This window comes from Hesperophylax consimilis, unplaced genomic scaffold (genome assembly GCF_061612785.1).
Source record: "Hesperophylax consimilis isolate HC1 unplaced genomic scaffold, BYU_Hcon_1.0 scaffold_33, whole genome shotgun sequence".
NCBI lineage: Eukaryota > Metazoa > Arthropoda > Insecta > Trichoptera > Limnephilidae > Hesperophylax > Hesperophylax consimilis.
In genome coordinates, this window is record NW_028301263.1 from 1 (window position 1) to 60,261 (window position 60,261).

Here is a 60,261-nt window from a genome sequence, read left to right on the forward strand (position 1 = left end):
TCGCGTGTATAAATAAACCACACTCATTTTGTTTGAATGATTTGAAACTGTCAAACTGTCAAACGGCAAATTTCCGTCATCTCTTTCTGTTACACGAGTCATTATAAGAGCGAGAAATCAAACCAATCCTTCTTTTCTCACCAATGAGATCGAGCTTTTAGCCATATTATTCGTTTTCTATAAGAATTTTGAGGTGGGCGTGGCGGTTTCAAATGAGTTTCAAGGCCAAAGCTTAGTTAAATGCCCCTGCTACGGGCGCTGCTATACGGGAGGTAGGGTGATTGGCGATCTAGTCCACTATGGGTGTTATATATCTATGTTCGAGTACGACCATCGCCATTTTGGTTTTACTTGTCGTTCGAGTTTTTCACCGAATCGCCCCGTGTGAACACATGTTTCAACTCGCTTGTCTTTTTTAGTTACTCGCGGGAAAAAGTAAAATTTGAAACGGACCTCCTTCGGCGAGGAGTATTTTTATTGTAATTAAATTTAATCTAATAAAATATAACAGGAGGAACAAATTGAAAGAAGCTATGAACGTTATTAATTAGGCATTTATTCTATAGTTCCGATTAGAATGGGTTAATTAATTATAATTTTCAGTTGACGCCATTTTGAATGTCAAAATCGCTTCAACTTAAATCGATACGTGTGAACCAAATCTTGTTCAACTTTTTTCGTAAAATAAAAGTCGGCCAACAAAAGTCGAAATGTCAGTTCATTTGTGCGCATCATATGCGTGTGAGAAATTGCCTCGTTTTGTAGAGGACTTTGCTAGGGACATTTATAATTATTTTTCGTCTAGTCCAAAAAGGATAGTGGAGTACAAAGATTTCCAGACATTCTGTCATTTAAAGGTCAATAAAATTCTACACCCTTCCCAAACCCGATGGCTTTCAGTTTTCAGTACACGCTGCTGTAAAACGTGTACTGGAACAATATTCAGCATTAAAACTTTTTTTCATAGATGCTACACAAAATAATGATATTCTAGCTGCAGATAATATCCTTCAAAAAATTAATGATCCGGTCACTAAACTCTTTTTAGAATTTTTGGATTTCGTCCTACCTATTTTTAACAATCTCAATAAAGAGATGCAGGCGGAATATCCAAGAATTCATGTCTTGTACTCCGAAATAACACGGACTCTCAAGACTTTATTCGATTGTTATTTAAAGAGAACTTACATTGCAAGTATTCCTATTGAGGATGTTGATTATAAAAACCCAAGAAATTTTTTAGAGCTAAATGATATTTATTACGCGGCATTAGTCACAAATACCCTATTAGATTTAAATGAAGAATTGACAAATGAACACATTCATTTATTCCGTGTCAGGTGTTTAGACTTTTATATTGAATCCTGCAAACAAATTATTGAACGATTCCCGCTAAAAAATAATATTTTAAAGGATTTACGTGCATTCCATCCAGCTCTGGTAAAAACTGGCGAAGTAGTGTCTATTGTCCCAATATGCAGGGCGTTTCCAAATTTTTTGCCAATTATTATAGTCGCCAGGTGACAGGTGTTTTGAAAAAGCCCATGAGGTGGTTGATTGGTTCCTAAATAAAATTAAAATTCATAAATTTTTTCGTTTCATTTAATTGTACACATCCCGATGACGAAGGTCGTTACTTGTATGAATGTCGCTCACTTTTAAAAGTAAGTAGGTATTACATGATTTTTGACGTCTCGCAAAGTGACAGGTGACAGTCCAAGGTCGATTTTTCACAAAAATTTGCGCCGAGTTGCCAGACGTAAAATAAGTCCCCGTTAAACGTTAGGGCAAATTGCGTTATTCCACGGGCAACATCTACAATAATCATATTGACGGCCAGGGGGGTATAACTCCGACACTTTTTTGGTTTTTTGATGACGTCAGTTCCAGACTATCCAATGAAAAGCCGTCCTGGTTTGATCTCTCACTCTCTCCCGTGTAACAGAGAGAGAGAGGCTACGCTCCATTTCCCCCGGAAACAATGTGACCAATGTGACGCCATTATTGCGTCATGGTTGCGTCCTTCTGACAGATCGTGACAGATTCAGATTGTTTGCGTGAGTGGTTTATTTATGTTGTTTGCTTTCGTGAATTCATGAGTTGTTGTTGTGTGAAAATGTCTAAAATTATGAAGCTGTGTTATGTGTACAGACAGACAGACCACTCGTCATAAATACCCAAAATACGGAAGTTACAAAAGAAACAAAAATGCCAAATGGATCCCTTCGAAGATGCGCACTGCTGACTTTAAATCTACCCAGCATTGGTAGTTATGCAGATTTAAGACAGTATCGAACCCGTTATGACGAAAATACAGGTGTGAATATCCCTTTGTTTGTCTTCAGTGTTCCATGTAATGTGTAACTTAATTTCACCTAAGAATTGAATTTACTTTTAGACTCCGTCCGCGTTCCACCAGGACGGTGTGATGTCATAAAAGACCATAATTACTTGCAATATGATATGTTTAGTTCAGGAACTTTGGTTAACCCGATAAATATGTTTATTTCAGAGCTTGATAACATCTTACCGGGTACCAGCGGTGTGTTCCTTCTGCCAAAAAGATCATGGAATATTACAAAGGTAAATCTGTTCTATGTTACTTGTTATCCAATATGCAGATCTTTTCTTCCTTTCCTCTTACCACTAAGATCATTTTGTTTTCAGACATCAGTGTTCCTGTTCCTGTGGGACCCAGCGGCAGTAATTCAGCCGTTACACGGAAACACAATGCTCCTCTGCGTAAGAATATTTATAGTTTTTTGTACACATTTAAGATGTGTTTTGTGCTCATGAATTCTGTAAGCATATTATTTTTTGAATAACTTCATGACTAAATCCTCAAATTGAAATATTTAATAATTTAAAACAATATTAGCGACTCGAATGAATATTTAAATCAGAAAAAGATTTAGTCGCAGACTTGGTACAAATTTAAGATGTGTTTTGTGCTCATGTTTTCTGTATTCATATTATTTTTTGAATAACTTCATGACTAAATCCTCAAATTGAAATATTTAATAATTTAAAACAATATTAGCGACTCAAATGAATATTTAAACCAGAAAAAGCTTCAGTCGCAGACTTCGTAATCATTTAAAATGTGTTTTGTGCTTATAAATTTATTTGTTTCTTTCTGTTATCTTACTGAAATAAAATAAAAAATACTTTACAACATGTAACAAAGTTTTTCATTTTTCTTACAAAGCGCCGTCCTGAGAAAATGTGCCGTAAGGAAAGATACCTTATAGCTCATTTTCGCAGGACCGCACTTTGTGAGTTAGAGCCTTGTCGTCCTGAGAGAATCTGTTAACATTTTTAAAATAATATTTTAGGCTGATGAGTAGCACAATATTGTCTTCCCTGGGTGCCTACCTAGGTAAGATCATATTGTCTATGGCCGCGCTTTTTTTTTTTTTTGTTTCCTCTACTTTGCTGAGGGGTTTGTTTATGCCTCAATTCTGGATGTGACGTCATCGTGGACAAAATTTCTCCCCACTAAAGGCCGAAGTTATCAATCTAGTGATTGGTTTATTTATGTTGACGGCGCTGCTTATGGGTTTTTTCGTTAGTTGTTAAGGTTATGCTTCGGAATAATAAAAGGGATTCGTATTATTGACAAAGGAGAAATTTTGTTAAAATAATTCTAGTGATCTCCCGATTTCTAAGAAAATCTCCCGATTTCTCACGATTTCTCCCGATTTTTAGGCGTAAATTCTCCCGATTTTGAATTTTTGAGTTCGGGAACGACGGGGAACACTGGATGCAACCTCAACATGTCACATTTTATCATCCCTGCTGGCCAATGCTTCAATACATCATCCCATTTTATTTAAATTTTTCGCACTTTTACATATTTTACGGTCTTTTATCACGCGCGCAGAATTCTTTTCAGATATGGAGACGTTTAGGTACACACATAGGTACTAATTTCAACGAACGCGCGTATTTGTTCCACTCAAATCATGGAACGTTCAGTGCTCGCTTTTGTTTTCGCATTTTCGCTTGTGGACGCACTTCTACCAATACCGGTCTTTTATCACGCATGCAGACTATTCAGATATGGAGACATTTAGGTACTCTCATAGTAATTTCGTCAAACATGCATATTTGTACCACTCAAATCGTGGAACGTTCAGTGCTCCTTTACATTTCCGTTCGCATTTCACATTTTTTAACTTGTGAACGCACCTCTACCAACACCGGTCTTTTATCACGCACGCAGATTACTTTTTAGATATGGAGACATTTAAGTACTCTCATACTAAGTTCATCAAACGTAAGTATTTGTACCTCACAAATCGTGTCGGCGGTAAGTGCTCCAATTCGTAATTATCGCAGTTCGTCATCACATTCGCACGCGCCCTTTTATTTTCTCATCTGCGCAGACTACTATCCGAAACATTGCGAGACTTTAGATACAAGATAATGTACGGTTTCGCCGAACGAAGATATTTGTTTTTCTCAAATCGCGTTAAGTGAATGCGCCTAACCCTTTCTCTCCCCTCTCTATCGGTCGCCTTCCGCCATCAATTTTTAATTATCGGATTTTTACCGAACACATAAAATTGATCGAAATTGTGGTATGAAAATGAATTTCTCCGAATGACATATAGAAAATACATTGTTATTCTTATGCCGTTCACACAGCAAATTTACATTTGCTGACTCAGCTCACCACAATCTTTGATTTGATGACCTTTGTCAACGGGACAAATATATAATCCTTACTCAGGGTCAAACACCCCTGCCTAAAACGCAACAAAAAATAAACTCCAATGGGTCCCTTAAAATCATTATCCTTGATACAGTTTGACAAATAAAAAATAGCCACTTGACATCACCCGCCTTACTTGTGTTCTATAAAATATAACATTCCTGAAAATATCTATCGGTGATAAGAGGGTTAACGATCTACAGGTACCTACAGTCCCAAATGTGTCAAAACGCCGAGTTTGTTTGATAATGATTTAACTGCCCCCCGACAAAAAATAGCACTTGACATGCATCTGACTTCATCACAGTACATTTGTTTACACTATACAAAAAACGAAACACCCAAGCAACGGTAACTCGAGACAAAACATGACATGAGCGAGAAAAATAACACAAAATTCAATATAAATTAGAACATGCAAATATTTACCTTTGTTCAGGGATGGGTTTTAGGAATGTCAATAACATTAGTGATAGATATAATAAAATATCTAAAACCGCCCCACGTTGGGCGCCATTGTGACAATATACGCGCTAACTTCTCCTCCGGCATCTAGCTCAGAATCATACTTAAATATATTGCTGTTCTTATACTTACCAATTCGTATGTTCTGCCTTCTCGCCAATTCGTGTCGCTTGGGTGGGGACTAGGGAGGTGAATTTAATTAAGAACATCTACTAATTATAAGTCTCGATTTTAATAGGGTTTGTCAAGTGTTAATACTAAATCTAAATTATACTTAGATCTACTTACATCTTTAACTTAACTAGTTGTCATATGGTTCGGATTACTTCTTCACTATTCGCATTGTCATTGTTCACTGTAGCTACACTGTTGTCACTGAGTTCATTTTGTTCGATGGCCTTAGTAAGGCCGAAGTCCTAGGTGGCAGCTTCTGCAGTTCTGCAGCTCAGGCCCTCCCGGCCGCGTCTGGTCACCGCACTTTCTTCGCCTCCCGCCCAACATTACGTCGCCGGGCGGAGGACAACACTTGAAAATCACTTTCTCTAACTCGACTGTAACTTCTTCATCCGCCGCCCAGCATCACACCGCTGGGCGGGGAGCGCGTACTTCACCACCACTCCTGTCTCGGTCTCCTCTCTCTCCCGCCTCGATCTTGACTGTCCTTCTTTCTTGAGCTCGTAGGACCTGTCGCCCTACCCCGCACTTCTCACTTCTATCTTTACAACCCCCGTCTGTCAACACTTTCTTTGTCTTTGGGCGCACACTGCGGGACATACTTATTTTAACGTTCAAATTTATTTGTGACGAAATTTGATTCGTCACACCTTGAAGCCATTATTTTTAGCAATAGTTAGGATTGTATTTTTTTCCTTCTCGTATGCTTTCTTGTCGAGTGGGATGTTAGTAAGCCTATGTACCATTGAGTGGTAGGCAGATAATTTATGTGACCATGGGTGTAAAGATTTATAATTAATGGTCGTATCTGTAAACGTAGGCTTACGGAAAATTTCAAACGTATGTTTATTATTTTCTCTACCGATTGTTAGGTCTAAAAAATTGATTTTATTATTACACTCTCTTTCAACCGTAAAGCAGATTTTACGGTTGATGGAGTTAGCAAATGTGACAAAAAGATCTAATTGTCTGTTGGTACCTTTCCAACAGACCAAAATGTCGTCAACATAACGAACATAGTAAATGATGTGTTTGCTAAAGATTGAATTTAAAATTTGTTTTTCAATGTAATCCATAAATATTTCTGCAAGAAGTGGACTGAGGGGCGATCCCATTGGTAATCCGTCGTTTTGTTGATAAAATTTATCGTTAAACTCAGCCTTACTCATAATCGAAACACTACGATAATACGGACAGGTTAAGAGGAAGGTAAATGCTAAATCACTATTTAGATTAATCTTTGCTATAAATCGGTATACATTATGAATACCAAAAAATATACTTTGCATAAATTGAAGCTTTTTCTTTCTTTATTATTGATCGGAATTGAAATAAAATTATTGGTTGCGTTACAAAAAATATAAACGTAAACCACTGATAATTTTGTTTTTTCTTGAGGTAACTAAGAACTCATATAAGAAACACCTTTAAAAAAATACCGTTTTATGGCTAAGATTATTTTTTATAATTATTATTGACTAACTTTTTTTCATTCATATAAAAATATTCAACAAATAAATAAAACTCACTTTGGCGCTTACGTCAAATATATCCAGACTCCGCTGGTCAAGCAATTGTCGCCTCTATTCGTGGTGATATAAGACGCAAACATTCTGGGAGTCGCTATATGCACAGCGACTAGTCGACAGGGGGCGTGGCCAACATATCCGAGCAAACCCGAAGTGAAGTGTTTCGGCGCTTTATTTGAAATTGGTTCTCCGCTCAGATTTTTTTGTGATGTCACGGCCGAGCATTTCCGAATATTGCCGAGCAGCCGATAGCTAATTTTCATCTTTAGTTTCATACAATTCTTGCACCGTGATTCCATTTGGTTAGATTACATTACTATATGGCCAATATCATAAAGTCGATTCCAAAGCCTCAATAAAGACTGTTTGGTATGGCAACCACATTCTAATTCCTGCAAATATAATTCATTTTGGACAATAAAAGACTTGTGGTAGGCCCTATGTTCAACTTTTGTACAGATTCGTACTAGGCCTATAATATATACTCAAAGTATCTAATCTTTTTACATTACAAAACAGTACACCTATGGGAAAGTAAAACTAGCATTATTTGGAGTCTATGTGAAAATTTGGATGCCATATAGTATGTTGAAGGATAAGTGAGCAATGAAGGAAGTTGGGCAATTCATTGATTCATATACTTAGAAAAATTTAGCATTATAGACCAAAAACAATATGGCTTTCAAAAGAAAAAACGCACAGAGAATTTGTTACAGGATTTTTCAAATTATATTAATAATGAATTAAACCATAGAAGACATGTTTTAGTACTATTTATAGATAACTCCAAAGCGTTCAGAAATTATTCAAAATCTTAGAAGCAATTGGAATTAGAGGTAACCTACTTAATTTGTTTAAAAATTATTTATTTAATAGACATATCTGTGTAAAAATATAAGAAAAAATGAGTGCAGGGGCAGAAATGCAGGGGTCGATTTTGGGTCCAACCCTTTATATTATATTTGTATCAATAATGAAAAAAATATTTAAATATGTAAGACACTTTGTATATGCTGACGACACTGTTCTTGTCATATCCGATGAACAATTATCCATTGCGATTAAATATATGCAACATGACTTTACGTCCCTGATAAAATGGTCACATGACGCAGGTCTAATCATTAATACCAAGAAAACTAAATTGATGTACATACGGTCTCCACATGCTTCATTTCAGATCATGCCTAAAATAATTTCACATAACTTTATATGTATTCATCAAAACATTTTACAGCCCTGTATGTGTGAAAGTATTGAACTGGTAAATGAATACGTTTATTTGGGGGTGACTGTTGATTGTCATTTCAAATGGGATACAAAAAAAAACAAAACTTGCAAGCGGCTGAGAGCGATAGTGGGTAGGATATACAAACTGAAATGTTTCGTTCCGGTGAATATTTTAAAAATTATTTACCTATCACTCGCAGAATCAACTTTACGGTATGGTTTAACTACTTGGGGTCACTCTTGTAAAACTAATTCAAACCACCTGCAATCAGTACAAAATTCTATGGTTAAGTTTTGTTTTTTTTTTTTTTTTTTCCATTATTTCTGGCTTTCACCCTTCAAGGGTGTTCTTGGCCATCATTTAAAATTATTGAGAAATGAAAGGTGAATTTAAATATTAATTTTATTTAAATAGGCAAATTTCAAAATTATAATGAAAATTGGAGTCGAGTTCAGACTTAGAAGAGATGAGATGTTGAATGGAGGGGAGGCAATTTTAGATAAGGCTTGATAGAAGAGAGGATATTTGTTTAGAGAGGGACAACCAAAAAATATGTGATCTAAAGTTCCCACTTCTAGACCACAGAATGTACAATCTGGGGAGTCAAGGACGTGAATTTTAAAAAGATGGGAAGGAACGGAACAATGTCCGATCCTCATTCGAATGAGTGAAGAAATTTCTTTTTTGGAAAAATGAGGAAATTGCTGAAACCACGGTTTTAATGGAATAGTCCTTTGTATTGAGGCATAGCAGGCTCCCTTGGATTGACTAGCAATGTGCCAATACTCCCACCAAACATTGCGGGATCTATCTTTGATGATGGAAAAAATGTCAGATAGGGGAATGTGGTTTACGAGGGTAACAACAGGGTTGGACGCTCCTTGTTTTGCCAAGGCATCCGCAATATCATTACCCATGACACCAACATGTCCAGGAATCCAAATCAGAGTTACAGTTTTACCAGAGCTTTGAATGGAGGCTATCATCTCTCGAATAAGGCATACAAAGTGATCATCAGGATGAAGAAGAGGACTGGATTTAAGTTTTTGGAGGGAACTGAGAGAGTCAGAGAGAACGAGGGAATGTTCAAAATTATTTTTGATTATATATTTGAGAGATTCTATTATTGCAATGCACTCGGCTGAAAATATTGAAAATTGATTTGAAATTGAATGAAATATTCTATCATTAGAATTATTGTGGTAAACGTTAATACCTATACCACAGTTAGGAGAGTCGGGAGATTTGGATCCATCAGTAAATAAAAGAGAAAAGTTGGGCCATTTAGATGAAATAATGTCATTGAACATATTATTGACAGTTCGGGCCGGGAGATTGGAATGACTTTTAAGGATTCCGATCCCTTCAAATATTGTTGGGGATAGGGTGACGTGACTATATTTTAATTTGTATAAGGGAAGTAGATCATTTTGGATGATGTGAAGCTCTGAGAGAGACTTAAAATTTTTACAGATGTCAGGAAGAGGTTTAGTTGAAGCTCTGATTGTAGATGAATGAGTTGAGTCAATGAACAACGAGACGCTGGGGATAACCTGATGACATTTAGAATTTAAACATTTAAGAACAAATTTGTCAGCAAATAGTTGACGCCTTAAATAAAGAGGAGGATCAGAACATTCTATTTGAAGGGAATTGATGGGTGATGATTGCATCGCTCCAGTTATAATTCGCAAAGATTTAGATTGAATTTTGTCTAATTTATCAAGTACATTTTTTGAGGCAGTACTAAAAAGTGGGCAGGCATAGTCAAGATGGCTTCGAATAAGTGCGTTGTAAAGCAACTTAATGCAAGTAGGGTGAGCTCCCCACCAAACGCCAGATAATGATCTGATGATATTTATATTTTTTTCGCATTTAGTAACTAAATTATTAATATGGGAAGACCATTTAAGTTTCCTATCAAATGTTACTCCCAAAAATTTTACTTCAGAAGCGTTGGGGATTGGAGAATTTTTAAATAAAATTTGAACGGGGGGGTTTTTATGGCGGTTTGAGAAGGTGACACACTGAGTCTTTTGGATTGAAAGTTCAAGATCATTTAACGTGAGCCATGTGCAAAGGGCATTCATGGCTTCGTTAAGATATTTGACGGCGAGAGGGATGATTTTGGATGATAAGAAGAAAGCTATGTCATCTGCGAACTCAATAACTTTTACTTGTGGGGGAATAGCGACATGCATATCATATGTGTATATATTATACAGTAAGGGGGACAATACATCGCCTTGTGGTAAACCCTTCCAAATAGACCTATTTTGAGGAGAAATATCTGGAAGTTCAATGAAAATTTTTCTATCTAGAAATATATTAATAATAGATTGGACAAACATGGGGGGAAGGCCAAGGCCTAGAAGTTTTTTTTTCAAGATTGGGATGGAGACATTGTCAAAGGCGCCTTCTATATCTATAAAGACGGCAAGACAAACTTCCTGTTTAGAAATTGATAAATTAATATCAGTACTGATGATGGCAAGGTTATCTTGAGTGGATTTTTTTTTCCTAAATCCAAATTGAGATGGAGAGAGAAGCTCTTTACTCTCGACAAAAAATTCTAATCGGTTTTTAATTAATTTTTCATAAAGTTTACTGAGGGTGGATGAAAGAGCGATTGGCCTGTAGTTGGATCCAGAATTTGGTGATTTGTTTGTTTTTAAAATAGGGATGATTATTTGACAACTCCAGTCATCAGGCATTATACCAGTCTGGAAGATTTTATTTAAGATGCTTAAGAAGTGGTTTAGAACATTATCATTACTATTTTTGATAATGCTGTAAGGTATACCATCTCTGCCTGGAGATGAGTCCTTGACTGTTGATAAACAACTTTTTAGCTCAATTAAGGTGAATGGAGAGTCTAGCCAATGATTAGACATAGGAGTATTATAGATGGGCGTTATTTCATCTAAGTTAGGTACAGAAGGGGGGGCAATTTTGTCCAAGAATTCATCGATCCATTTAGAATGAGACGCTCGAGGAGATGGTGAACTGAAGGAGGATCGAAATCTTCGGATCATAGACCAAACTTCCGAAATTGGAGTGTTCGGAGATACTGAACTGCAGAAGTTGTACCATCCGGATCTTTTTTTTGACCTCAATACCCTTTTGGCATTGGATTCAGCGTTTTTGTATATAAGATAGTTCTCCATAGTCATATTGTAACGATAGGTAAGAGATTTAGCTTTCCGAATTCTTACTACTTTGGAACATTCCTCATCCCACCAGGGAGTTGGAGGGAGTTTTTTGAGAGATTTAGTTTTAGGGGGAGGATTTGATTTATTTATTGCAGTTATGAGCATTGATTTGAAGTTATTATAATCATCTTTGACGGAAAATATATCGGTGGCGGGTAAATTGAGTAGGAACTTGTCCATATGAGAGTTAAATTCATCCCATTTGGTGTGTTTTGTTTTAATCTTTGTCGAAATATGAGACTTGTCTGATTGGAAAGAAGTTTGATAAGTAATGGTGATCGGGAAATGATCACTGGAGCAAGGGTCGGTGGACACCACCCACGAGGTGAGAGAAGCTAGACTAGTAGAGCATATCGAGAGATCCACTGCACTGGGGTTTGTGCTGGGGCGTGAGATCCTAGTAGGAGATCCGTCATTCAAAAGGAAAAGGTTGGATTGATCTAGGAAATCCATCACACTTCGACCATCTCGGTCGGAGAAAGCAGAACCCCAGACGGGGGAATGGGCATTAAAATCGCCTAATATAAAGAAAGGAGGGCTTAGTTGACTTACAATTTGCAACCAAATTTGTTTATTGAAGTGGGCTGTTGGGGGAAGATAGACTGAAATAAAGGATGTATCCTTTATTTTAGCTGCTACCATTTGGAAGTCAGCATTGGGGGGTTTGATATTATTTATTGGGGAAAATGATATTGATTTTTTAATAAAAAGGGCAGCACCGCCGCCCGTACCTCCTGGGCGGTCGTCGCGGAGACAGGAATACCCTCCCACATTAAAGTGGGTGGATGGAGTAAACCAAGTCTCCGAGATAGCAGCCAAAGAAATAAAGTTGGAATTTAAAAGGTTAAGGAGATCAGATTTGTTAGAAATAGCACTTCGGCTATTCCACTGAAGTATTCTGACATCTTGAAGAGTCATTTTGAATAAATGATTTCAATGTGGAAATAATAGTAGCAGCGTTGGACGGTAGATTAGTTTGAGAAGAAATGAGGTCAATTAGAAGCATAATAAGAGTTTGGATAAATGAAGAATTGTCTTGGGAGAGTTTTTCAGAAAGTTTATGAGAGTTCATTGAGGAGGGATTATAATTATTTGCACACCCATTTGTGGCATTTGAAAAAGATGAACCATTTGGATTTAAGAGCAGTGAGTTGTGTTGTTGCTGATCGTATCCAGGAGCCGGTTTAGAGATAGCATTTTTGTATGTGAATTTAGTTGAACGAGAAGAAGTTGTTGTAGAGGAGGGAAGAGGGTTGGATGAGGAGTTGCTGGATAAAGCCTCAGCAAATGATTTTTTGACAGGCGGGAATAGTTTAGAAGCCTGCAGAAAAGACAAGTTCTGAGAGGCCATAGAAATTTTGATATTTTTTTGACGAGATTGTTCTGGGCAAGAAGTGTTGATGGCTGTATGTGAGCCTGAGCAGTTAAAACATTTAGGTGAGGAGGAAGAAGGACATTGGTCAGCTGCATGGTTTTCTCCACATTTAAAACATCTGGGTTGAGATCTGCATGCAGCTTTTGTATGACCAAAACGGCAGCAATTGAAGCATTGAGTGGTGGGATAAGTATACATTTCAACTGGTAATGAGTTGAAGAATAAATATATATGGGAGGGAAGAGATTGACCTTCAAAGGTGATAACGACAGATTGGGAGGGCTTCCAAGAAATTATACCCTCAGAGGAGTCCTTGTAATTTAGCCTCCTGGCTTTTATGGGATTGCCAATGTGTTGGGGGGTTGAAAGTGAAGACAGAATTTCTTCGATGGACAGATCAGTCGAGATACCTCTGACCAGGCCCATGCGAGTGACATTGAAAGTAGGGATATATGCCTTGAACTTTGAATTAGATGAAATGAAGATATTTTTGATGAAACTGTTGGTAGCTGACCCTGAGAGGAATTCGACGGAGATTCGGAAGCGACCCTCGGCTTTTACACCTCCAGGTTTGATTGAAAGATTCTTGCTATTTGATAGGAATTTGCCAAATTCAAGAGGGTGGATGGTTTTTCCTTGCTCAGTTTTTTGGGCGTATACTATGAATGGGCCACGGGAATGAGGAGAATAAAAGTTTGTTGGAGGAAGTTGAGAAAGTGCTGGTGGGGACTGTGAAGTCGAAGGCGAGTCAAGTTTTATTGGGGAAGAAGGAGTAAATTTCCTTTTTTTGGTAGAAGTCAAAATGACAGAATCACTGTCAGAAATTTCTACATTTTCCCCGTCTGGGGGGTCTGGAGAGGGATCTGGGGGCTTTGTAGGGGATCCAGGAGGGAAATCTTCCTCCATTATTCACAACAGTAAACAACTACAACAATAGTATGGAAAATGACAGAAGTAAAAAAGTTTATAAATATCTGGAAATCAGCAGCGAAAAGTGACTCCTGGAAGATCAGGAGGGAGAAGAAACCTCAAGGCACAACACACTACACTTTTTTTTTGCCAGAAAGCAAAAAAGAATGGTATAAAATTATTTTTAGATAGAGCAAAACAAAACAACTGATGACAGCCAAATGTTATTGTTGCAATCCAATATGGTTAAGTTATTAGCTCAAAAACATATTTTTTCACAGAGACGAAACATATCATTGTTGTATCGGAATTTAACAATATTACCGGTGCAGGCCTTATTATGGTACAAAATATTGATTCAACATATATCTGAGTCTGATTATAAAAAGAAAGTGGAACATGAATATAATACAAGGTTTACAAAGAATGAAGGAATGCTTGTTCCAAAATATAATAATAAATACGGACGGCGAACCCTAGAATTTAACGTGCCAAAAATGCTTAACATGTTACCCATTTATAAAAAATTGCGATTCTACAAATAGATTGAGATATATGCTGAAACAATGGTTACTAAATAGAGATAGTTTATATTAATTTAGGTGTGTTAATTGTATAGTTATAGTAATAATAGTATGTGTGTATGTATGTAATTGATCATTAACATCCTGTTGACAAACTGCTTTATTGCAGTTTAACGGGATCGTAGCTTGAAAACCAATAAAAAAAAATTTAAAAAATTTGATATTATTTTATTAATGGAAAATAATACATTACACCACACAAAGGAAATATAAACATTGAGGGAACAAACCCCTTTAAAAACATGACAGATAAATCCTGAATTGAGCCGATCAGGTTCTGCCCCATCCTGAAATTTATGTTTAATAAATTGCTCCAACAATAGAGACACATCTCGTACTGAGGAAACTCCAGCTTCAACAAGCCTGTTGATCTCCTGTATCAGGTCAGGATGAATTTGTTGGGTCATCTTGGCCGCGTCTCTGCTGTGGTTGTGGCTCGCTTCTCCGATTGCCGAGACGTAATAACGTAGCACACATTTAGGTGGATTGAAGGGCTGCCTTCACTTGTTTCAGAATCTGAAAACAAGCCACATTGTTTTACTATAAATAAAAATAACAGAACCCTACAAAAACAGTAATTATTGGTTTGGTATGCAGTAAAAAATATAAAATAATATTTTCAACAAAAAAATATCTGATTTCCTGAAGGGCACAGGGAAGTATGCTTCACACCTTCTATTTTGCAGTGTTGAGGCCCTGGGAATCATATTTCCGGCCATGGTACTGTGCTGACATCTACCATGGCAGCACAGTCAAATTCAATAGATAAGAATGTTGAAAATGTGTTTAAGTAAGTGATGGGAAGTTGTGTATTCCCACCACATTTCCTTCTAAACAAACGTGTGTTGTCCAAAACGGTATTTGTATAACCTTGCATCTAACCAGTGTTGTGTAGTATCTAGATACATTTTTGTGTATCTGTATCTAGCTATATTTCTATAACTGTATCTGTATCTAGATACATTTGTACTAGTATCTGACACTTTCAGATACTTTATTTTCGAAGTGAACTTCTTTACCGATTTTCTCTAGTTAATTTTAGGCCACGTACGCACAGGCAGGCGGCTTGCTTAGCGCCTAGAGTCTAGCGAGTCACCTAGCGAGTAGCTTAGTAAAACAAACGTTCTAGAACACTCGCGACTGGCCGCACTGCGCGCTTGGCGTCTATCTATTATGCTAGTCGCTTTGAGGGTATCGAAGTGAACGAACGTGTTGGTTTTTTGTCACTAGGCGCGAGGCATTTTTAAAGAGAAAAATGGACGAAATATTAATTGCATCTGTTTTTAAAAGAGAACCTCTGTGGAATCCAGCTAATGAACTACATAAAAATGTAGTTGTCTTAAAAAAAAAAAATAATAATTATGTCATAAATTTTTCGTCTAAATTACGCAATTGTTTATACAGAACATTAAGCTGCCCATGACTTGACCGTGACTTATTTATGTCATGAACCCAACATGATGGATAAGGCCGTGAAATGGTATATTTCAAAGATGAATTTTCTGTAAGTAGCAGTTTTAGAGCTATTTTTGAAAGTGACATCTCGTCAACTAGACGACAAGCAAATGACCAAGATACCTAGCGACCCACCACGCAAACCACCTTCAGTGCGGACACCGTGTATCCTAGCAAGTAGCCAGAATGCAAGCCACTAGGCTCTAGGCGCTAAGCAAGCCGCTTGCCTGTGCGGACGTGGCCTAGTTTTCTCACAGATTCAGCTAGTGGGTACCTTTGTCCATCTAGTGTATAATATTTTATAGCAGTTTATATACATGCATTTTAGGGGTCCTAACCCGAGTAACCGAGTACCCGGGTACCCCCGTATATAAAAAAAAAAGAATTTAAAAAATAAAATAAAAATAATGAATAATTAAATTTTTTTTTTAATTTTTCATCAGAACCCAAAGTAATCAAGTTGCACATAGTTCACGTATGTTTTATTTATCCAAGGGGCGTCGGGTACCCGGATAGTAATATGCTACCCGGGTAGTCGCGAGGACCCCTAATGCATTTATGTTATCACCGCTTGCAGGCCAATTTGCCAATATCTTTTAGGGCAACGAATAAAACAAGCAAGTGTAAATATGTAAAATAATCACAAGCGTTTACGTCTACCGTCTTTAAGAAATTAAAGTAATCGCTGTTTTCGATAATATATATTTTTTTTAAAGTTTTCCCCCAAAAAAGAAGAAAAGTATCCGAGTATCTGTGAGTTACTTTTAAAAAGTATATATCGGACGTGCAGAGCCAAAGTCATTATGAGATAACAAGATCTCAAGTTTTTACGATGTCCTTAATATTTTTGATAAAACCATTTAGATATCTGCGTCAAAATAAATATGATACTATAATATGATACTATAATATATAATGATATCAAACTCCTCTCGTCTACTAACTGAATCCCTAACAAAAACACGACAAAAACTCTTTTCCTCTGCACGTTCAATCTTTTCAAACAACAAGTGTTGGACCAGCGACGGCACAATTGTGGTTCTGCTCCCTGATGGCAGCAAGCACGCCATCAGTACCCAAAAGCAGCTGGATGTCGCTGCCGCCCTTGTGACCAAACTATCAGCCAGCACCAGCACCAGCACCAGCACCTACACCGGCTCCAGCGCCAGCACCAACACCAGCACCAGCACCAGCACCAGCTCATCCAACACCTCATCCATCACACCCGGTCCCCATCCTCAACACGATGGCTCCAAGTCTATTGGCCTGCGCCCCAGAACAAATACTAAAAAATAAGTGTATAAAAAAAAATATGTTTATATTCGCAAAGCATTTATTTCTACCAATGAGTTGCTTTCATGCATTATTATCTATTTGGCTAATTAATGGCTAATTGGAAATAATTTTCTCCCAAGGAAATAATAATAAATTGTGTTGGGTAGGCAGATAATTAATTTTATTGCAAAATAACTTATCCAAATGCTACTTCCATAACCACATTAAGTCATTGAGGTATGTATAACCCATTGTAATTAATAACAACTAATTATATTGCATTTGGGTGGGTATTTCGATACTAGGAATTTGGCCTGCTTATTATTCTTATTTCGATAAAATTTTCTTAAACTCATTATATTTTATTATTTATTATCCTGTTTCTTCTATAACACGGGTATTTATCCCTTATGTTCTACACAAACCTATAGTATCAATTGTATATTATTATGCACTTGTGGCCATAATCTATTTACTTACCTCTTTATTATTTACTGTGCGCAATAATTAGAGACACATACCTTTATTAATATATCAACAAAATAGTAGTGACTGCACCCACAGACGTGAACTATAGTTCGCGGCGTCTCGGTACCTACATTTCATTTGTAATTTATAATATGATATGAAGATTTTCATTCATATTATGATGTTATAAATTGAATGTAAATCTATCTTTGTACTCTTTTTAACGCACGTGTACAGTTTTTATTGATACATTTAGCATTAAAATTAAGATTGCCTCTATCTGCTGTGACTTCTTTTTATGATTTGAAGTTTTATATATACCTATACCATTATATATTTTTAAACATATTGTCGCCTCCAATTAACTTCATATATACCTTTGTAATTTGTTATTGCTATGAAAAATTTATATAGGTATGTGACGTATTGAACACTGCACATACCTACTAGAAATATTATTATATTTCACTATCCATAGATATAAAAATAATTTAAAAAATATGTTCATATATAAATGTATATGTACGTATCTCTTACCTGTTTATTATTTACTCAGCGCAACAGACACACAAAACATATATTAATTTACGTACTTTTATAAATAAGTGAACTCCACCGCGAACTATACACACAAACTTTTAACTTAGCGTCTCGGTACCTACATTTCGTTTACAATATGATATTATGAAGATTTACATTCGTATTGTGATATTATTATGTGAATGTAAGTCTTTCTACTCTATTTTTCATATTATGATGTTATTATATAAATGTAAGTCTATCTTTCAATTCTATTTTACGCACGTAAACAGTTTTTATTGATAAATTTAGTTTGCCTTTATCTGCTCTAACTTTTTTTTTTTTGATTTGAAGTTTTATATATACCTGTACCATTATAAATTTTTTTAATCATATTGTCACCTTCTATTAACTTCATAGATGTCGTTGTAATTTGTAATTGATTTGAAAAAAAAGTATGTAGGTATATGACGTATTGAACTTTGCGTATATTAAAAATATTTCACCAATGATTAAAAAATATATAAACATATGTGTGTATGTGTATGTATATGTATAATATTTACGTGTATTTCACAAGTAACTCACGACTCACATATACCAACAATTCACTTAGGTATCTATGATGTAATTTTAGACATGTTTATATATCCTATATATCTTATAAATTAATATTTTGTTTATGCTAAAAATATTTCTTTTAACATACAACCGTACTATTAAGATCATCGCGCACTTCTTGCATTTTTATTTTTATTTAACCTTCCGTTGAATATAGTAATTTATATGTTTTTTTTTTTTAATTAGTTTTTTCTATTTCCTTATATTTTGTTATCTTCTTATATTGTTTATAATCATATGTTTTGTAATTCTATAATTCGTCGTGTAATCGACGTATTATTTATCCACAACCTTACACCATTCCCCCATTCCACTCTCACTCCCCCCCTCTTTCCTAACATGCTCTCCGTACTTGCTGCTCACATTTATATTTCACTATTTCACCAGTTTAGTTTAACATCATGCGTGTCCTTCATAAAACTCTGCATTTATTATTTGTTTTTTTATCTCTTATCTTTACCAAAATTATTTACACTTATAGAAAAACTTACATAATTCACGATGATTACTATTATGTATCAAAACTGTAGAGGACTACGCACTAAAACAGACATATTTCACAATAATATTTTATTGAATGACGATTGTTACATATTCGGTATTTCTGAAACTTGGCTAATTAATTCTATTTTAGATCCGGAACTGGCACCAACAGAATTTTACAGCGTTTTCAGACGGGATAGATCAAATAACATTACAATTAATAGCATAAACAACCAAGAAGATTCTCGTCGAGGTGGTGGAGTGATGATCATAACACATAACAATCTTAACGCTTACCCTCGCGAAGAATTGGTCTGCAATGCTGAATGTATCTGGGTAACTATTCCCCCTTCTAACTATACCTCCAAACGCACTATCCATGTAGCCTGTGTTTATCTCCCACAGGGACAAGGGTATGAAACTGCACTCAATTCATTCCTTTGCTTACTTGCTAACGTAAAAGATCAACATCCCGATGACATTTTACTTGTAATTGGAGATTTTAATATGCCCACCGTAACATGGAATATACATAACAATGATTTACACTTGACACCTGAAAACTTGAACTCAACTAGTTCCTCACTTGCTGACACAATCCATTATTCTGAATTAAAACAATATAATTACATAAAAAATGCAAATAACAGAATCCTGGATTTAGTTATCTGTAATGAGGAATGCCAAGTATATCGTGCATGCGATCCTCTTGTCAACGAAGACTCGCACCACCCATCACTCAAAATTATGCTAAAAATCGATATACTTCCTATTATTCACGCCCCACCTAAAGAAATTTATCAGTTTACAAAAGCCAATTACGAGCTAATCAACCAACATCTGTCAATGACAGACTGGTCATTTACTCAGGAAAATTCGGATATTGACGTAGTAGTCGATTCTTTCTACAACATTTTAAACAGTACCATCAACCAGTTTGTCCCTAAACGTATCATCAAAAAGAGAAAATTTCCAAACTGGTATTCAGCTTCTCTAATTAAAATCATTAAAGATAAACAAAAACTCCATCAAAAATGGAAATCCAATAATAATCCAGTAGACTACATAGAGTTTTCAATCAAACGTACCCAACAAAAAAACTTACAGAAGCATTGCTTTATTCAGTACATAAATTCAGTTGAATCTAATATTCTTATAAATAATAAACAACTTTGGAACTATGCTAAAAGCAAAAGTAAAACAAATGGCATCCCACAAATCATGCACCTTAAAGATGAGTCGGGCACCGGTGCTCAACAAGTGTGTCAACTTTTCTCTAAACACTTTCAGTCCACCTACGTTAATGATAAGGACACGAATGATCCCAGTATAGTCGATAGTTTTACCTATATGAATAATCATAACCCGATTGGGAACGTACAAATAAACAATTTTTTGATCAATAAATACCTGAAGAATTTAGACATTAGTAAGGGTGCTGGCAGTGATGGTATATCGCCATACTTTATCTCAAAATGTGCAAAAAATCTTTCATACCCCCTAACTAATATATTTAGAATGTCACTAAAAGCAGGAAAATTTCCTACAAAGTTTAAAGAAGCAACTATAATCCCTATTCATAAAACAGGTTCTAAAAGCAACATTGTAAACTACCGCCCAATCTCAATTCTAACTGTATTTAGTAAACTCTTTGAAAAAATTGTCTACGATCAAATTTATACAACAATTGTTCGCAACATACAAAACCAACAACACGGATTTCTACAAAAAAGATCGGTACTAACAAATTTGGTAAATTTCACGGAATATTTAACGAGCAATATGGACAATAGAAACCAAGTAGATGTAATCTACACTGATTACTCTAAGGCAGTGATTCCCAAAGTGGTCTATATCGACCCCCAGGGGTCTATGACAACCTGCAAGGGGTCTACGTCAGCGAAAAAAAAAATTGGGGGTCCATGAAATGAAAATGGGGGTCCACGATAGTGGATCTCAACATACACTGATAGTACCTATTTACTTATAATAATTTAAATTATCTTATAATATTAAGACATATACATTATTTATAAAAGTACCTATGAAGTAAAAAAAATATTATATATGTTTATAAAATTGTGTAAGTTGTAGGATGTAGGCATTCGCTTTGTGGTTGCAATACATTTTGAACTTGTAAAAACCTGCACATAATGATATACCAGTATCATCTTGTTACAAGCATACGCGCCGTAAAAATTCTTGTCAATTTTTGTCTCAGTCTTACATACAGAAAACATGTTAAAAAAATATATTTTGGAATTAAACTACATATTTTGGCCGGTCACATAAATAAATATGTATGTGTGTCAATATTTACTTATTTATGACCTTGCTAGGTATTTTTTATTCTTTTATAAATACATATATCTTACCAAATAACTTAACAAAAAAGTAAAAAAATTGTACTTTGGTCCATTGGTCGTTACACTGTGGGCCAGTTCGGATTACGGAGGTTCGGATTATGGATATTGCACTGTACATACTTCTCCATATTAAAATTTAAATTTTGTATTATTGCTAAAGTGGAACCTGTGAACTTTTACACATGACAGTCGAATGTACGTAGAGATAAATCGCATAAAAATTTGTTATTATTATTCGTTGTATAATATTTTATTTTAACATTTTTTGTCATGTTACTTTCAAATTTCCTTAAAGTTCCATCATACCAAAACCTTAGGTAACAATCATAACATTCCCCTATGCCTGCCATAAAATCTAAGACCATACAATTTAAATTTGACTTTGATTTTTTAATATACAGCTGCTGGACTTTATGTGTTATTTAAATAGATTAATTTTGCCAACTTTTTGATTGATGCCATGTTCGAATCTAAAAAGAAATGTAGACAGTACAGTGTTGATTATTTGAAGCTTGGCTTTATTCCATCATTGTCGGACAAACAATTGCCTATGTGCCTTTTATGCAACAAAGTTTTGGGCAATGACGCTATGAAACCATCTAAGCTGCAGGATCATTTGAAAAGATGTCACCCTGATAAAACAGATAAAGATTTGAAATACTTTCAAACACTCAAAGATAAACTTCAGAAGAGAACTACGCTGGACAGAATGTTCGCTTCGACGTCACAAAGAAACGATGATGGTTTGCGGGCGTCTTACAATATCTCGCTACTTATAGCAAAATCTGGAAAACCGCATACTATCGGAGAGAAGTTAATTTTGCCAGCCGTTGAAGAGGTTTTAAGAACTGTTTTACACAAACCTGCATCTGATATCATTAAAAGAATTCCCTTAAGCAACAATACTGTTGAAAGACGTATTGATGAAATGAGTTCTGATATTGAAAGGTTCTTGTGTAATTATTTGCAAACGACCCATTTCTCTATACAACTGGACGATTCAACTTTACCTGGTAATGAAGCATTATTATTGGCATATGTTCGTTTTATTATGAATCAAGAAATCTACGAAGAACTGTTCTTCGCAAGAACTTTGCAACCGACACTAAAGGTGAATCAATATTTCATGTTTTGAAGGATTACTTCATTGAAAAAGCAATCCCTTTATCAAATTTAATATAATGTCAGTAGCTACAGATGGAGCACCTGCCATGGTTGAACGTTATTGTGGATTTGTAAGCTATTTAAAACAAAATGTGACAGGGGTGTTAGCAATACATTGTGTCATCCATCGACAACATTAAGTTGCTAAAAATTTGAGTGTTAGATTACATGAATCTCTTCAATTAGTCATTGATGAAGTAAACCGAATCCGAAGCAACGCGTTGAATACGCGGTTATTTGCGCAGTTGTGTGAAGAAAATGACGAACACTTTCATCAATTACTCCTTCACACTGAAGTACGCTGGCTGTCGAAAGGCTTATGTTTGACAAGATTTTTTGCACTTTTTGAGACTATTTTAGAATTTCTGGATACTAAAGATAAAATTTCAAAAGACAATTTAATGAAGTGGAAAACAGACATCGCCTATTTAACAGATTTGTTTACAAAATTTAATATGGTTAATTTGCAGTTACAAGGCGATAGTCTAAATTTGATTAAAACAAAGTCCATCTTATCAGCGTTTCTTGCCAGAGTTAAACTAATGAAGCAAAATATTGGACGGGGCGAATTTTCCCAGTTCCCAAATTTGTCACAGACAAACTGCCAGGAAGACGACGTTTCAACCTACGTTCAACATTTAAATGCCCTCTATTCAGATTTTGAAACTAGGTTTGAGGATGTTTTGACTACGGTAATACCACCGTAGATAATTAACCCATATGGTGACATAGAAGAAACGAATGTCATAAAACAAGAAGAACTGACTGAAATAAGTACAAACGAAGAACTTAAGGTTCAGTTTAAGCACGGATATCAGCACTTATGGCTGCAAAAAAACATACCCGTTACTTATCCCGTATTATGGAATATAGCGAGGAAATTTTTAATTTCCTTTCTATCGTCATACCTAGTGGAAAGGGGGGTCAGCGCTGTTACCAATTTCCTAGCGAAAAAAAGAAACAGACTGGACATTATTAGCCGAGGAGACTTAAGATTAAACCTTACAAAATTGACGCCAAATGTTGATAATTTATTATTAAAGCATCAGGTTCATTCTTCCCACTAAAAACATTTACTTATTGCTTAGTTTATTTTATGTTACGTTTAGTTTATATAACAGTTACAAAATTTTATTATGAGTAGTTTTAATTTAAATTCAATTAATAAATGTATAGAACTGAACATATGTTTTTACTTTAAGTTTTTAACACTAAACTTCACTACAGTTAGAAATTTACCAAAAATCAATATCAGGTAATTAGGGGGTCTACCAAAAACAGAAAAACATGGCAAGGGGTCTACGACACAAAAAAGTTTGGGAACCTCTGCTCTAAGGCCTTCGATAAAGTAAACCATTTCATTTTAATTAAAAAATTAAGTCAAATAGGCATCCATGGTGATTTACTTCGGTGGCTCACTTAATACCTTCGGTGCAGACTTCAATGTGTATCAGTTGCGGGAACTAAGTCCAGTTTCTTTTCCGTGCCCTCCGGTGTACCTCAAGGTTCTCATTTAGGGCCATTATTATTTAATGTGTATATTTATGATATTCACAAATGTTTTTTACATGCCAATTACCTAGCATATGCAGACGATAAAAAAATCTACTTAGTTATCAAATCAATCGAAGATTGCATTAAACTTCAAGAGGATCTCAATCGTCTTTTTAACTACTGTGAATCAAATAAACTTGTAGTAAATACCTCAAAGTGCAATAAATTATCATTTACACGTAACAAAAATAAAATTTCCTTTGATTATACATTAAACGGGACACAAATCAAAGAAGTAGATTCTATCAGAGACCTTGGGGTAATACTGGATGTGAAATTAAACTTCATTCAACACACTGATGCAATCATCAACAAAGCCAACAAAATGCTAGGATTTATAATACGTTTAACGAAACCTTTCCGCAACCTTAAAACTCTATATTCCCTTTACACAGCGTTCATCCGTCCCCACCTAGAACACTGCACACCGATCTGGACTCCTTTTTACCAAGCCCACATTGAAAGAATCGAAAGAATTCAAAAAAAATTTTTTAAACACATTAATTATAAACAAAACTTACATTTCTCAAATAACGCCGATTCTATTAATTACCACAAATTCAACTCACTTCATACACGACGTTTGGTTTTTGACCAAATTTTATTATTTAAAATTCTTAACAATGGCCTCGACTCACCAGAGCTAATGAATTTAATAAATATTCATATTCCAACAAGATCAACACGGCAATCCCATTTGTTTCATTTACCTACATGTAGAACTAACTTTAGAAAAAATTCACCAATTCCACGTATATGTGCCCAATATAATACTAAATTTCAAAACATAGATATTTTTAGCAATACACTTCACAAATATCGAATAGAAGTAACTCGTACGATCGAAAATTAATACTATAGTATGGAATGTATTCAGAGCATCTCCTATCCTCATCCTAAATTCCTATTCCTCCCCTCCTCACCTAAAATATATATATATATATATATATTTTTATTTTTATTATTTTTTTTTATGCAATAAAACTCCATCTCCAATCAATATTAATATAGGAGACTCTTTTGGCTTGACTGTTTTTAACATGTATATATTTATATTTGTATTTTATGTATAAGCTGTTTGTCTCTTACCTTTACCAATAAATAAATAAATAAATATTATTCCACATCCTTAATGTGCGACTGCTATAGTTAATATTAATGGATTTTCGGCGCCACCATACATTTAAAAACTAATGTTTTTGTTTTGTTCAACACAGTGAAGAGATAAGGGTGATCGCTAATTACTCTCATTGAACATGTGTGAAATTTAATGTATAATTTTGTCCAATAAATAGAGAAGTAACTGGTACAAACAGTCACTTCTCATCCGAGAGTTCTCGGGAAAGTAATACTTGTTTAATTTAATGTTTTCCTACTTCCCCTGCAAAAACTCTCAGATCAAGGTGTCAATGTGTGCCGGTGCCCTATTGAATTTGCAGTATTTGTGCGGGCTTCACTAACTTGGTCCCGTACAAATTGGTCCTTCGTGCCGGTTCTACGCATTACGCCTTTAATCGTGCTTCAGTAAAGATGCCTTCGCTCCGCAGTGGAAATAAAATCTCTACGTCATCCGGGGCGTCGCGATCAGCAACCAGCGTTCCCGCAGACCGAGACAAACGTATGTCTCGCCGAGCCCCGGACCCTACTTCCAACTCTCCGACTGATGTTCCCATTAGCCAAGATGCACCCCAGCAAGCTGATCAAGCTATGCTTGCCTCGGACTCCATTGAACAATCAACCACAGCTTGGGGTCCCATCCTGACCCACAGTTCCCCGGCCCCCCAGGAGTCCGACGGAGAGGATGATGACCAACGGTCAGAGTCAACTGAGGATGCAATACAAATGTTGCGCCGTGAGTTGCGCACTCGAGAGAAGCAGCACGTTAAGCACACCGCCAACCTACTTGCAGCCCTGGCAGCAGCAACAAAGACATCCGCCGCACTGCAAGCAGGCCACCAACCTGCCGATTCCAGGTTCACAACTATCCAAGCCCCCGTGGCGCCTGGAGCGTGGCCCGCCTTGAATGCCGGCTACGCTATCACAGCACCCGGGCAAGCCTCGAATGCATGCCCGGTGCAAACAGCGCCTGGAGCGTGGCCCGCCTCGAATGCCGGCTACGCTATCACAGCACCCGGGCAAGCCTCGAATGCATGCCCGGTGCAAACAGCGCCTGGAGCGTGGCCCGCCTCGAATGCCGGCTACGCTATCACACTACCCGGGCAAGCCTCGAATGCATGCCCGGTGCAAACAGCGCCTGGAGCGTGGCCCGCCTCGAATGCCGGCTACGCTATCACAGCACCCGGGCAAGCCTCGAATGCATGCCCGGTGCAAACAGCGCCTGGAGCGTGGCCCGCCTCGAATGCCGGCTACGCTATCACAGCACCCGGGCAAGCCTCGAATGCATGCCCGGTGCAAACAGCGCCTGGAGTGTGGCCCGCCTCGAAAGCCGGTTACACTATCACAGCACCCGGGCAAGCCTTGAATGCATGCCCGGTGCGTACACTGCCGGGAACACGGCCCGCCTCAAATCCTGGCCACGCTATCATAAAACCCGGACCCGCCTCGAATGCACGCTCAGTGCACATACTGTCGGAAACTACGGGACACACGGCACCCGTGGCAAGCATTCCCATAGCCGATTATACTCTACCACAGCACCCCGAGCGACAGCTCCAAGCAGCAGTACCTGGAGAAGTGGAATTTACGCATAACAGATCGCAGCAATTCCCTACGAGTCAGGATTTTTCACCACTGTTTCCGCCACTGCCTACGGCCGATGAGACAGCACAGCACACTCACGAGTGGGTGCAAAAAGGCGCTGATCAGCTGTCCCAGATCACCTCAGCAATAGCAGAGGGTTTTCGCACGTCCCGTGCCCAAGAAAGCCCTCGCACGATAGAGGACGATACACGGATGGCCGCCTTAATCGCAAGGCAGACCACGGCCAAGGATCTTCCCCTCTTCCTGGGTGACCCGCTCGAGTGGCCCACATGGAAAGCCCAGTACACCCAATCCACAACCACTTGCAGAATGACTTCATCTGAAAACCTCATCCGGCTGCAGCGTGCACTAAAAGGGAAGGCTCGGGATGCAGTCGGCCCTCTCCTCATGGATCCCGCTCAAGTTCCAGAGATCCTCTCTGTCCTCGAGCAGCGATACGGTGGCGCCAGCGCAATAGCCACGCTGATGTTGGAAAAGGTGAAAAAGCTGCCGTATCTCACAATAGACGCAACCCTTGAAGACCTGGCAGACTTCTCCGGAACCGTCCAGAACTTGGTGACATCACTTAGGATCCTTAGGACTGACGGATACCTGACCAACCCCACCCTACTGAATGACATCACAACAAAGATGCCGATTACGCTACGGATGACCTGGCTGTATGAGACACGTGGTCTTACGAGTCTAGCTACAATAACTCAGCTGGCAGCATTTCTGAAAAGTATGGCTAACGCTATACCCAACAGCGGGATGATCGACCCAGTGCGACCTCGACCGCGACGGACCGAGCAGGTGCATGTAGTAAACGGTGAAGAAGTTAAACCAGACTCTAGACCCGCTGAATTTGTTACATCGCGTAAGAGGAGTGAGCCTCGCGAAAATAAAATGAACAATACGCGTAAACGCAAACTGTCTAGTGAAAGTTGCGGCCAGTGCGGTGGCAACCACAAAACTCGCGAGTGCACCGAGTTCGCGGAGAAAAGTCTCGCCCTCCGGTGGACAATGGTGCGACAGAAGAACCTGTGTCGTAAGTGTCTGGATCGACACCACTCACGGGACTGTAAAACCAAGGCATGGTGCGGCATAGGAGGGTGCAGATCACCACATCACCGTTTGCTTCATGACCCACAGTTCGTACCGGAAGGTGCTGTCGGTGAGGTTGTGACTGTGACGCCAGACGACGGACCGGAGCGTGCTGTTAAAAATTGTGCAGGTTATGTTGGGCGTCCCCCAAGGAAGCAAAGTTTTGGTGTTCGCGCTCCTCGACGAAGGCTCAACTGTGACACTTGTCGACGCTGACATCGCGACACGGATCGGGGTGAGCGGCCCAGTCCGCGGCATACGGATCCATGGCGCCAAAGGGATGTGCACCTCTGACACACTCTCCCGCCGAGTGAAGCTGACCATAAGAGGATGTGATAGCAGTGACACCTACTACATCATCGCCAACACGATCTCCGACCTCAACCTGCCAGAACAACAGGCCCAGGGAAACCTTGTCACCCCAAAAATTTTGATAGGGCAAGACAATGCTCATCTGATCGTTTCACGGGAAGTGCGCGAAGACCATGACACTACGCGAATAGTGTCACGAACCGCACTGGGGTGGATCGCCCATGGGGGTGTCGGGACTGGCAGTGACAATAAATCCACGACGCTGGCACTACAAATTGAATCAGCCGCAGATATCCGCCTAAGAGAATTGGTAAAATGCAACTTTGCCGTCGACTATCTTGGCGTAACTGCCGCGGTGAGAACCCAGGCAAGCGAACAAAGGGCCATCGCACTAATGAACACGACTACCCGGCCTCTTCGCACTGGGAGGTGGGAAACTGGCCTCCTGTGGCGTAATCCGGAAGCCACATTGCCTGACAACCGGCAGTGCGCGCTGAAACGACTTCATTCCCTTGAGAAGAAGCTGGCAGCAGATCAGAATCTGGCAGCAGCCTACAGCGACAAGATGAGCCAGCTGGTCAACAAAGGATACGCCAGGAAGCTGTCTAAACTGGAAGCGTCAACAACCGCACCCAGAAAATGGTACCTGCCGCACTTTGCGGTGACAAACCCCAATAAGCCAGGGAAGATCAGAATAGTGTTTGACGCCGCCAGTCGATGCCGAGGGACCTCCCTTAATGACCAGCTGCTTACCGGCCCTGACCTGCTGTCTTCCCTCTTAGGGAATATTCTGCGCTTTCGAGAGGGAAACATCGCCATTGCCGCAGATATCAAGGAAATGTTTCTGCAGATCAAGATAAGGCGGGAAGATCAGCTGTCCCAACTCTACCTCTGGAGATTACCGAACCAACACGAACCTGATACTTACCAGATGTCATCTATGATGTTCGGAGCCACTTGTTCACCGAGCAGCGCCCAGTTCGTCCGGAACAAGGTAGCCGGGGAATACGAACATGAAAACCCGATTGCCGCAGCAGCCATTCGTTCTAAATTCTACATGGATGACTACCTAGATGCGGTAGACAGTTGTCAGGAGGCTGCCTCACTCGTCCACGGTGTGAGCACCCTCCTCGCGAAAGGAGGATTCCACCTAACTAGCTGGGCATCTAACAGTCCAGCTGCCATAGCCGGTGTTCCCACAGAAGACCGGGCCAGTTCCACAGTGCGGATCAGCGGTGGAGGTACGGAGACGGAACGAGTGCTCGGACTAGTTTGGGACCCATCCACTGATAACTTCCTGTACTCATTCCAAGAGGCGATCACCCCAGAAGTGGCCACGCGACCCACGAAAAGGCAGCTGCTCTCAATAGTAATGAAAATCTTCGACCCAGTAGGCTTCATTTCCTGCCTTACAATCCGGTCGAAGATACTGCTGCAGGCCGTGTGGCGCTCGAGTATAGGCTGGGACAACCCCATTACCCCTGAACATACACAGAGGTGGACCGAATGGCTGAGCCTGTTGAATACACACAGCATTTCAGTTCCGAGACGCTGCCTCCATCTCAAGCAGAACAGCGTGACCCTACATCTCTTCTGCGATGCGTCAGAACAAGCCTGCTGCGCTGTCGCCTATTACACCGAAGAAGTAAATGGATCCCTACAGGCGACATTTCTGGCCAGTAAATGCAAAGTGGCGCCACTGAAGCCCCTCTCCATTCCCCGCCTTGAGTTACAAGCCGGACTCATCGCGGCAAGACTAGCCCAGACCATCCACAAGGAAAGCCAGGCCCGTATATCCCAAACGTACTTCTGGACAGACTCTGCAACCGTATTGTGCTGGTTACGAACTGACCCACGTACGTACTCTGCCTTCGTGGCAAACAGACTAGGCGAAATAGATGAGTTAACCAACATACTCGACTGGAGATGGGTGCCAACCAAGCTCAATCCCGCTGACATCGGTACAAGGGACTCAGATGTGCCCGACCTATCACCCAAAGGAAGGTGGTTTACCGGGCCGGCCTTTATCATTTTACCTGAGAGTGCGTGGCCAAAAGAGCGTGCACCTGTCAAAAGGCCCGACGACCAGACACTAGAGGTTAAGCCTCACTACGTCGGCCTTCTATCAACTGCAAGGGAAGCCTTACCATCCATCGAGAGATTCTCCTCATGGCAACGGCTGATTCGTGCAACAGCATGGGTTCTCCGCTTTGTGAAACAATGTCGGATGAAAGTTAACAAATCTGTAGGGGGCCCACTGCGAGCGGAGGAGATCAAGGAGGCGGAAGACAGATGGATAAAAAGGTCTCAGGAGGACGCCTTCAATACTGACATGACCACCCTCAAGCAAGGCCAAATGCTGCCGACTGGTAGTCGTCTGAACCCATTAAACCCCTTCTTCGGACAAGACGGCGCCCTGCGGATGGGTACCCGGCTGCGAGCTCTAGCGAAAACGAAGTGTGTAGCACGGACTCCCGTCATCCTGGATCAGACCACCCGTACACTCAGCTCCTGATTCGCCACTACCACCAGAAGGCGGACCATCCCAGCACGGAGAAGACGGTCGCAGAGGTGCGGGGCGATTTCTTTGTACTGCGTCTGCGCACTACAAGCAGGAAGATAGCACACGCCTGCCCCACCTGCCACATAAGGAGAAGCAAACCCTCTCCACCACTAATGGGGGCGCTACCACCACCTCGACTGATGCATCACATCCGCCCATTTACACATTGCGGACTCGACTACTTCGGGCCTATGGAGATCACGGTTGGCAGACATCGGGAAAAACGATATGGAGCCATCTTCACTTGTCTCTCGACCCGCGCCATTCACTTAGAACTGGCCGCCTCACTGACCGCAGACTCAGCCATCATGGCCATACAGCGGATGACTGCGCGAAGGGGACAACCCGCAGCCATGTACTCCGACAACGGAACAAATTTTCATGGAGCCGATGCAGAGATGAGAGACGCTCTGGTATCATTGAGCCACGATGCCAGAATGCTTGATGCCATAGCCACCCAGGGCATTGAGTGGCATTTCATACCTCCAATGACGCCCCACATGGGGGGAGCTTGGGAGAGGCTTGTACGGTCAGTAAAAAGAGCCCTGAGCACCACACTTAAGGAACGGGCACCTAGAGAAGAAACCTTACTCACGGCCCTGGCAGAGGCTGAATTCACAGTGAACAACAGACCACTCACTCACATATCAGTTGACCCACGCGACGAAGAGCCTTTGACCCCCAACCACTTTCTTCTAGGGTCGGCTGGAAAGCGTCCCCTCTTGTCCATGTTTGGCAAAAAGGAAGAGGAAATATGCCTTCGCCGCCAGTGGCGTATCGGCCAGCAACTTGCAGACATATTCTGGAGGCGGTGGCTTCTAGAATACCTTCCCACCATGGCAGCTCGGCAAAAATGGCACAACCCGGTCACACCCATTAAGAAGGATGACCTGGTGGTCATTATGGACTCCACGCTGCCACGGAACAGCTGGCCGCGTGGCCGCGTCCTTGAGGCCGTGCCCGCCGCCGACGGACAAGTCAGGACAGCCCGTATCCAGACAAGTTCCGGAATATATGTTAGACCGGCCATTAAAATCGCCGTCATACTACCTGCTTCAACAACACCAGCCGATCCAATCACCAGCACGACAACACCTGCCTAGCCGAAACCCCTTGCAATGACATCAACTGCAAACACGAGACGCTGGGATGAAACAGAACACGCCCGACGGAGTAGCTGGGCGCAGCAGAGACTGCACCGTGGGGAGTATATCGGACGTGCAGAGCCAAAGTCATTATGAGATAACAAGATCTCAAGTTTTTACGATGTCCTTAATATTTTTGATAAAACCATTTAGATATCTGTGTCAAAATAAATATGATACTATAATATTATTCCACATCCTTAATGTGCGACTGCTATAGTTAATATTAATGGATTTTCGGCGCCACCATACATTTAAAAACTAATGTTTTTGTTTTGTTCAACACAGTGAAGAGATAAGGGTGATCGCTAATTACTCTCATTGAACATGTGTGAAATTTAATGTATAATTTTGTCCAATAAATAGAGAAGTAACTGGTACAAACAGTCACTTCTCATCCGAGAGTTCTCGGGAAAGTAATACTTGTTTAATTTAATGTTTTCCTACTGCAATTATTATCAATTATTATTATATAGCAATTATTTTCCTACTGTAATTATTATCTTCGTCCTCATGCGATTCTTCTTCTTCCGTATCTTCATCTTCATCTAAACGTATTATCAGTTCATCGATATCATCATACAGAGTACTGCCTCGTGCATAATATTCTGCCTCAATTTTCATCACGTGTTTAAATGCTATTAAAAGCATTTTCTGTCAGCTCTTTTATATTGACCGTGTTTCCAATATTCTGAGATGCAACTTTTCGTTTGGCCTGTGCCCAAATTAGCTCAATCGGGTTAAGGTCGCAGTGGTAAGGGGGAAGCCTTACAACCGTGTGACCATGCTCTCCTAATACTTCATCAATATCATATACAGGCTCTGGCTTATGCATTTTAACCAGAGCCAACAATGATGGTTTCCTTAATGAATTGTCAAAAACAATGTTGTTATGTAATAACCATGCTTTTATGTCATTAACTCTCGTTGAGGTTGTTGGTGCCTTGTTTCTCACAACACTGTGATAAGGCGCATTATCCATGACAATAATGGAGGGCTCTGCTATATTGGGTATGAGCTTCTCAACAACCCACTTTTTAAAATTATGTGCATTCATTTCAGAATGGTAATCCTCTTTTTTGTTTGTTCCACTAAAAATTAATAGGGCATTAGGGACAAAACCCATTTCACTTCCAGCGTGAACAATGATCCAGCGCTTACCTTTTGAAATATCGTGTTGAACTCCTGTCACATCCATAGATTGCCAGCATTTCTTTAGCTTGTAGGATGAATGGATATAACTTTCATCCAAGTAAATAATATTTTTTTGCAGTTCTTCAGGTAAATTTCGGTTATCCATGATAATTTTTAAGTAATGCTCTCTTTTCGCCGCAATATTTGTTTTTTCAATAAGAGCACTTCTGTTTGTTTTGCACTTTTTATAAACAAAGCCGATGGAATGCAAAATTCTTCTTAAATATTCCCGGCTACCATCAAATCCAATGTCTTCTTTGAGTACAGTTAGTAATGTTCTTAAAGTTGGGACTTCTTTTCGCACTATGTAAAAAAAATGATTTTTTTGTCGAATGGCACAAATATCAAAATCATCCAACTCTTTTTTAGGGCGTCCTATTTTCCGTTTTCCCGGTGTTTCAAATTTTCCGTCTGCCTTTTCCCCTTCCTTGACGATTCGTCTTACCGTTGATTCAGATTTTCCTGTGTGTGAAAAACATCATTAAAATTAGTATTATAGAAAAAAATTATAGTTAAAAAAACACATACTAGATAATATTCATTTAGAAAGAAAGAAAGAAAGATAAAATTAAGAAAAAAGTTACTTTTCTATGAGTTTAAAGAAGTTGCAAATTTTTTTTTTTAATTGAGTTATTCCCTTTTTCCTGTGGCCTCATATGAACTGTCAAAAGGAAATGTCAAATTCGGATTGTTAAGCATAACCTCAAATCAGATTGTAACGGTTATAATCGCTCGAAAATTGGCATAAATCTTCTAATACTAATGAAATTTATTAAAAAAACTATACTACGTACCAGTCATTTCTGCAGTTCGTTTGTAAACATCTTCTAAATTAGATAGGAGCATCTTCGCGCGATATTCGGCTAGGCAGCGTTGAAAAACGCTGTATATAACTTCTCTTGCACCACTACGTATCGGTTTGTTCATTTTAATTAAATTCAAACAATATACAGGCAAACAATGAAAAAATAATTATTAAATGAGCGGATCATACACGGATTTAAGACAGTAAATCGGAGCAACATGACCATAACATGACAGACATACGAAACGTCATAGACAAAGCAACTAATTCGGTGTTGCCATAGTAATGAAAAATTTAGTTCCAATTTAATACATTTCTAGACATAGTTGTAGCACTGTAGGGATAAGCAGAGAAAAGAAACTATCATACCTTCGTTTTTGCTCTTTCTGCAATTTGAGGTGGAACAGGAAATTATGGAAAATATTTTATTTGTTTCACACTCATCATTGCGGGACAACCAAGCTTCTTGGAGTCCAAAACCCGGAACCTCTTCTTCTTATGGTTTGGGTGATCAGCCTGAAAGAACAATTCAAGGTATATGGTCTAAAGCTGGGTCCAGACATGTTCTTTTGTCCGTACCGTACCTCCGTTTCGTACCAGCGTCGCGATCCAAAAACTCTGGACGCATCATCTTTTGTCCGTACCGTACCTCCGTTTCGTATCCGCGTCGCGATCAAGAGCCCGTATCTCCGTAACGTCGCTCCGATCATCGCGTGTTCATTTCCTCCCACCATGTCGTCGACTGTGGAAGTGTTTGAGAATTTTACGATTGCTTGCGCGTCCTTCATTGTTATTCACAATAATATAACGAAAAAAAAACAAAAAAGGCGACGTTGGTGGGAGTTAGAATTGTTCAAAAACAGAGAAAGATGTAAGACGCCGCGAACACGTCCAGACTGGCGCAGACCCGTACCGTATCGCCTTTGAACGGGTCGAAAAACCGACTCGCGATGGATCGGAGCGTACCTCTATCCGTATCGAGACGCCGTACCACCGTACCGTACCGAACGGGCGTCCAAACTAGCGTTCTTGATCGCGACGCTGATACGAAACGGAGGTACGGTACGGACAAAAGAACATGTCTGGACCCAGCTTAATAGGCTTATACGCATAAGACGCCTATTATTTATGCGGCAAATAAATTGCCCATGGTTAATTTATTTGACGCAGATGATTAACTTTTACAAAAGTTGTTAGGGCCTATGCAATGTTGACATTAGTATAAAATTACAAGTGTGGTTATAATCCAGTGTGATATGAATTAAAATTGTGAAATGAGATATAGCTGCAGGGGCTTTAATTAATTTGGCACTTTGAGCATGGTCTTCTTTAGACTAACACGACATGAGGATGTGTTACAAGCCACGGCACACTTTTAAACACACAAAGATGAATTGTAATTGGTGTGATTGTCGTGTTAATCTAAATGAGACGGAGCTCCAACTGCCATATTAGGAAGGCCCCTGGTGTAATCTAGTCCTAGATTACCTAGGCCCAGGCCCATCGCTTTTTTTATTTTAAACACATCACCGACGATAAGGTGATCATTTTGGGGATCATTAGACATTAATCTTGGACCAGAGAGTCCTTGGTGCTCTGTCAATGCTACTATTGAAAGACGAGGGGGAGTAGGCCTAGCTGATGTGGTTCAAGGCAGTGGCGGCCAGCTAATATGTGCTCCCGAGCGCCGAACAACCAACAAGATTTCCGACATGACTAATCACAATACGAAACTCGGTTCGGTTATAATATCTCATTCAAAAGGTACCTACTTATTAAGCGCGCTTAACTTGCAGACCGACTTTGACTTGTGCCTATGTTCGTAGCAGTTCGTTTTCGATTGCGATCCAAAATTTAACTGCTTTGTCGCATATTCTGTGGAACAGTCGAAAGCGTGGGTACATACCAGTTCATACTATTCTTTGCAAATAATACCATATCATGGACGGCGTTCGGGGTTTTACCACCACATCAGAAGGAACGGTTTATTCAGTAGAAAGTTAAACTAAAACGCGTATGTTTAATGTTATTGTCGATATCGTGGTTTCAATTTACCATCTGCTATTTTCAGCGAATGTTTCGCTTCTTGGATACAAGCATTTAAGATAAAACATGTCATTAAGAGATGAGTGATGGCAAGGGCGGATCTAGCTTTGGCGCCAGGGGGGGGTCACGTAGTCGTGGTCAAGTTTTTTTTTTTTTGTTTTAAAGAAAGACAAACATTCCCGGGTTACGAATAACCCAACAATAACTCCTACCACCACCACAGAAAGCCGAAAATGCTTGCTTGTGTTGTGATGGAGGACTTAGGTCCGGTCAGTTACAGTTACAAGAAGTTATAATTTAATTTTGATAATAATATATACAAGTAAAAAGTAGGTATTGTTGGATATGGTAACACTAGGTATATCATTAAGATTTTCTTTTGCTCCGCAAGCCCGGGCGGCGTAGGCTCGTGTAATGTCAATTGTCAACCAATACAGTACAGATTACAATTATTAATCGTGTTATTATTTCACCACAATATAACATGGTGTCAGGTGTGTCTTCAACATAGTATTATGTGTAGGAATCTTGCAACTTTTTGAATTTCCTTTTCCTCGTTGTAGTTATTCGCCATCATATATAAACAGTGGCGGATCCAGGGGGGGGGTCACGGTGGTCATGACCCCCCCCCTGGGCTCCAGCCCAGGGGGGGTCATGACTACCTAGGTCCTGGGCCCATCCAGGACCTAGGTGGACCACTAATTAAAATTGTTAAACATAATGTTTTTATAAATTTTTTGTCACAATATAAATTTTATTTAAGTACTTTCAATATTTAATTAATTTAATATAATACTTTGTTTGACGGCAAACGCATTATTCGGGAACGAACGCATCGAAAATTCGAATGTTACCGCGTCACCGCGCACCGCCACCGGCGCGCGCAGGCGCGCGCTTCGGCCGCCACCTTTCATATTATTATGACACATTTCGTGTAACCACGTGTGACGCTTGCGCGCGCTTTGTTTCGACTAACGTCTAGCGTCTAGCAAAACCTAACCTCAATCGGAACGACTAAACTTTATTAATAAAGTGTTTACTTTTATTTGTTTACTAAGTTAAAAAAAATAAGTTCCAATATAAGTAATAGTGTTCTTAAAAATTGTTGCTGCAAATTCAATTCATTACAAGAAATGGTAAGTAATCTAATCAGTTTCTTCATTATGCCAGTGTATGTGTGTTTAAACTCAAATGTTATTTGTTAATGTTCTAAGGCTTGATTATACTTAATTATTTTTTGGAAGAGGGAGTTTGAACAGCCTAAGCTTACTAACCTAACTAACCTAACCTAAAATCTTAGATAAATTCACACAATGAATCGCGGGTTCAAGCCCCGTCCGTACCTGCATGGCTAATATTTACGGAATGAACATTTAGACTGAGAGGTCACAGTCTTTTTCATAACGATCACAGGAATGGGTAGTTTTAGTACATATTCAAAGTATGGCGTCTCCGCATATGAAACAAGTTGGTCTGCCTGCTCTAAGTGGTTGCAACTATGAGTTATAGAGCTTACAAGAGGCTTCATTGTTTCGAAAAAAAAAACGATCAGAGGAATGGGTAGTTTTAGTACATATTCAAAGTATGGCGTCTCCGCATATGAAAAAAGTTGGTCTGCCTGCTCTAAGTGGTTGCAACTATGAGTTATAGAGCTTACAAGATTAGGCTACATTGTTGCGGAAAAAAAAACGATCACAGAAATGGGTAGTTTTAGTGCATATTCAAAGTATGGCGTCTCCGCATATTAAAAAAGTTGGTCTGCCTGCTCTAAGTGGTTGCAACTATGAGTTATAGAGCTTACAAGAGGCTTAATTGTTTCGAAAAAAACGATCAGAGGAATGGGTAGTTTTAGTACATATTCAAAGTATGGCGTCTCCGCATATGAAAAAAGTTGGTCTGTCTGCTCTAAGTGGTTGCAACTATGAGTTATAGAGCTTACAAGAGGCTTCATTGTTACGAAAAAAAAACGATCGCAGGAATGGGTAGTTTTAGTACATATTCAAAGTATGGCGTCTCCGCATATGAAACAAGTTGGTCTGCCTGCTCTAAGTGGTTGCAACTATGAGTTATAGAGCTTACAAGATTAGGCTACATTGTTGCGAAAAAAAAAAACGATCACAGAAATGGGTAGTTTTAGTACATATTCAAAGTATGGTGTCTCCGCATATGAAAAAAGTTGGTCTGCCTGCTCTAAGTGGTTGCAACTTCGAGTTATAAAGCTTACAAATTAGGCTACATTGTTGCGAAAAAAAAACGATCAGAGAAATGGTCAGTTTTAAGTAAATCTGAAAAATTCCCCGCAGTTTGGGGAATTCCCGCAAATCGGGAACCCTGCTTGACACACACATTGCCCCCTCCTCCGCCCGCGTCCGGCCCGGCGGCCCGCGTCAGTGTGCGCAGTACAATCGTTGTGAGAGGGTGTGCTTTCGCTTGTTTTGGTGCATTTTTTAATACTATTACCCGTTACTCCCACTTTTACAATAATGTCGAACATAAATACTACATGCCTGTTTTGTGAATGTAAGATGGACGAAAAAGTGCTGCCTTTTAATAAAAACAGTTTAGAAAAGTGTCGTGATATATTAACAGTTCGTATTAACCGTAATTTGAAACATGCTCATATCAAAATACCAAATGATTGTGACAGTACTGCCGTATATCATCTATCGTGCTATAAAAAATTTACCGCAGTGAAAAAAACAATAATATCTACTCCTGAGACCAACAGTTTAACACTTCTGCCAGTCGAGACTTCAGATAATCAAGCGGAGACATTGTCATCACCTTCACCAAGTACGTCTAGTTGCAAAGCTATATGCTTATTCTGCGATCACCAGCGTAAACAATCACATAAAAAATTTGAAAAGATGCACTGTTTGCAATCAAATGAAACCCGCGAAAAGATACTGATGAAATCGTTAGCATCTAACGAAGTCAATTTACAACATAAAATTTCACAGACAAGTGTTCCATTATTTTATCACACTAATTGTTTGAAAGATTTTTTTAGAAGAACTGAAAAAATATCCGACTGTCAGTCCAATGAAAAAGACGGTGTGTGGCACGTTATACGCGAGAGCCATAAAAATGCCTTACAAAAATTGTATGAATTCATAAACGACATAATTCATGGCAATAATATTCATTTAATGTCCAATCTTCACGAATATTATGAATCTTCTCTGCAGTCAAATAGCACTGAAAATAATATTACATGTTCGAGATTAGAACAGAAAATTCGAGCCTCATTTGATCGAAGCGTTTTAACTATAGAAGAAATAAATGGACGTAAGTTAGTTTTCAGAACGGGTTTGCCAATTGATTTCGTGATGTCGAAACAGAAGGAATTAGTGAAAAGAGATATTCTCACGTCTGCTGCTAATATATTGAGAAAAGAGATTCTTTCCCTGCCTAAAACTCCCCTACCAACCACTTGTTCAGTGCAGGAATTACTCCAAGGCGAGTGTAATATACCCGATGCTCTTAAAAAATTCAACTTGGAGCTCCTTGGCATCGGTTCGCGCACAAAAAAAAAGTTGTCTGAGACTTGCTTAAAGAAAGCTGAATCGATAAGCCAGGATCAAATTTACGCTGTGACAAATGGACATGTTAAGCCTTCTAAACAATTAGCTCTGGGAATGGCTATTAAAAGTCTAACTAACAGCAGAAAAGTTGTGAATATTTTGAACAAATATGGTCAGATACCTAGCTACACTTTATTAGAAGAATTAGAAACTGAAATTACCTATGCCTCCATCGATGAATCTATAACAACATTCATTCCGTCTGGGATAATTCCATGTCCTCAGTTAAATACTGGAGTAGCTTTCGATAATTTTGACCGTTACGTAGACACACCTTCTGGAAAAAATACATTGCATGACACAGTAGGAATTATTTTTCAAAATGAAGAACAGTACTCCATACGAAATCAACCTATTGACTTGTCAATGAAACCATCTAAAGGCAAAAGAAGAAGGGCATTCGACGTGATTGACATTAATATAGATCATCCCATTAAAAAACCAAGAATGAGTGACAGTATGATTTTACTTGATAGTGACTTACGTAAAACAACTGAATCTGTCAAAATAAATGCAAAGAATAGAGATTTATTATGGGTTTTGTGTCATGCTGCTGAAATCGAGAATACTCCTATGTGGGTAGGATTTAATAACCTCACTATGAATGATCAAACCAGTAAACAGAAAATAGCTTATTTGAACCCAATAAACATGTCTCACACTAACACTTCCGTTGTTAAAACAACAATGCAACAAGCAAAAAGTATAGCCGAAGAGTGTGGTCAGGAATATATATGTGTTACATATGATCTTGCAATTGCAAAAGTGGCATTACAAATACAATCCACAGAACGGCCAAATTTTGACAATCTTTTTATTTTTCTTGGCACATTTCATATCATCCTGGCCTATTTCAAAGCTATAGGAAAATTTATAGATGATTGTGGTTTGACGCATATGCTAATCGAAGCTGATTTGCTAGCCAATGGGTCTCTTAATGGATTCATGTCTGGTACGCATTACAATCGATGCAAGAGACTTCACCCTATTATTTCACTGGCCTTACAATTAATCCATTTTAAATTCTTTTTAAAAGAGGAAAATCTACAATTGTCACCAGATTTGGTAGAAGAACTGCAAGAAATAAAAAATAGACGAATGGACAGTTCTGGAAACATCTTGGTCGATGTTGACAATTTTTTTTTATCAGAAATCAAAGATGTTTAGATTATGGAAGTTGAATTAATAAAAATTGGATTTGTTCGATTTAATTTTTTTATTTTATTGATTACTGTTATTTTTTTTCTTTGAAATACAACCACTGAGAGCAGGCAGACCAACTCGTTTCACCTGTGGAGACACCATACTTCGAATAGGTACTAAAACTGACCATTTCTGTTATCGTTTTTTTCGCAACAATGCAATGACTTGCGCGCATCATAACTCTGAAATGCAACCACTGAGAGCCGCCAGACCAACTTGTTTCATCTGCGGAGAGGCCATACTTTGAATATATACTAAAACTGACAATTTCTCTGATCGTTTTTTTTTTTCGAAACAATGTAGCCTAATCTTGTAAGCTTTATAACTCGAAGTTGCAACCACTTAGAGCAGGCAGACCAACTTGTTTCATATGCGGAGACGCCATACTTTGAATATGTACTAAAATTACCCATTCCTCTGATCGTTTTTTTTTCGAAACAATGAAGCCTCTTGTAAGCTCTATAACTCATAGTTGCAACCACTTAGAGCAGGCAGACCAACTTTTTTCATATGCGGAGACGCCATACTTTGAATATGTACTAAAACTACCCATTTCTGTGATCGTTTTTTTTTTCGCAACAATGTAGCCTAATCTTGTAAGCTCTATAACTCATAGTTGCAACCACTTAGAGCAGGCAGACCAACTTTTTTCATATGCGGAGACGCCATACTTTGAATATGTACTAAAACTACCCATTCCTCTGATCGTTTTTTTTTCGAAACAATGAAGCCTCTTGTAAGCTCTATAACTCATAGTTGCAACCACTTAGAGCAGGCAGACCAACTTTTTTCATATGCGGAGACGCCATACTTTGAATATGTACTAAAACTACCCATTCCTCTGATCGTTTTTTTTTCGAAACAATGAAGCCTCTTGTAAGCTCTATAACTCATAGTTGCAACCACTTAGAGCAGGCAGACCAACTTTTTTCATATGCGGAGACGCCATACTTTGAATATGTACTAAAACTACCCATTCCTCTGATCGTTTTTTTTTCGAAACAATGAAGCCTCTTGTAAGCTCTATAACTCATAGTTGCAACCACTTAGAGCAGGCAGACCAACTTTTTTCATATGCGGAGACGCCATACTTTGAATATGTACTAAAACTACCCATTCCTCTGATCGTTTTTTTTTCGAAACAATAAAGCCTCTTGTAAGCTCTATAACTCATAGTTGCAACCACTTAGAGCAGGCAGACCAACGTTTTTCATATGCGGAGATGCCATACTTTGAATATGTACTAAAACTACCCATTCCTCTGATCGTTATGAAAAAGACCGTGACCTCTTAGACTAATTTGTTTTGGCTTGAGTCTGGGTGTTTTACGTAGCGTAGGTACTTATAATTAACACACTTTGATCGGGTTATTTTTTCGCCGGCTGACCGCTGAAAACGGGCGAAAATAAAGGTCCCGCGCGAATTTGTTTAATTTGTTTTAAATCGCTATATCTTCGAAAATAATGGAAATATTTCAATAAAATTTTCTACATACTAATTCAGCATACCCAAGCTATAAAATTTCTTGCCGAAAACCAAGTATTATTTCTAATGCAACATAATAAATCGAAAACAAAGTCATTGTTGAGTAATTAGGGCTCAATTTTTTAAGTATAAACTAGGTTTCAATTTTATAAAATTACAAATTATTATATTTTCACCAAGCCCAAATCATTATAAAAACAAAAAAAATTGCCACTTCTCTAGTATCGTCAGAGTAACACATTATTACCCATTGAAATACCACGTGTGCAATTGCTCCTCGCACGGTACAGCGGACCAAAACCATCGGAACGTGCTAATAATATTGGTTATTTTTTCAAATGAAATTTAAAATAATCACTTACGGTAGAATGCTTCTCGTATTGCTCACGTAATATTGTTTATTGTTTTTCACCATACACTATTAGGTTTTAGTTTCTAACCACTTTTATGTAATCAGTTTCAGTTCACGTCTAAAAATTGTTCATCTAATATTTGGATACAGTGTGATACTTAGTGAAACATTCCCCCCTATGAAGAGGGACGTCGCAAAATTGACACATATAACTCGTCAGACCTTTCGTTTTGTGCGCAGAACACACGCGACATTGTCTCTGGGGATATTTCTTTTTACGCCGGTGACAATTTTTATCGCTTTATGTTTTTTTGTGTCCATTGATAATCTCCCTGGAGGATCTTTTTTCAAGACTTTCCTTTGTAATTGTGATGTGGATGGTCTCGGTTCCTCAAAATTTGCATCAGTTTCAGAAATCTCGGTCATTATCCAATATTTAGCAACATTGAGTAAAAATTGTTTATAAGTCAGTCTTTTGGTTGCATTCAAGGCCTTGTAAACTTTGTAGGAATTAAACAGAGCACAATTCAATAAATACATCACAGCTCTCTTAGTCCATTTTTTGGTTCTTCTTATTATTGAGTAATACGAAAGATACTGATCTGCACGATCAACTCCTTTCATATATTTGTTATACTCAATAATACTCTGTGGTTTCCAGATTCGTAGTTTCGTCTTCCAATCGATATTGCCGCTTTCAAGTATGATCGAAGAATGTATAGTTGAAATCATTCTGACGTCCCTCTTAGATTTCCAAATTTGCAATAACACATCATTTTTTCGACGGAAAATACTTTGGCCTGGATTGAGCTTTACGTTTTTAAGGCATTCGGGAAAACCTCGATTAATTCGCATTGTTCCGCACGTTCTTATTTTATGTTTCAACAACACTTCACTAGTTTTAACGCTATTATAGTAATTGTCCATATATACATGATGCCACAAATTTAGGCATGGATTAAGCAATGTTTCAACTGTATCTATTAGTCGCTTTCCTTGCCCACAGTATATTTCCAAATTTATCCCGTAGGGGCTTCACTAACCATTCGCACGAGAATACCATATCTAATTATTTTTGACGCATTGTATACTTTAAATGCTAGCCTTCCCCGCCACGGTATGATGCTTTCATCTAGAGAAAGCTCCCTTTGAGGCTTGTAAACAGAATTAAATTTTGGGATGAGATATGTCAAAACGGGTCGAATTTTTTCAAGGCGGTCGCTGGAATCGGTAATGTTTTGGTTATTTGAAAAGTGCCAAGATCTCCAAATTTGATTGAAACGATCACGGCTCATTGTTTTTGAAAATATGGGCGTCTCGATACATTGGTCTGAAGACCAATAATCTTGTCTCGTAGTTTTTTGCACTTGACCCATAAGCAGAATCAATCCTAACATTCTTTTCATATCTGGAATATTTATAGGCTTCCACTTGATGGATTTGTTCGTTTGTTTGAATCTTGATTCATTTTGAGCATGGTAACGATTGCTTTCTTCTACCATCATTTCAAACAAATCATTTCCAATAAATAGTTCTACTACTTGCATAATACTTTTGGAATCAGCTGGTGTTACGCAAACACCAGGATGACCTTAAAATGATTCGATATTTGGCGGATTATCTATTCGAGACCACTCTTCTCCTTCTTCCTCCATATCACTTTCTTCAGAATCACTGAACTGTAATGGCATCACTGACATTCTTCTCCTACAAGAAATTTCTTCACTTTCACTAGATTCTTCACTTTCACTATCGAATTCAGGCAAATAATTACTAGAACAGGCAGATAAATTATCTGCAACGATTTCGTCATCACTTTCGTAATTTTCAGAATCCATTTTGAAAGGTTTGAAAAAGCTAATATAAATATTATCTCCTCAGAACACAACCGTACGACAATTTGCGTTTTAAAAACTGCCATGCACTTGTAAATATTTATTTTGGTCCGCCTAACTGTGTTTGCCGATACCTGCTTTTGTTAGACGCGTCAGACACTCTGCGCTCGCTCGCACCTAGGAGTTGAGTGGGTGCGGAACAGAGATAGAGAGATTTGTTTCGGGTTTCATGGTCATAAAAACCCTCATTCCAAGAATTGAATTATTAGAATAACAGAATATGTTATCTAAATTACTTATTTCGTTGATCTTCAAAGCAATACCTATCAAGTGTCAGGTTTTCATAAAATATAGGTCATTTTAGTTGAAATATCGATGTACACAAAAGACTCCAAGATAAATACTAAATAAAGACTTGCATTACAAATTGATAATTATGTACGTATAGTTGGGACCTTTACAAAGAGATTGGTATATAATATTCATATAAAAACATCGGATAATTTCTTCTTTTCTGCCATTGAAATGAGGCGGGCGCAGAAGGTAGAACTACCCTTCCCGACGTTAAGCATCAATCGACCGAACGGGTAGAACTACTCTTCCCGATTAAAGTGTGTTAATATGTATTTACAAAAGTCTGTTGTCTGTTGTGGGGTGTGAAATTTGCATGGTTTTGCTTGCAGGGTGACTCTAAGGGAAAAGGAGATGGTGGTGGTGGGTTAAAACGTAATATAGGTGGCAGTTCATTTAAAAAAATAGATTCATTTTTCACAAAGAAACCAAGGCTTGAGATTGCTCACTCGAAAAATTTACCTACAACAACTACAGAGGATAATAATTGTACTGCCGATGCTTCTGCTTCTTGCTTTGCTTCTACAGCTATAACATTGCCTACATTAACCTTAGACGATGAAAAAACATGCTCTCCTGTTATTAACGATATTCAGCCTATATTATGTACGTCGACTTCTGATTCTGATCAGATAAAGACTTCACTTTCTCAATCAGAGTTTGCTTCAGATATTGCATGTTATATAGGGAAAAATATAGATGATTCATCTACTAAAGCTATGTTGCTTGAAAAGCATTGGCAGCCTCCCCCTAATTACACTTTCCCGCACTGTGTTGTTAATAAAAAAGGAAAACAAACAAAAAAATATGCGAATAAGTCTCACCTTGAAAAGTTTCACTGGCTTGTTTTGTCGCATAAAGACCAGGGACTTTACTGCAAGTACTGTGCTTTGTTTGCCGTAGCTCCTGGAGGTGGTGTACAGAAAAAAACACCCTTATATCGACTCGTAAAAGAACCGTTAAAAGCTTTTGATAATTTGCTTGGTGAAAATGGTGTTCTGCTAACACACCAGCGAAAAAAATACCACGAATCAGCTGTCGAAGCAGGGAAGAACTTTTTGTTGACTTTTCACAAGCCAGAAATTAATATAATGAACCAAGTAAATAGTCAAAGACTGACACAAATAAATGAAAATAGAGATCGTTTGCGACCAATCGTAAAAACTATTATATTTTGTGGCCATCAAAATATACCGTTACGTGGCCATCGCGACGATGGTAAATTGTTGAGCCATGACAGCGTGGTAGCTGATGAAGGGAATTTCAGAGCCCTTTTAAAATTTCGTATAGATTCTGGCGATACTGCATTGCAGCAGCATTTAGAATCTTCAAAATCCAACGCCACGTACATCAGCAAGACTGTACAAAATGAGTTGATAGATATTTGTGCAGAAATCATTCAGGAGAACATTTTACAGAATGTGCGGGAAGCAATTTTTTTTTCAATTTTGTTCGATGAAACAACAGATATATCACATATCTCACAGCTGAGCCTATCATTTCGATATTTTCATAATGGTATTATAAAGGAACATTTTGTGACTTTCTGTGACACTTACGATGCTCTTAGACGTGAAGAAAACAATTCAGGTGATATAGAGCCTCGATTGACAGGTGTAGCATTGGCGAAAATTGTTGAAAATCTGTGTACTAAATTTAATTTAGATTTAACTAGGTGTGTGGGTATTGGAACTGACAGCTGCTCGGTTATGGCATCAGATACGAAAGGTGCAGTGCAAGAATTGAAGAAAATAGCCATTCACGCCAAACGTTGCCCATGCAACAACCATGTACTTAATAACTCGTTGGCTAGATTATCCCAAGTAGTTTCTTGTCGCAATACTTCTGGCACAATGAGAAAAGTTGTAGCTTTTGCCAATGCATCCGCTAAGAGGCATGAAGTTTTTAAAAAAGGATTCGGAGTTGCCTTGCAAGGTATCTGTGAGACACGTTGGGTAGAGAGGCATGATGGGCATCTTCAATTTCAAGGAGACAACTTGGTCAAAATTTGTAGCGCTTTGGAGAAGATTTCTACTTGGCAAGACAGTAAAACCGCTACTGATGCGCATTGCTTGCTGCAAGCATTGCGCAGTTCTGACTTTATTATATCCTCCATCTGTTTAAGTGATATTTTAGGTGGGTACTTGCCTATATTATTTTGTTTCTTATTGTTTGGATAATGAACATACGTACTATACCTACTTGAATATTATATTGTTAATTTGTTTGTGTTTCAACAAAAACAATTTTAACTACCATTTATATTAAGTCAAGATCCTTAATTTATTCACCCATAACTCACAAACAGTCACATACTAACTTTTTATTTTTCAGGTACTACTGTATCTTTAAGCAGAATACTGCAATCGAACTCCATTGATTTAAAAAAAGCTGCGGACGCTATTAACGATACTTTGTGTGTTCTACAAAATAAAAGAGAAAATGTGGACATAATTTACCGACAGCTTTTTGAAGAGGCTAAAGAAGTAGCTGAGCAGCTAGATGTAGAAATTAAATGTCCCAGAATAGTGTCAAGACAAATACATAGGGCCAATAATCAACCTGCTCAATCTGCTGAAGAGTATTTCCGCAGATCCATATACATCCCTCTTCTGGATTCAATAATAAGTGACCTACAGGACCGTCTGTCTCCTGAAATCCTTAATTTTTTTCAGCTAAGCGTTTTCATGCCAAAAAGCGAATACAGTAATCAAGACATTGAAACTGTGAAACAACTAGCATCCGATTATACATTGTTATTAGATAATACTCCAGTTTCTATCATTGTAAATGAATATCGGCTGTGGATGATGAAGTGGCAGCGTAGTCAGGACATACCGCAGTCGATTTCTGACATTATTTTAAATTGCGATATTGAGATGTATCCTAATGTAAGAAAATTTTTATGTATTATGGCTACACTACCTGTTAGTGTAGCGACAGCGGAAAGATCTTTCTCTACGTTACGAAGAATCAAATCGTGGCTAAGAGCTTCAATGGTTGAAGAACGCCTAACCGGACTGGCACTTCTCCACGTTCATAAAAACGTACCAATTGAAGTAGATGAGGTGATAACGCGTTTTGGGAGAAGAAGTAAACGAAAAATTGATTTTGTTATTTAAGATGAAGCTATACGTTTTTTTATTTTATTTTTATTTTTTTATTTAGTAACTATATTACATTTTTTTAAACATTTTTATAAGAATTATATATATTTATATGATTAATTGATATAGATTTTTATAGTCCTCCTCACTAGGAGATCCTGTGCTGAGGGGGACTAGGTTTTGAATAATTTTTCAGCGACTTCTATGGTTCGACTTCATGTTTTGGGTAAGGTTTTCCAGAAACTTCTACGACGATGTTTTTAATAGGCTAGTGAGTTCTTTTTCCGGTAGTTCCTTAAGCCAAGATTTAATGTCCTTAATGTAGTGATTTTTGGTTTTAATTTGTTTGATACTAAGTGGGAGTTTGTTATATACCTTTATTGCTAAAAAATTAGAACTTTTTTGTCCAAAGGTAGAGTTACACTTTGGTATATTTTGTATCTCTGTTTCTTTGGCTCTGGTTTTATAAGTATGTGAGGTGTTTACTTCTGAATTATTTTTGAGGTGGTGTACCTGAATGTTTTTGGCATAGATTTTCTGTATACTTGGAACGTCAAAATGCTTAAAAATTTCTGTTGTTGACGTCCTTATGGGGACCTTTAGTATGGTGTATGTAAATTTGATAAAACTACATATACCTAGTTTTTTAAAAGTATGTATTAGTTACATTTTGTTAATATATATATATATATATATACATATTATATTTCACTTAATCAAGTTTCTTTTTATTAATATATGTAGCTGGGAGCAGTTCCTTGATAATGTCTAATACTGATATTTGTTTGCCGGGTTTGAACCCGCGATCTCCGGATCGCTAGCTGGCAGCCTTTCCCCTCTACCATGGAGGCCGTCGAAATTTTACTTTTTGTTTTAAAATAATATATATTGTATTCGTTTTAATTATGCTCTTTTTGGAATAAATTCAGCATAGGTAGATGCAAGTTATTTATTTTCACCGTTTTTTTTTAAGTCTATGTATCCATAAATTGATGTATCTAATGTAGAATATTTTCATTTGAGAAATTTTAGGTTGACGAATATAATGCTTAAATTCAGTATTGGTAGATCAGAGTTAATATTTTATAAGAATAATTTTTAAATATATGTAGCTGTGAGCTGTTCCTTGAAAATGTCTAATACTGAGATTTGTTTGCCGGGGTTCGAACCCGCGATATCTATTGTATTTGTTTTAATTATGCTCTTTTAGGATAAATTCAGAATAGCTAGATGCAAGTTATTTATTTTAACCTTTTTTTTTAAGTGTATGTATCCATAAATTGATGCATCTATTGTAGAATATATTTAAACCTAGCTGTGAGTTGTTCCATCATCATTTCTAATATTGAGATTGGTTTGTTGATTTGTTTCCAAAAAATTTATTTGTAAATAAATTTTACAAAAATTTTATATGTGGAAATTTGATAAAGTGTATGTAAATTTGATAAAAGTACATATACCTAGTTTTGTAAAAGAACGTATTAGTTACATTTTGTTAATATATATACATATTATATTTAACTTAGTCAAGTTTCTTTTTATTAATATTTATATGTACCTATTAATAATTCACTTTCAGAATATTTTTGTTTGGATTGTAAATAAATAAAATCAATTCAAATTTTATAAATATTTACTTTTATTAGCGTTCCCCATAGTTTGAGGATTGTCGATAATATTGACTACGCTGCCGGCTCGGCCGCTGCTGGCAAAATAGAATGGACGGTATTCATCCACCAGGTAACAAGGTATTAACAAGCGTATGGAAGCATCGGCGAATGGAGATCTCGCTGGGCGCTTCTTACGTATTGCAAGCACCGCGTCATGGCAACAATATTTATTTCAAATTACTTGCCTCGTGCAAATCAGGCCAAAATATGACGGTGCAAGGCGCTCGGTTTTAAAATTTATAAAGCACAAGAATCGAAATATTTCCAGCGTTTATATTCCTCTTAAATATGGAAGTACAGTACTTACATTTATTAATAACATTTGCTGCACACGATTGGTCCTAAAGGAGTTCAAATTTTTAATTCATTCGGCCTCACTATTGAGAAGAGCACGCTGGAAGGCATTATTCTACTCTTCGATAGACTGGATAGACACTTCATACCTACAGTGAATATTACAGTGGAACGATTCAAATTCTTTACCAGGAAGCAAAGAAATAACGGTTAATTTGTCTATTTTGTCGTGACAAGCAAAGTGTTACAATAATAATGTCGAGTCAAATTCTGCAAATGCAGAATGCTACGGATATGGTTGGCGAGTGGAAACGTTTTAAGCAATCATTTCTTTTATATACAAGGGCGGATCCAGCTTTGGCGCCAGGGGGGGGTCACGTAGTCGTGGTCAAGTTTTTTTTTTTTTTTTTTAAAGAAAGACAAACATTCCCGGGTTACGAATAACCCAACAATAACTCCTACCACCACCACAGAAAGCCGAAAATGCTTGCTTGTGTTGTGATGGAGGACTTAGGTCCGGTCAATTACAGTTACAAGAAGTTATAATTTAATTTTTATAATAATATATACAAGTAAAAAGTAAGTATTGTTGGATATGGTAACACTAGGTATATCATTAAGATTGTCTTTTGCTCCGCAAGCCCGGGCGGCGTAGGCTCGTGTAATGTCAATTGTCAACCAATACAGTACAGATTACAATTATTAATCGTGTTCTTATTTCACCACAATATAACATGGTGTCAGGTGTGTCTTCAACATAGTATTGTGTGTAGGAATCTTGCAACTTTTTGAATTTCATTTTCCTCGTTGTAGTTATTCGCCATCATATATAAAAGAAATGATTGCTTAAAACGTTTCCACTCGCCAACCATATCCGTAGCATTCTGCATTTGCAGAATTTGACTCGACATTATTATTGTAACACTTTGCTTGTCACGACAAAATAGACAAATAATAACAGCTTGTTGACCGTTATTTCTTTGCTTCCTGGTAAAGAATTTGAATCGTTCCACTGTAATATTCACTGTAGGTATGAAGTGTCTATCCAGTCTATCGAAGAGTAGAATAATGCCTTCCAGCGTGCTCTTCTCAATAGTGAGGCCGAATGAATTAAAAATTTGAACTCCTTTAGGACCAATCGTGTGCAGCAAATGTTATTAATAAATGTAAGTACTGTACTTCCATATTTAAGAGGAATATAAACGCTGGAAATATTTCGATTCTTGTGCTTTATAAATTTTAAAACCGAGCGCCTTGCACCGTCATATTTTGGCCTGATTTGCACGAGGCAAGTAATTTGAAATAAATATTGTTGCCATGACGCGGTGCTTGCAATACGTAAGAAGCGCCCAGCGAGATCTCCGTTCGCCGATGCTTCCATACGCTTGTTAATACCTTGTTACCTGGTGGATGAATACCGTCCATTCTATTTTGCCAGCAGCGGCTGAGCCGGCAGCGTAGTCAATATTATCGACAATCCTCAAACTATGGGGAACGCTAATAAAAGTAAATATTTATAAAATTTGAATTGATTTTATTTATTTACAATCCAAACAAAAATATTCTGAAAGTGAATTATTAATAGGTACATATAAATATTAATAAAAAGAAACTTGATTAAGTTAAATATAATATGTATATATATTAACAAAATGTAACTAATACGTTCTTTTACAAAACTAGGTATATGTACTTTTATCAAATTTACATACACTTTATCAAATTTCCACATCTAAAATTTTTGTAAAATTTATTTACAAATAATTTTTTTGGAAACAAATCAACAAACCAATCTCAATATTAGAAATGATGATGGAACAACTCACAGCTAGGTTTAAACATATTCTACAATAGATGCATCAATTTATGGATACATACACTTAAAAAAAAAGGTTAAAATAAATAACTTGCATCTAGCTATTCTGAATTTATCCAAAAAGAGCATAATTAAAACAAATACAATAGATATCGTGGGTTCGAACCCCGGCAAACAAATCTCAGTATTAGACATTTTCAAGGAACAGCTCACAGCTACATATATTTAAAAATTATTCTTATAAAATATTAACTCTGATCTATCAATACTGAATTTAAGCATTATATTCGTCAACCTAAAATTTCTCAAATGAAAATATTCTACATTAGATACATCAATTTATGGATACATAGACTTAAAAAAAAACGGTGAAAATAAATAACTTGCATCTACCTATGCTGAATTTATTCCAAAAAGAGCATAATTAAAACGAATACAATATATATTATTTTAAAACAAAAAGTAAAATTTCGACGGCCTCCATGGTAGAGGGGAAAGGCTGCCAGCTAGCGATCCGGAGATCGCGGGTTCAAACCCGGCAAACAAATATCAGTATTAGACATTATCAAGGAACTGCTCCCAGCTACATATATTAATAAAAAGAAACTTGATTAAGTGAAATATAATATGTATATATATATATATATCCCGCTACATTTGTTGCGTCCGACCCCTAAAAACTCCATAGCATTGCAGCGTCCACCGACTTACAGCGTCCGATATACGGACGCTGCAATGTTTTGACCTCAAAATTGGCCAGAACGATGCTTACCCCATGTAGAATCGTATGGCAAAAATTTTTATGGAAGCAAAAAATGTCTCAGAATGTCTGGAAACGAATATTGAACGTTTGACATTTTGCCGACAGGTTCGCTACACGATGTATATATCGAGCAGTGTATGTTTTTATTCATTTCTACGATCTTGCCGCGTCCACGAAGAAATATAATTTTCGATACATAACGACGATCATGCTGCGTCTACGCATTACATCGTTAGTATTGCGTCCTCAAGACCGATTACGAGTAGATATTATTTTATATACATAACGACGGTCGTGCTGCGTCCACGCATTACGTCGATAGTACTGCGTCCCCGTAGCCGCTCATGAGAATATACTATTTTTAACTCATAATGACAATCATGATGCTTCCATGCATCACGTCGATAGTATTGCGTCCCAGTGAACGATCACGAGTAGATATTATTTTGAATATACAACGACGGTCATGCTGCATCCACGCATTACTTTGATAGTATTGCGTCCCCCTGGCCGATCACGTTGAAATATTATTATGAATACATAACGACGGTCTTGCTGCGTCTACGTATTACGTCGATAGTACTGCGTCCTCGTGGACATTCGGAGTACATTGTTAAATATTATTTGATCGTTTGGTTGAGTAAATCATCAGATTTGGCAACATTTGGTTAATTTACAACGATGCCGCTTGATACTTAGAACTAAGAATCGTCTTGCGTGGTTTTTAATGCATAACGACGATTTTGCTGCGTCCACGCATTACTTCGATAGTACTGCGTCCCCATGGCCATTCACGAGTACATTTTTATAAATTATTTAAGCGTTTGGTTGAGTAAATCATCAGATTTGGCAACGTTGGGTTAATTTACAACGATGCCGCTTGACACTAAGAACTAAGAAGCATCCTGCGTAGTTTTTAATGCATAACGACGATCGTGATGCGTTTACGCATTACGTTGGTAGTATTGCGTCCGTTGTTGTTTTTTTTTAAAGAAAAAGCGTTTTTTTGGGAGCGAAACCCGGTCGGCACAAAGTATAAAAAATAAAAGTCGTGTTAACAAAGTTATTGTTTTATTTTAAATTAAATATTGTTGTCAATTAAATAAACAATTTATAAGTTCCCGAATATTATCTGAATATAAAATAAATCTTATAGAATAAAATAAAAACCTCAAGATATGAATTGAAATCTAGCAAGAATATCGTAACACAAATTGTGAGGATTATCATTAATATATTCATAGAATTATAACTATATATTTTATCACACCTTCATAAATGCAATGAAAACTTTAACTTAAATGAAATCAACAAAAAATCAAAATATAGAAGAATACGTATGTGAAACATACAGCGAATGCACTAAAATCTAGAACAATATAATAAATCTACTAACAATCTTGCACATACGGAGTATAATTTGAAACATGGACGAACTTCTGGTATACCTATGTATTTAACATTATGTTCACAACCAGATTTTTTAATACTATCCGAGGCACACTCGCATGCAATACATAAAAATATACCAAGTATTCCAAACTACAAACAATATGTCACAAATTATCACAAAAATAAAAGTAGTGGAATTGTAGTCTATGCTAAAGAAAAATTTACTGATATCAATGTTAACGAAATACCAATATGTAACGCAAACTGTTTGTCAATTAATGAATCTAAATAATTAGCCAATTAATATAATCGCATGTATCGAATACATAGCTCGTTATACCCTTATAATCCAGTAGGTACCCAAGCGATTCCTTCAGAAACTTGATCAGGGTGCTTAGGCTGTGAACATCTTGGAATAATTATCGATAATATCAAATGGAAAAGTCAAATAAACTCCACAGTAGACAGAATGAGAAAACTAATCTTTATGTTTTTTAGACTTAGAAATACTGTATCATTAAAAATACTTAAAGGTATTTATTTTGCACTTGCACATTCTACACTACTACAATATGAAATCCGTGGTTTGCGGGGGGGGGGTGCGTATAAATCATACCTACGTCCACTTGTGACAATTCAAAAAATATTAATAAAAATCATATTTAAAAAAGCCATATAACTATCCAACAATAAATGTTTTCCAAGGTTTCCCGGTTCCCCTTCTCACAAAAATTTATGACAAAAATACTCGTACATTAAGAACTTCAATTACATAAAGATTTATTTGATAAAAATACTATTCCATAATTAATTTTAAGCTAAATAATTATTTATATTGGAGGACTAACCGTACCACTAGTTCGAACTACAACAGCAAAACATCATTATTTATTTAACGGTATAAAATTATTCAATAAATTACTCCTGGATATATCTGAGGAAAATTATGACAGTTACAAAAAAAACAATTTAATATTCTCTAATACCACCTAATAAATTTTTTTATTGTTTTAAATTATTTATTTATTTATTTATATTTATTTATTATTGGATAATTTGTATAGCGCCGCTTTTGTGAGATATCACCTCAGGGGCGCTTTACAGTTGATGCAGGTATTACAGAAAATATAAATATTACAAAAATAGAGTGAAGTTAAGTTAAGTAAAATGAAGTAAAGGAACAGGTGACACGAAGATAGAAGATGGAGACTCTGCAGCAAGAATCCCAGGTGGTGAAGAAACTGGTCCAGCTGCTGCAGCGAAAGAGTCCACCGCGTCCACCAACAGTGCCAGCACGAGGTTCGTCATCCGTCCAGGTATGTGTCTGCTGCTAATAAAGCGCTGACACACTATCCTCTCACAGATACCAGACCTTGGCAGCACCGCTGTGACGTTCTACGAAGATAGAAGATGGAGACTCTGCAGCAAGAATCCTAAGTGGTGAAGGAACTGGACCAGCTGCTGCAGTAAGAGAGTCCACCGCGTCCAACAACAGCGTCCAGGTATGTATCTGCTGCTAATAAAGCGCTGACACCTCACATAGATAAGAGACCCTGGCAGCACCGCTGTGACGTTTGGCAAGTCCATCATTTATCTCCATGTAATCCTGTTCCTGGTAATTGTTGAAGTGGTGCATTCTGTCCGCAATAAAAAAAGCGACGGTTGGGTAATAAATTGCCCTGGGCTTAGTAAAAAACTTGCCAGTGTCCAAGCTTGCCCAGTTTCCGAGAATTTTGTTGAAAACATCTGGAGTGTATTTACCGGTCGCCGTTCGTTTCGAAAGTCCGATATTTTTGAGCAAATTTCAGAATATTCACTTTAAAACACTGCACTCAAATCACATATTATAAAGTTCTAATAATTATTAAGTTTATTTTTATTTAAGTTCAAATGTTGATGGATTGATTTTAAAAATAATTTCAAAGGGATGTTGCCTCATTTCCCTTGAAAATACTAAAAAAAACAAAGCGGTTGGAGGAAGCGTTAGGACGCGTCCTGCTGCCACGAAGGGCGCTACAAAACTGATTTACAAAACTATTTATTTATTTTATTTCAGGGAAATCAACAGTTTACAATGTGGTTCATTTATACACGTGTAATTTACCTAACTGAGAAACCAATTGCAGATTTCCGCAATATTCTATTCTATTATGTATGTAAAAATTTACAAACTATACTTACAAGAACTAAAAAATATTAAATTTATCGAAGAAAGCAAACACTTAGTGGCTTGACATTATACAAAATGAAACAAATACTTTGTTTTAAACCACTTTATTTGTATTTATATTTCGTCGACCGGTTTGGATTGAACCCAAATATTGTATAAAATAAATATAAAGTGGTTTAAAACTTAGTATTGTTTCATTTTGTAAAAAATATAACGTTATTCAAGAGGGAGATTATTATAACATGAGATTATTTTAACTGGAGATTATTATAACAGGAGATTATTAAAACAGAAGATTATTATAACGTAATACTACATAATATATGTCATTACATAATATAATAACATTTTATGCAGTTTGGTACACGTTTTATACATTTTTAATATAGTTTTTATATTTATTTTGGTTACATTGAAGATAGAATCAGAGAGAATGTTATTATACATATGTTGAACATATTCTTCCAAGACAAGCATTTTTATTTTACTAGATTACATGAGCGTGTGTGCCGTGTAGGTACTTTCAAATCAATTCTGCTTAATAAACTCCACATATTATGTTTCTGCTTATCATTACTTGGTATTATTTATAACTAACATGTTTTTATTACTTTTATTGTATTTTCTTGTAAGGCTATTAATAGTTTTTGTAATAATATTTGCAATATAAATATGTAAAAATATATTGTTGTTCTCTCCTAAGCACAAGCATCTTACTTATCAGAAAAGTGATTTATATATTATTTAATATTATGTTGTAAATATTGTAACACTAAAGATGTTAAGAAATAAAAATAAAAAAATAAATTTTTATATTGAACTTAATGGTATTAATAAGTTTAACTAATTAATTAAAATATTGCAATTTGAGGTTGAACTAATTAAGTTAAATATAAAAACAGATATTATCATATTGAATACGTAACGACAGAAGTTCTGCGCCGATGGTATTGTATCCTCGTGACCAATCACGAGTAGATATTATTTTGTATACATAACGACGGCCGTGCTGCGTCCACGCATTTCGTCGATAGTATTGCGTCCCCATGGCCGTTGGCGAATTTGTACATTTTTATGTATTGTTTGAGTCCTTGGGGAAGCAAAACCCCAGATTTGGCAACATTCAGTTCATCTACAACGTTGCCACTTAGCACTCAGAACTAAAAAGCGCCTTGCGCGGGTGGACATTTTTGTAAGATGGTTTACAGTGGACGGTAAATTGATATCCCGACCTAAAAATGTCCGACCACCCTCTGCAATGGAGCGAACTGGCGCGTTATGAAATGATACATTTTTACTAAGGATATCGTTGTAAAAAAAATTGTCGCACGCCTGCGCCCAGTAGGTACGATTGTATACAAGGTGTAACAATATATTCATTAAAACTTCTCACTATCAATAGACAGTTTGTTGTCAGGTCTGGTGTGTTTCTGGATGTCAAAAAAATAAAACATAAATATATATATACATATATTTTTTATATACCGCACAAGAGTCTCAACCGCTCCCGTCTGGAACAGCGAGACTGTGGCATCCCCAATCTGAGTACTAGGGTGAAGGTATTGGAGAGGGGAAGAAAATGAGGAAGAGAAATGTAGAAAAGTATCTGGCTATATATATCTTATATCTGGTCACCAAACACGGCAAAAGCTTGGAAATAACGTTTCCATTCGGAATGGTGGTCACACACCAGGGCGATACTGAGAGTATATTTCACTCTGGAACGTGCTGCAAACACACTTTATATTATGTTTAATGTATTAATTGTGAAATAACACAAACAAATAAAAATTTATTTGCGCACGCCGGGTTTGACCGTCAGATTACGGGCTTCGGATTGCGAGTCGAGAGTCTTATCTCTCAACCACAGATGCTGTAATTAATTAATTAATTCACTATGAACGTGAAAACTTCACTAGAAAAGTAAGAAATATTTTGTGTTGTTTATTTATTTGTTAATTTATTTATTACACCTAATAGACGTTTACATTCTAGTTTAATAGTTGAGTATCGCAGTTATTATAAATTCTTCAAAATTAAAACAATAGAGAAAACAAAATAGAATGAAAAAAAAATGTTACAACGAAAGCGTATAATAAAATAAGATACATTGGTAAAAATGATAAGAAGTCTCACATAAGTAGATATTCAAAATAAAGAAAAGATTGCAAAAATTATAGATGTCTATTTGTCTCGATATATAAAAGCATTAAAATAAACAATATTTATATTGATTATTTTTAAGGTGAAATATATCTCCCATATCAGAATAAGTCATGTAATCCTAAGGGGTTTAATAATATAAGGGGCATAACAACGGCCTAAATTTACCTTTTGAAACTCTCAAAACAAATCCAAGAGTCCTAAGGGCCGTATATACGGAAGACGTAAAAATTAAATCGACCTTCAAAACGCCATGTAACAAACAAATAATATACACTCGGACGCAAGAATATATTATTCAGTATGGACGTGAAACCTTTATTAGAATAGTCAGCAATATACGGCAGACGTAACAATTAAATTAGAGTGAACGGACGTGAAACCTATATTAAAAGGAACCTTCGATATACAAAAAATATACACCCGGACGTGAGTATGTACGTGACGCTAGAAATGTATGAGAGTGTAATAAACATCAAAACCTGCATTATTATGAATATTAAAAAAATATGATATTAGCGATTATCGTGAGTAAAACATAGTGCAATATTCACAAAAACAATCTAAAAAAAAGAACTAGAAGTGCTGGACGCCCAAAGACGGATTTACGCACGGACGCAATAAATGTTGTGGGACCTATATATATATATATATATATATATATATATATATATATATATATATCCCGCTACATTTGTTGCGTCCGACCCCTAAAAACTCCATAGCATTGCAGCGTCCACCGACTTACAGCGTCCGATATACGGACGCTGCAATGTTTTGACCTCAAAATTGGCCAGAAAGATGCTTACCCCATGTAGAATCGTATGGCAAAAATTTTTGTGGAAGCAAAAAATGTCTCAGAATGTCTGGAAACGAATATTGAACGTTTGACATTTTGCCGACAGGTTCGCTACACGATGTATATATCGAGCAGTGTATGTTTTTATTCATTTTTACGATCTTGCCGCGTCCACGAAGTAATATAATTTTCGATACATAACGACGATCATGCTGCGTCTACGCATTACATCGTTAGTATTGCGTCCTCAAGACCGATTACGAGTAGATATTATTTTATATACATAACGACGGTCGTGCTGCGTCCACGCATTACGTCGATAGTACTGCGTCCCCGTAGCCGCTCATGAGAATATACTAGTTTTAACTCATAATGACGATCGTACTGCGTCTACGCATTACGTCGATAGTATTGCGTCCTCGAGACCGATTACGAGTAGATATTATTTTATATACATATCGACGGTCGTACTGCATCCACACATTACGTCGATAGTATTGCGTCCCCATGGCCGATCACGTTGAAATATTATTATGAATACATAACGACGGTCTTGCTGCGTCTACGCATTACGTCGATAGTACTGCGTCCTCGTGGCCATTCGGAGTACATTGTTAAATATTATTTGAGCGTTTGGTTGAGTAAATCATCAGATTTGGCAACATTTGGTTAATTTACAACGATGCCGCTTGATACTCAGAACTAAGAATCGTCTTGCGTGGTTTTTAATGCATAACGACGATTTTGCTACGTCCACCCATTACTTCGATAGTACTGCGTCCCCATGGCCATTCACGAGTACATTTTTATAAATTATTTGAGCGTTTGGTTGAGTAAATCATCAGATTTGGCAACGTTGGGTTAATTTACAACGATGCCGCTTGACACTAAGAACTAAGAAGCATCCTGCGTAGTTTTTAATGCATAACGACGATCGTGATGTGTTTACGCATTACGTTGGTAGTATTGCGTCCGTTGTGTGTTTTTTTTTTTAAAAAAGTGTTTTTTTTGGGAACGAAACCCGGTCGGCACAAAGTATAAAAAATAAAAGTGGTGTTTACAAAGTTATTGTTTTATTTTAAATTAAATATTGTTGTCAATTAAACAAACAATTTATAAGTTCCCGAATATTATCTGAATATAAAATAAATCTTATAGAATAAAATAAAAACTTCAAGATATGAATTGAAATCTAGCAAGAATATCGTAACACAAATTGTGAGGATTATTATTAATATATTCATAGAATTATAAATATATATTTTATCACACCTTCATAAATGCAATGAAAACTTTAACTTAAATGA

At 37.5% G+C, this 60,261-nt stretch overlaps 1 protein-coding gene, 1 long non-coding RNA gene and 1 pseudogene across 2 annotated transcripts; all 3 read left to right on the plus strand.

Annotated features, from left to right (window-relative positions):
- Positions 1–1,908: 1,908 nt before the first annotated feature.
- LOC149409187 (uncharacterized) lies at positions 1,909–3,711 on the plus strand. The gene is made up of 3 exons (XR_016305237.1): positions 1,909–2,317; positions 2,513–2,583; positions 2,668–3,711. It is a non-coding gene; the product is annotated as an uncharacterized LOC149409187 (long non-coding RNA).
- Positions 3,712–25,631: 21,920 nt separating this feature from the next.
- LOC149409188 (uncharacterized) lies at positions 25,632–31,883 on the plus strand. The gene is made up of 4 exons (XM_089650030.1): positions 25,632–25,953; positions 26,521–27,849; positions 28,058–30,586; positions 30,709–31,883. The coding sequence occupies exons 1-4, from the start codon at positions 25,632–25,634 to the stop codon at positions 31,881–31,883; spliced, it is 5,355 nt and encodes a 1,784-aa protein (XP_089506156.1).
- A 12,982-nt stretch (positions 31,884–44,865) lies between these two features.
- On the plus strand, positions 44,866–47,902 carry LOC149409189 (52 kDa repressor of the inhibitor of the protein kinase-like; annotated as a pseudogene).
- Positions 47,903–60,261: the final 12,359 nt, after the last annotated feature.

Excerpts from the sequence above, each read along its gene's own strand:
- LOC149409188 (XM_089650030.1), top strand. The coding sequence starts at position 25,632 with ATGCCTTCGCTCCGCAGTGGAAATAAAATCTCTACGTCATCCGGGGCG. Across the intron at positions 25,954-26,520 it reads TGCAATACAAATGTTGCGCC|CGCCTGGAGTGTGGCCCGCC; the intron begins GTGAGTTGCGCA and ends CGGTGCAAACAG. Across the intron at positions 30,587-30,708 it reads AGGCCAAATGCTGCCGACTG|ACCACCCGTACACTCAGCTC; the intron begins GTAGTCGTCTGA and ends ATCCTGGATCAG.